Source organism: Vulpes vulpes, chromosome 10 (genome assembly GCF_048418805.1).
Source record: "Vulpes vulpes isolate BD-2025 chromosome 10, VulVul3, whole genome shotgun sequence".
In the NCBI taxonomy this organism is placed as follows: Eukaryota; Metazoa; Chordata; class Mammalia; order Carnivora; family Canidae; genus Vulpes; species Vulpes vulpes.
Window position 1 is genome coordinate 100,426,879 of NC_132789.1, and position 72,089 is coordinate 100,498,967.

Consider the following 72,089-nt stretch of genomic DNA (forward strand, 5'->3'; position numbering starts at 1 on the left):
TCTCCCTAAGGCCCTAGGGAGTGAGTCACACCCCTGGAGATCAAACTCTACAGACGTCGTGGATGGACTTACCAACACTGGTCATGAGATGCTGGGGAGGCCCACAGGCAGTGCAGCCGGAAGCTGTCCACTTCCAGCACACCCTGAAACCCAGGCCCTCTGAGATTGGCCTTCTTTGCAGGTGCCATCGCCTCGTTGGTCACAGGACTGGCGACTGCTAATTAATTATAGAAAACTGTCCCCACCAAGACACACGTGAAGGCTTGTGGAGTGTAGATTGTTCATAATCTGTGCGGCACGTTACCTATTTTAACTACTAGGAGCAGCTGCACTGCAACCACCCCAAAGCTCCCTAAGCCCCTTCCCCGCCTCACACGCTGGTGGATCTCTCATTATTCTCTCTTCGCAGCTGATACAAAACCAACACTGAGTTTTATCATATAATGAAGTTTTCCTGGAAGGAATCACAGCACAGAATAGAAAAAAAAATTCAAACTGTCAACCAGAAATCCCCTCCATCACCTTCTGGGTTTTTCCCCTCCTCTCCAGGCTATCGCCTCCAGGCCCATGACTCTGGAGTGAGTGGGCACAGAACTTCATTTCCTAATTGATCCGAATCTCCCCATCCTGTGAGTCACATTAACTGTGCATAGCCCGAGGACACTTTAAATGAAAAAACAGAAGAAAAGGATGATCCCAAAGATGCATTCACTTTATTCTTGACGGTAAGAGGTTTTTTGGGGTTGTTTTAGGGTTCTTATGAAGGACTGATAACTTAGGCCAAGGGGCCTCTGGTTTCCATCTTACCTAACGGCACAAATAAGCTACAACAGGGAAAAAAATCTGTGTGTTTTTCCCAATGAACCCCAAAGCCTAAGTTTCTATCATTCCTACTTTCCACTTGTTATCCTTCCCTCCCGTTGTAATCTCCTTCATGGCAATTGGACAACCTGGACCTGTGGGTTACTTTTTTGCTCGTTATGGTTCTCAGGAAAGAAGTTAATATGTCAATTTAACAACAACAAAAAAATGTTTGTCGTATAGGTTTTCTCCATTTTCTTCACCTTTATAATTGTATTTTTCAGTTATTCGTTTTCTAAAAAGATGAGTCTTCTATACTTTACTTGAAGGTGAATTATTTGTCTTGTGGGTCTCATCCTCTCACCTTCTGGATTATTTCCCCCCACTCATCAATTTTTAACCTCACCATCTACTTCTCTGCTGATGCCTTCCCCTCTCTATCAAATAATCAGAAATATTATTCATATTTGTCTCCAAAATCTGGTCATCTTCCTGTGTACAGGAAGTCGAAAAAAGGGGGAAAAAGGTACATTCAAGGAAATAAATAACAGTGATTCAAATTACAAAAAAACTGACATTTCCCTCAGCAAATAAAAACACTTTTGAAAAACTATTGAAGTATGATTAATGCCCAGACTTACATCAGCATCTGAAGCACAGCAGGATTCAACAACTCTCCCCATTACCCAGAGCACCCAGGGCACCGCAGGGTGACTGTCCCCTGGGGCCCCTTTCTCTTCCCCTCACCCTGCCCCCCTGCCCTTTGGTGCCCCCCGGCTCGTTCTCGGGATTTAAGAGTCTGTTTTCTGTTTGTCTCTTTCTTCTTTGTTCATTTGATTCTGAAATTTCACACATTAGTTAAACCAGAGGATCTCAGGCTGCTTCTGACGGCCCTTTCCCCTGCCTCCCACCCTCCGGGTCCCCCGGGTTGTTGCAGAGCCCAGATGTATCAGACGTACACTCACAACTGTCTTCTCCCGTTCTGTAGGTTGCTTTTGGTTTTGTTGATTGTTTCTTTTCCTGCACAGAAGCTTTTTATGTTTTTTCTTTTAATGTATTCCCTATAGTTTATTTTTCCTTATTTCCCTTGCCTCAGGTGACCTATCTAGAAAAATGTCTACAGCCAATGTCAAATAAAAATATAAATATATATATATATTGTCTATACTCTCCCTTCAGATTTTTATGGTTTCATGTCTCACATTTAGGTCTTTATCCATTTTGAGTTTATTTTTGTGTGTCGTGTGAGAAAATGGTCTGGTTTCATTCTCCTGCCTGTAGCTGTCCAGTTTCCCCAGCACCATTTATTGAAAGGATGGTCTTTACCCCATGAATATTCTTTCTTGCTTTGTCAAAGATCAAATGACCACATACTGTGGGTTTATTTCTGGGTTTTCTTTTCTGTCTTAATGACTATCACTTTGTTATATAACTTTAAGTCTAGAATTGTGATTATTCCAGCTTTGTTTTTGTTTTTAAAGATTGCTCTGGCTCTTTGAGGTCTTTTGTGTTTCCATACAAGTTTCAGGATTGCTTGTTCTAGTTCTGTAAAAAAATAAAAATAAAAATAAAAAAATTTAAAAAAAAATAAATAAATAAATAGTGATATTTCATAGAGATTGCACTAAATCTGCAGATGGAATAAAAATTTAACAATATAGACACTTTAACAATATTCTTCCTTCCATCTGTGAGCAAGAAATATCTTTCCATTTCTTTGTGTTTTCTTCAATTTCTTTCATCAGTGTTACATGGTTTTCAGAGTACAGGTATTTCATCCTTCAAATTTATTCCTAGGTATTTTATTATTTTGGTGCAATTATAAATAGTATTCTTTGTTTCTCTTTATGTCACTTCATTCTTAATATATAGAAATGCAACAAATGTCTGTCCATTGATTTTTGTATCTTGAGACTTTACTGAATTTATGTATTAGTTCTTTAATATTTTTGATGGACTCTTTTGGTTTTTCTGTATATAATAACATGTTATCTGCAAATAGTGAGAGTTTTACTTCTTCCTTAACAATTTAAATGCTTTTTGTTGTCTGAATGCTGTGTCTGGGACTTCTAGTACTATGTTGATAAAAGTGGTGAGAGTGAACATCCTTGTCTTGTTCCTGACATTATGGGGAAAAGCTCTTTGTTTTTTTCCCATTGAGTATGATGTTGGCTGTGGGTTTTATCATATTGGCCTTTATAAATGTGGTATTTCCCTCTAAATCTACTTGGTGGAGGGCTTTTATCATGAATTGATGTGGTACTTTTTCAAATACTTTTTCTGCATCTACTGAAAGATCCTATGGCTTTATCCTTATTGATGTCATATACCACAGTGATTTGCAAATATTGAACCGCTCTTGCAACCAGGAATAATCGCGTTAGATCATAGTGGATTTTTTTAAAGGCACTAATGGATTCAATTTGTTGGCATCTTATTGAGGATTTTTGCATCTATGTTCATAAGAGCTATTGGTGTGTAGTTTTCTTTGTTTGTTTGTTTGTTTTTGTTTGTTTTTAAAGTGAGGTCTTTATCTGGTTTTGTTATCAGGGTAATGTCAGCCTCATAGACTGAATTTAGGTTTTCCTTCCTTTTCTTATTTTTTTATAGTTTGAGAAAAATAAGTATTAACTTTTCTTTAAATATTTGGTGGAATTCCCCGATGAGGCTTTCTGGTCCTGGACTTTTGTTTATTGGGGGTATTTGGACTACTGATTCAGTTTTATTGTTGGTTATCGAGCAAGTTTTCTAGTTCTCCTTGCTCCAGTTTTGGCCGCTTATATTCCTCGGAATTTATCCATTTCCTTTAGGCTGTCCAATTTCTTGGTATATAGGCTTTCATAATATTCTGTACCAATTGTTTGTATTTCTGTGGAGTTGGTTGTTAATTCTCCTCTCACTTGAGTCTTTTCTCTTTTTCATTATCAAAATATAAATTTTGATGTCTTTTTTGATTTATTGGTTGACCCATTTATTGTTTAGTAGCATCTTATTTAACCTGCATCTATTTATACTCTTTCCACATTTTTCTGTGGTTGAGTTCTAGTTTCATGGTGTTGTGGTCAGAAAAGGTACGTGGTATGAATTTGAACTTTTTGAATTTGTTGAGATTTGTCTTGTGACCTACTATGTGCTCTGCTCTAGAGAATGTTCCGTGTGTGTGTGTTTAATAATGTGGACGTTCTACATAGACAATCACGCCACCTATAAACAGAGACTATTTGTATTTCTTCCTTCACAATCTGTATACATATTATTTTCTTTTCTTCTCTTATTGCATAAGCTAATACAATGTTAAAAAGGAATGCTGAGTGCACCTCTTTCCATCGTATCTGATCTTAGTAGGAAAGTTTCCCGTTTCATACCTTAAGTATCATGTTAGCTATGGGTTTTTTTTGTAGACGTTCTTTATCAAGCTGAGGATGTTCACCTCTATTTCAGTTCCCTATCTCTGCCCAGTGCTTCCTGTTTCGGAAAGTTAGTGATGATTGATTCAATTTCTTCAGATGTAGATACAGACCTATTCCTGTTGTACATTTCATCTTGTGTGAGTTTTAATGGCTTGTGTTTTTTCATGGAATTGGTTTGTTTTAGGTCGTTTATCAAGTCCGTGGTCATAGTTGTTCACAGTATTCTTTTATTGTCCTTCTAATGCCTGTGCCATATGCAGGGATGTCCTTTCTTTCACTTATGACGTTATTAATTTGCATTATTTATCTTCTTTTCTTAGTAACCCTGCTGGAGGCTCATCAATTTTATTGATCTTTTCAAGAAGCCAGTTTGTATATTTATTTTAGCAATATCCTGCTTTTAATTTCATTGTGTTTTTTTCTCTTATTTTTTCTGTTTATTTGGGATTTAATTTACTCTTTTTTTTTCAGTTTAGCAAGGTGAAAAATCTTTAAGTTTTTTACTTTGAGATAATTCACAGATTTACAGATTCACACACCATTTAAAAAATAATACTGAGGGATCCCATGTACTCGTCATTTCTTCAATGATAACTTTTAGAACTATAGTGTCGTATTGTAATCAGCGTCTTAACATTGACACAGTTAAGACACAGAATATTTACATTTCCACAGGAATCTTCAAGTTCCACGTTTTCCACCACATCCTCATCTGTCATGCTCCCATGCCTTTTTTTGAACCCTATAAACCACTAATCTGTTCATTTTTTTTAATTTCAAGAATATTATATAAACATAGTAATGTATTATATGACCTTTGTAAATACTTTTCTTCACGTAGCTTATGTTTTTGGATATTTCTTCAGATTATTGTATGTAACAGCTGCATGTTGCTTTGTTTTTGTTTTTGTTTTCTTTCTGGCTGAGTAGTTTTTTATGATAAGAATGTACCTTAGTTACCTCTTGGCAGACACCTGGTTTGTTAACACTTTTGGGTAAAACAACCAATGTGCAGATTTTTGCTTAGATTATAAGATCACAATTTTAGATTCTTTGTTAATGAATATGTCTTAATTTCTCTGTAAGAAATGCTCAGTTAAATTTATGAGTCATATGATAATTTAGTTTTTAAAGAAAATGCCAAATTATTTTCCAAAAGGGCTGTCTCATTTTATATTTTATATTATATCATTTTATATTTCCAGCGGGAACATATAGGCAATCTAGTATGTCTCCATCCTTGCTAGTATTTAGTTGTCATTGTCACCGACTAATGATGCTGAACATTTTTAATGTTCTTATCTGCTGTCTACATATTTTTTGAAAGAAATGTCTCTTTATGTCCTTTGGCTTTAGTTTTGGATTATTCCCCTCTTGTTTTGTTTGCTTTTTTACTGTTGAGTTTTGAGAGTTCCTTATATATTCTGAATATTAGTCCTTTATCACACAGATGGTTTGCAATATTTTTCCCCACCATATAGTTCATATTTTTACCATCTTAAGAAGGTCATGGCAGGGGCACGTGGGTGGCTTAGTCAGTTAAGCACTGGACTCTTGATTTTTGGCTCAGGTCATGGTCTCAAGGTCATGAGTTTGAGCCACCTGTGGGGCTCTTCACTCTGGGGAGTGTGCTTGAGATTCCCTTCCCCCCTCCCCCTCCCCCCTCTCTTTCCATCTAAAATAAATAAATAAATATTTTCTTAAAAAAGGTCACAGGGCAAATGGTTTCAATTTTTATGAAGTCAAATTTATTTCTTTTAGTGATTACATTTTTGGTATTGTCTAATTTATATAGCCCTAGAAACTCAAATTTTATCAATTTTTCCCTGAGAATTTTATATTTTAATATTTTATAATTAATTTCATGATCTATTTTTTTTATTTCCTTGTTTATAAAAGTAGTACATTGGGGTTGATATTCTTTAGCAGGCTATCTTTTCTCCATCAAAATAGCCTTGAAATGGTCAGAAATTACTTGAACACATTTATATAGATTTTTAAAATTCCCTTTTCTGTTTATTGATCTGTATACCATTCATTCAAACCACATAATCTTGATTATTATAAGTTCATAATAGTTACTGAAATCAAGAGGAATTCATAATGATTCCTTCTACTTTAGTCCTCTTTCTCAATATTTTTTAGTTCTTTTTTTCTTATGATATACAGTTCAGAATAATCTTGTCCATACAAAAGTATCACCAGGGTTTTGAAAGAAATTCATCAAACTTGTCATTTTACCTCAAATCTATATACATATTATCATGTTGAGCCATTCACTTCATGGACATGGTTCCTCTTTCCATTTGTTTAGATTTTTGGCTTGATTAGTGTTATATATAAAGAGATATACATAACACTGTTACACACACACACACACACACACACACACACACACACAGACCAGCCTTCCATCACTGGAATAAACTCAACTTATTCTGTTATACATATATTTTTTTTTCAAAATCTACTTGCTAATACTTAAGAATTTCTATATTCACATTAATAATGAATCGTGGCCTCTGGTGTGTGTGTGTGTGTGTGTGTGTTTACTAGCTGTGTCTAGTTTTAATATCAGAGTCCTACCATCTTCATGAAATAAATTGTGAAATGTTCCTTTCTTACATGTTTTCTCAAAGAGATTCTGCTGAATTACTGGTAGTAATTTAAATATTGGGAAGAATTCTCCAGTAAAGCCATCTGTGCCTAATGGTTCTTTCCTGGGAGTTTTTGCAAGAACTTGTCAAATTTATGTGTGTAGTATCATTCCAGTATTCCCTTGTTATCCTTTTGACATTTTCAGAGTTTTCCATAGTCTTTATTTAATTCCTAATGTTAAAAATTTGTCTTTCTCTGTTAATCATGATAGAGAATTAACAATTATATTGCTTTTTAAAAATAAAGAGCTCTTTGTTTCATTGATATGTCTATTTTTTTACTTCCATCATTGATTTCTGCTAATATCTTATCTCCTTTCTTTTATTTATTTTTGGTTATTTTCAGTTTTATTCTTGAGGTGAAAACATAAATTATTGATGTGAAGCTTCCTTTCTGATGTTTGTATATAATTTTATAAATTTTCTTCACAACATTGTTTTAACTGTTGACCACAAATTTGATATTTTCAATTTTTTTTTTTTTAATTTATGATAGTCACACAGAGAGAGAGAGAGAGACAGAGACACAGGCAGAGGGAGAAGCAGGCTCCATGCACCGGGAGCCCGACGTGGGATTCGATCCTGGGTCTCCAGGATCGCGCCCTGGGCCAAAGGCAGGCGCCAAACCGCTGCGCCACCCAGGGATCCCCAAATTTGATATTTTCATTTTCATTCAGTTCTTCTTTTTTTTTTTTCATTTCACTAGCAATTCCCTTTTTGACACAGGAATTATTTTTAGAAGTTTGTTTAGTTGCCAAACGTTTGGAGACTTTTCTATTACCTCTTATTTTGTTTTCCAGTTAGATTTCATTCTGTCCAAAGAACACACTCTCTGGTTTCAATTCCTGTAAATTTATTGAGCTTTGTTTTATAACCCAGCACTTGGTCTGTTTTCATATATGTGGGAACTTGAAGTGAATGTTTATTCTGCTTTTTTTTTGAGAATATTTTATGAGTGTCAATTATAATCTGTCAGTTGATGGTATTGAGTTGTATAACACTGTACAATTCTATTAATTGTTGAGAGAGGGGTGCTGAGATGTCCAACACTCCTGTTTTTTCTTTGGAGTTCTACAGATTTTTGCTTTACATATTTTTCAACTCTGATACATAGAAAATAAGGGTGGCTTTGTCTTTCTGGTAGATTGGTAGTTTTATATTTATGTAATGTCTCCCTTTGTCTCTGAAAATTACATTTGATAAAGGGTCAATTGAGAACACATAACAATACAAATGCATGTTCATATGCCATGAGGACTTCAAAATACAAACAAAAAATAGATCCAGAATTATAGCTGGAGTGTTTAATAAGCCTGTATCTAATCAATAAAAAGAGTAGATAGGAGAAAAAAGATTTATGGTATTAAGACCTAAGAAAGACTAACACTACCCTTGAACTTATTGATATTTTGAGAATGATACATACAGTATAATATGTATTTTATTCATGTAAAACTCGGCAAAAACTCCAAAAAACAGTCTTTTGGGTAGGCAACATACTCTCTAACCTATCTGATTCCTTTGACAAATACATAGAAAGTCAACTTTTGGCTTTCCTCGAAAGTACTAAATAGTATATAAGTATCTAAATAAATTTATAGGGATAACCTTCAAAATAGTTAAGAAAACAAGGGATGCAGAATACATAAGGAATAACCAGAGAAAGGGAAGAAGGGGTAGAGAAAAATTCAAGGAATTTTCCATGTCTCCTATCCACCTAAATAGCGTACTGATAGTTTTCTGAAAGTTAACCCTTGAACAACACAGGCTTGAACTGCACAGGTCTACTTAAACACTGATTTTTGTTTGATAAATACACTTTAGCACCGTAAACATATTTTCCCTATAATTCTATGACATTTTCTTTAGTTTTATATATGTTGTATTCCATATTCTTACAATACAAAATATGTGTTACTTGACAGTTTATGTTGCTAGTAAGGCTTTTGTCAACATTAGGCTATCAATGAAGTTCTTGGGTAGTCCAAAATTATAAGTGGACTTTGTAGGATAGCTGGCACCCCTAACCCCCTTGTTGTTTAAGAGGCAACTTTATTTCTATTTCCATTTACAATTTCATCTTATCTAAATCTAATATATTCAAGTTGTGGCTGAATTTTCTTTTGTGCAGAAGCTATCCTTTTCTGATGGCTGAGTAATATCCCGCTGTATATATAGACCACATCTTTACCTGTTCATCTGTTGAAGGACATCGTGGCTCCTTCCACAGTTTGAACTACTGTGGACATTGCTGCTGTGAATATTGGGGTGTGAGTGTCCTGGCATTTTATTGACTCCTAACTCTGAGAAACAAAGGGTTGCAGAAAGGGAGGTGGGAGGTGGGGTACCTGGGTGATGGGCACTAAGGAAGACACTTGATGGGATGAGCACTGGTGTTACACTACATGTTGGCAAATTGATTTTAAATTAAAAAAATAATAAAATAAAGTGAAGATACCTTGAACAAAAATTTAGAGAAATCCTCAATCTCTGAGATGTTGCAGTTTATCTTGCCAATATTATTTACTAAGTGCTTTTAGCTTACTAATCTCTCAGTTATGACTTCAATATCAATCAAAACTGAAAAGTGCAAACTTATGATAGAGAATGAGAATGAGCTTTGGGATTTTATATAGGAATTTAGAGAACTGTACTATCATTAGGGTTTTTGTTTTTATTTTTTATAATAGTTTGTATTTTAATTTATAAGTTTGTTCTCTAGTTCATACAGTAATTTTGCAAAATAGAGCAATGCCAAAAAGATTTGTAGAGAAAAAAATTATTAACAATGAATTTTAACATTGACAGTAGTCTGTCAAAACTACAGATAGGAAAAAGAATTTAGAAACTTTGCAAATACTGGCCATAATATTACTTCCTTTAAAAATTTGCATATGTTATGCATTATTATATATCTTTTTCATGCATTTAAACTTAATGAAACTTTTTTTTTAAGATTCTATTTATTCATGAGAGATACAGAGAGAGAGGCAGAGACACAGGCAGAAGGAGAAGCAGGCTCCCTGCAGGGAGTCCGATGCAGGACTCGATCCCAGGATCCTGGATCATGCCCTGAGCCAAAGGCAGATGTTCAATCATTGAGCCATCCAGGTGTCGCTTAATGAAACTGCTTTAATAAAGTAAGCTAAAATAGACTTTTTTTCTTCTTTTTCTAAACTACTATTTTCTTTATATCTTATGTTTAAGAAATACAATAAAAATAATCTCTCGTAAATCAAATTCCATGATTTGTGATTCGTGTTGTAATTTCTTGTCTAGTTATCTTCATTTCCAATTAAATATTATCAGTAAAGTGCATCCTAAGTAAATTAAACCTGGACAAAACTGAAAATAATTTAGTATAATAATTTTACCACATACTTGAGATAAGGGGTAAATATGAGATATCTAGTTAATGGAATTATTTGCAAGGTTTTATGCTCAGTTAAAAGTAAATAGAAGCTAAGAAATGTCAACAAGTCAATAGGAAAGTCAGAATTTTATGGTAAAGAGAACATGTATTTAAGTGGAAAGCTAATACAAGACGTTAAATACACATTTATCTTTTAAATTTAAATAGGAAGCTGTGCTTCTTTTGGGCTATACATTTTAAAAATTCTTACAAGAGAATGCAGACAAAATCTGCCTCAAACAAATGATAAACATAGTCATAAATATGAACAATAAAAGGATTCAAAGATAAAGTTTTCAAATCTAATCACAAAAATGCTGCTAAAATATCTAGTTATTAGAAAACATCATCATGAATGACAGGTAACAAAATATAGTAAACTGAGGGTGGAACATCAAAAATCCACAGGATTTATGAAAACAATTAGAAGCTTTTAAAATAAATAAAAGTTGTTTTCTGGACATTAAGGCATTTATAAGCATAGCTTGATATGAAGGATACTATTCTCGTAAATAAAGCTGATTTAAGACCCTAAATGGATGTGTATACAGGGGGTAGAGTATAAGATGGTTGGAGGGCTGAAGGAAACCATGATGTAAGGTAATTGTACAAAAGAAAAATTACAGTTGAGGGAGGAATGAATAGGCCGAGCCCAGGGGGTGTTCTGAGGAGTGGTCTCTGAGCGATGCCACAATGATGAGGAATGTTACTTTGCGTTTCTCCAAACCCTGAGAATGTGCAACACCGAGTAAACCATAATGTCAACTATGAACTGGATGATTAGGACTTGTCGACGGAGATGCGTCGATGGTAACAAATGAACTCTGGTGGGAGGTGCTGATAACGAGGGAAGAGGGCGTACTGGGCACCTCTGTGCCTTCCCCTCAATATTGTTGTGACCCTGAAACTATTCTAAAAAGTCTTTAAAAAATAAGGAAAGAAAATGTAGGGAGCTTAAATGAAGAATGAAGACTTGCACTTTCTCTTTCCACATTTGTTCTCTGTATCACTTTGGCTCTTCTAAATCTAATGTGCTATTTAAGAGGTTATAGGGGGACTTAAAAACACCAAAACATCACAATTTGGTGATTGTTCCTTTTGTTGTATAGAAGTTTTTATTCAATCCCATTTGGTGATATTTTTGTTGCCTTTGCTCTTGATATTCTATTAAAAAAAATTGGGATGCCAAGGAGTTTTCTCTTCTAGGAGCTTTATGGTATTAGGTCTTATGTTTAGTTTTAAATCCATTTTTAGTTGATTTATGCATATATTGTGAGCTAAGGGTCCAGATCACTCTTTTGATTGTGGATATCAATTTTCCCAGTACCATGTATCAAGGAGACCATCCTTTCCGTATTGTGTATTTCTGGTAATCTTGTCAAAGGATACTTAATCATATATGTGTGAATTTATTTCTCAGATATCTATTCTATTTTTTGGCTATATTTGTCTATTTTTTATGCTACTTCCATACTGTTTTAATTATTATAGCTAGCGAGATGATCATATGACTTTTTCCGTTGGTTCCAATGAGTAGTCTTTTATATTTATAGATTTTTCCATTGAATTACTCTGGCATCTCTGAGATAAATTTCACTTAATCATAGTCTATGAAACATTTCATGTACTGTTGAATTTGGTTGGCTAATATTTTGTTAAGAATTTTCACATCCCTGTTTATTTTTTTAAAGATTTTATTTATTTATTAATGACACACACACAGAGAGAGAGAGAGAGAGAGAGAGAGAGAGAGAGAGAGAGGCAGAGACACAGGCAGAGAGAGAAGCAGGCTCCATGCAGGGAGCCCAACGTGGGACTCGATCCCGGGTCTCCAGGGTCAGGCCCTGGGCCAAAGGCAGACGCCAAACCACTGAGCCACCCGGGGTTACCAACATCCCTGTCTATTAAGAAAATGAAAACTATGTATATTTAGGTTAATTATCCACAGGTAAGGATCTGCTGCTGCTGTCATAGATCTCTATCTTGATGGCGCTACTCACCGGAGCTTTGTAGTGTTAAGGTCTTGATTCTTCATGTTCCTTAAGGTCTACATTGCTCTCTTCACATTTCAAGAAGACGTCCCCAACTTGTCTTTCCTGACTAGCTTCAGGAATAAAAGACTTTTCCTAGTCAGTCCAGCTAGAGACTTTTAGAGTTACTCAGTCTTTTTCTATGGATGCTGAGACCCCCCCCCACCAGGTAGTGTCTTATAGTGATCAAGAAGATAAGTTGTGTACTTTCTCCTCATCCTGCAGCTTAGTAGCTGCTATCTGTAGGGTCTTGCACGAATCCTCTTAAAGGCTCACCCACACCATATGCAGAGGCCTGCGTGCACTCTTACAGCAGTATGCGATTGTCTGCAGTAGTTGGATGTTCCATCTCCTGGAGCCTTTTGCCAGCTTTGCAGGGCCTGCAAGTCAGGCATCTCATTGACATCATGGGCAGGGCCCTTAGTGGGATCTGTGGTTTCTATGGGGGATTTTTGAGTTTCATGCTTATTTGCCATGAAATTTTTTATTTTTTTTATTGCCAAAATTTTTTTAAATTAATTTTTATTGGTGTTCAATTTACCAACATACAGAAAAACACCCAGTGCTCATCCCGTCAAGTGTCCACCTCAGTGCCCGTCACCCATTCCCCTCCAACACCCGCCCTCCTCCCCTTCCACCACCCCTAGTTCATTTCCCCGAGTTAGGAGTCTTTATGTTCTGTCTCCCTTCCTGATATTTCCCAACATTTCTTTTCCCTTCCTTTATATTCCCTTTCACTATTATTTATATTCCCCAAATGAATGAGAACATACAATGTTTGTCCTTCTCCGATTGACTTACTTCACTCAGCACAATACCCTCCAGTTCCATCCACGTTGAAGCAAATGGTGGGTATTTGTCGTTTCTAATGGCTGAGTAATATCCCATTGTATACATAGACCACATCTTCTTTATCCATCATCTTTCGATGGACACCGAGGCTCCTTCCACAGTTTGGCTATTGTGGCCATTGCTAATAGAAACATCGGGGTGCAGGTGTCCTGACGTTTCATTGCATCTGAATCTTCATGCCAGTCTCAGTGATCTGGGTGACGCCAAGCAGAAGCGAGACCCATGGGCATCATTCCACAATGAGGCACGCATCCTTCCTTACTTTCCTCTGTGGGAGAACCATAGCCAGGGGGTCTCTCTTGGCTCCGAGCTGTGCTGCTGCAGGGGAGAATGCTGAAAAAAGAAGCCGTTCTTCTCATCCTCTTCATGGCATCTGTTCTTGATTTTTTTTTCTTCTTTTTGATCCAAGGGGATATAGGAATCTCTTTACTGGACTCTTCAGTTCCCACAGAGATATCCCTATCTCTGCATAGTTGTTAAAATGTATGTTCCTACGTGGACACAAGAGCCGGAAACCTGTATTCCCCATCTGACATCTGTAAGGAGGGAACTGTGATGTTGATGGGAAGCTGTGGGTTCCTGCTGAGCGTGTGTGCCTACCACGTCCTCCCAGCAGAGGCAAGCTATACTTCGGGTGATGGATGGGGGTTTGGCCGTTTGCCTCTTTAAAAACAAAACTCTTTCTGTTATTAAAAAATATCAATAAACTGATTTGTCATTATTAAATGACAAAGGTGATTATTGGGGGACATAATTATAATCTGTCAAAGAAAACTTACTATTCAAGAAGTGATCTGAGGGATAGAGATCAGTGAATAAGTAGACCTGGGGGTTTCCTTTTTCTCTCTTTTTTCTTTTTCCTTTTCTTTTCTTTTTTTGCTATGCTCACTCTCTCTAATAAATAAACACAAGCAGGGAAAGCTGCAGAGGGAGAGGGAGAAGCAAGCTCCCCATTGAGTAGGGAGCACAGTGGTGGGGCTCTATCCCAGGACCCTGGGATCATGACCCAAGGTGAAGGTAGATGCTTAATCAACTGAGCCACCCCGGTGCTCCAACCTGGGGTTTTCTTACAGATAAATCTGATAGAACTTTAACAAAAAGATGGTAATTCTTAATGATATGCATATAAAACATATATACCTAACACACACAACTGTGCGAACACTTTGATGATGAAAAGGATGAAAAAAAGTTGTTTTTAAAGGACACTATTTAAAAAAAAATAATAGATAAATGGAATGTGAGACTAATCATTGCTTATCTGAGTTTTTAATCACCAAAATCAAGTGATAATATTTCATAACTTGGAATAAACACAAAGAATAGCAAAAAGAAAAAAAATCTCTCCTTCTACCCCACCTTTCAAAAAAAGAAAAAAAAATGAAAAGTTATAAAGGAAAAGATGAGAGATTAGAAAAGGAGCCAGGAGACCTTAAAAAGGACCTCCTAGGATTTCTAGATAAGTTAAAAGCTGAAGGAGGAGAAGTAATTATTATGCATAATAAAGAAACTATCTAAACTTAGTAATATATTCAATCTACAGATTAAAGGAGATCAATGAGCCCAGGCTGTTTAACAAATGCCTCAAACACCCTAGACTAATCCTAATAAATTTACTAATTGCCAAGGATAATACAAAAAAAAATTACAGGTTTCCAGATAGAAAGCACAGGTTACCCATTCCAGACAAGTGTTGGACTTAACATCAACATTACACTAACAATTAAAGCGAAACAAATTATATACTACATAAAAAAAAAAAAATGCCAGAGAGCCATTTAATTAAATCTAGCAACCACTTAGGGTAAAATTGTCCAAAAATTGAATAAAACTAATTTAACAAAGAGTCCTCCTGCAAACTAATCACGAAATGTTGAAATCATTGCAAATAAATGGTCTATCATCATTTTGTAGGACGTATTGATCAAAGGGAAGGATATATTTAAGTTGAGGATGTCATCAGTGTTGGAGGAAAAGTCATTAGTACATTAGGTGGAAATCCTGAAGATGAGGCCTGGTTTTCCGGGTAGGAACTCAGATCACGTAGATTGCTGTTGCTTGAATTCATCCCTGAACACTTCTCACCTTGGAGGTACGAGTACAAAGCAGTACCGTGTGGGGGTGAGAAAGCAAAGAGACCTAGTCAAGATTACCACCATTGATCAGTGCTGTTGGAAATTCTAGTTAATCACCTGGAAGGATGCAGCTATTGATAAAATTTGAAAACCATCATCTAGGTCACTGCAAATGTTTTTACATACTTACAATTTATCATAATTTAGAATATTTATTTTAAAGCAATATGATAGGGATCCCTGGGTGGCGCAGCGGTTTGGCGCCTGCTTTTGGCCCAGGGCGCGATCCTGGAGACCCAGGATCGAATCCCACAATCGGGCTCCCAGTGCATGGAGCCTGCTTCTCCCTCTGCCTGTGTCTCTGCCTCTCTCTCTCTCTCTGTGACTATCATAAATAAATAAATAAAATTAAAAAAAAAATAAAGCAATATGATAAAATGGCTAGATAAGGAAATTCAAGATAATCAAAATATCTTTTCCTGTATACCAGCTATGGGAATGAAATGAAACATACCTTAAAAACAAAAAAAAAAAATCCTCCACAGAGATAAGAATCATTTTTGAGTAGTGAACTATAACATAAAGAGAAAATGATGTGTCAACATGATTTCTACTTCAATTTAGTCTTATTCCCATTCTGTATTATACTTGATCTCTACGGATGTGGTCTCTACTTCTCTCATTGCCAGACTCTTTTATTCTAATCAAAGAATCACTGAAAGGACCTTCCAGAACCTAGCACATACTTTTAGGGGTATTTCTATATCACTCTGAGATCTAAGAATATGTAACTTTCTCCTTCATCCCTATCTTGGCATAAACTTTGCATTTTGCAAGATACTCAGTCTTTCACAGTTTGGATTCGCTTCCAATTTTTAAGTGATTTTTTTTCTTTTCAAATATTTTCTGGTCATATCTTTGTCTGATTTTGGTACCAAGATAATTCTAGGCTTGGGATGCCCAGGTAGCTCAGCAGTTGAGCATCTCCCTTGGGCTCAGGCCATGACCCTGGGGTCCTGGGATCGAGTCCCACGTCGGGCTCCCGGCATGGAGCCTGCTTCTCCCTCTGCCTGTGTCTCTGCCTCTCTCTCTCTCTCTTCTCTCATGAATAAATAAATAAAATATTTAAATAAAAAGAAGATAATTCTAGGCTCATAGAATGAGTTAGAAAATATTTCTTTCTACTTTCTGAAAATGAATATAAAGAATTGAATATAAAACTTAAATGTTTGGTGGATCTCAATTCACCAATAAGTCCATTAGGGTCTGGTGGTTCTGTTTTAGATGATCAATTATCATTGCAATTTCATTGATATAGGCCTACTCAGGGGTGCCTGGCTGGCTCAGTTGGTTAAGCATCTGACTCTTGATTTCAGTTCAGGTCATGATCTTGGGGCTGGGAGACTGACCTCCCACTGGGTATGGAGCCAGCCTAAGATTCTCTCCCCCGCAACCCCTGCCCCCACCACTCATACGTGCACACACACACTCTCTCTCTAAAGGAAAAATACTTCTATTCAGATAATATATTTCTTCTTGTTTCAGTTTTGGCATTTGTGTCTTTCAAGGAATTGTGCATTTCTTCTAGGTATTCAAATATGTGAGCATGGAGTTGTTAACAGTATTTGTTATCCTTTTAATGTCCCTAGGATCTGTAGTGATACCCCTATTTAATTATTTAGTAATTTACGTCGTCTTTTTCTAATCCTGGCAAGAGTCATAAATTTTGTTGATCTCATCCAACAACCAGCTTTTGGTTTCATTGATTTTTCCTCTATTACTCTCCTGCTTTAAATTTCACTGGTTTGGGCCCTAATTCTTATTTCTTCTGCTTTCTTTGATTTAATAGGCTCCTCTTGTCCTAGTTCCCTAAAGTAGAAACTTAGATTACTGGTTTTAGATTTTTTCTTCTCAAATATATTAATTCGATGCTAGAAACTTGCCGCTACAAACTGCTTTTTTTTTTTTTTTCTGTTTCCCACACATTTTGGAAAGTTGTGTTCTCATTTTCATTTAGTTCAATATTTTTAAATTTCTCTTGAAATTTTTCTTTAACCCACAGATTATATAGAAATGCTGTTTAATCTCCATGTGTTGAGATTTATCAGTCATCTTTCTATTATTAATTTCTAGTTTAATTTTGCTGTGGTCTGAAAGTGGACATTGTATGATTTCTATTCTCTTAATCCTATTGCGGCACGCCATATGGCCCAGGATGCGGTCTATGTTGGTGAATGTTCTACGTGAGCTTGGGAGGAATGTGTGTTCTGCTATTGTCAGATGAAGTGGTCTGTACGTGTCGATTATATCCATTTCATTGATGATGATGTTGAGTTAAACTATGTTCTTCATGAAGTTTCCAGTGATAATAGTGTGAACTTCAGCTTCTTCCCTTTGCAATGCCAATACTTTTTGCTTCACATAGTTTGCTGGACTGTTGATAGTGTCAGATCCTCTTGGAGAAGTAACCCTTTATTATTATATGTTATATAATTCTATATTATAATATTATATGTTATGTAATGCTCTTTTTTATGCCTGGTAACTTTCCTTCCTTTGAAGTCTGCTTTGTCTGAAATTAATATAGCTACTGTGCTTTCTTCTGTTTAGTGTTCACTGGGTATATTTTCCCCCATCCATTTCCTTTTAAGCTATATGTATCTTGATTTTTTTTTATATTTTATAGAGTTATTTGAGAGACAGAGGGAGAGAGCATGAGCAGAGGAAAGGGGGAGAGGGAGACGGAGAAGGAGACTCCTCTCTGAGCAGGGAGACAAATGGAGGCTTGATCTCAGGCCTCTGGGATCATGACCTGAGTCAAAGGCAGACCCTTAACTGACTGAGCCACCCAGGCGCCCTGTATCTTAATATTTAAGGTGATTTTCTTGTAGACAACATATTGTTGGGTCTTGTTTTTTGATGCATTCTGACAATTTCTGTTTTATAATTGCTGCATTTAGACCATCTATGTTCAAAGTGATTACTGACAAAGCTGGATTTGTATCTATCATAAGTGTTATGTTTTTCTATTTGTTTCCCTGGTTCTTGGTTAATTTTGTCATCTACTCTTGTTCAGACTTGTGTGATTTAAACTTAGCACTTTATATGGTATAATTATTTTTTTTGGAATTATTTGTAATTCCAAAGGTTAAAGTAAGAAATAGTTTCTACAAAGATTATTACTATTTACTTATTCCTGGTACCTGATAAATCTCAGGCAATATTTAATCAATATTAAAGCTTGAATTTCCCTGGATGCCCAAAATTTTAAAATGTTTAACACCGGGGGGGGGGGGGGGCAGGGGGGAGTTTAATTCTGCATTAGAGGCAGTACATTTCTGTAATACTCACATGTTTCCAAATGGACCTTTTTGGGATTCAGCTTATTATGAGATGCACTCTTGTTAAATTTCCCACTTTTAAAAACTCCACACTTTGATTACTGTTTCTCTCACTTCACAATGTTAATAAAGAAAATATAAATTCTCCTAATCACCAAATTCAAGGAGAAAATGGATTTGTAGCCTTTTAATTAAGAGTTCCATATTTTCTTAAGTGTTGTAATTTACCACTGTTGTAACTATTAAAGAAAAATAAGGCATACAAAATTAAAAAGTGATCAAGATAATCAAGTCAGAATAAAAAAATAAAATATACAAATACACAGAATAATTAGATTAAAGGGGAATGGAAATATATACTGCTGAATATTTTTATAGTATATGTTAAATAACATAATGCAATTTAAAGGTAGAAATTAGTTAACCTTAAGCACTAGAAAACACATAAAAGGTAAAAGAGGTATAGCTAACAAGCCAATGGTGAATATAATATACTATACTTAAAAAACAACTGCATTCATTTTAACAAGGCAAAAAAGAAGAAGGAAACAAAAGATAGGACAAATAAAAATAAATATCAAGATGGATGATTAAATCCGGCTATATCAAAGAATTACATTAACTATTATTTTTTTGGCATTCTAATTAAAAGCAAGATTGTCATCTAATTAGAAGTTATGACATATCTATTTGTATGACATCTATAAAAATATACTTTATACATTATGACAATAAAGACAAAAAAAAAAAAAGACCAGAAAATGTCACTATGAGGCAAAGTAAAATTTGGCATAAGGAATGTCACAGTGATAAAGGAGGACATTTCATAATGATCAATATGTGAATTAGCTAAGACATAGCAACCCTAAAACAAAACAAAAAACAAAAATAAGGATCTGTAAGGTTTTGATTATTTCCTGTTAGTACAAATGCCTCAAACTTTTATTAGGATCTTATATACAACATTTTGCTATATTCCAAATTAGTATTCCAAATTAGTAGGCAGATTGTATTATCTCTTTCTATCTTGACCTCCTGTCCTGTATCATATACTTACATATCCTTCCATACTCTAGATGGTTAAAAAAAAACATAAACCAAAAAGCTAGCCAAACTGAAAAATAAACAACAAGTTCCAATTGTAGTCAGTCTTATAATTCTTCTATTTCAGAGACTAGTGTAACATGTGGACAGAAAATTATTAAGAAGACAAAAATGCCTATGAATATTGGCTGATTTGGTTTAACTGGTAACTTTGCATTTGGGAGATGCAGGAAGCATCTGTTTCAGGGTCCTGAGGTTTCCTGGGCTGTATTGAAATCGTTATCATATAACCTGCATTCAGCTTCTATTCTGTATCCCGTTCCTCAGAGTAAGAGTCCTCACGCCTCTGGACGATTCGAGTATGGGCTAACGCGTTATCATGTCTCAGTGGCTAGCTGAAAATGCTGAGAGAACCCAAATATATTTTATCAAATTCCTGACACCTTACACTTCTGGGCTTTCTGTTTCTATGACAGGAAGAAATATTTTCCCAACTATGTGGGGCTTCTGTATCTTGACTCATCAAGTGTTCTTTTACATATTCCACTCCTTACGTTTTGATTTCTTGCAATAGGGTTTCAAATGTAGTTCTAAGAAGTCTGAGGCATACAAACTGAGGCGGGAAATAGTCTCACCACTGCAGGTCTTTATTTGCTAGTACCGTATGGGATGTAAAGGGTCCTGTAACCCCTTTGCTACACTCACAGTCAGTACGCCTGAAAGCATTATTCTCTGTGTCTTGACCTACTGTTACAGCCCATGCTTCTGCTTCTCTCTAGATGACTATTTTTATTAAACTTGTTAAAATTCTACTCCTTTCTTGAAGTTGGCATTGGAAAATATCTTCCTCTGAGGGCATTTTCTGATTCCTTCCCCTGAACTTATTTCCCTCATGAACTATGATTGCATTTATGTACCTTAGCAGTGCTCATTATCAATACCAAGATCTATGTCATTATTGAATCTACCACTGTATTGCCCTCTCCTTGAACGCCGATGAATTGCATATTACATGCGTCATAATGTCTTGCACATAATAGGCCCCCAAAATATGTCAATTTGAATTTATTTGCACTTAAACTTATTCCCTCCTTCTATATAGGTTTGGGCCTGTGCAACCTCTATAAATGCAGCTATATATTCTTAAAATCAAGAATCACTTTATGACTATATGGGAAGACTATATTTACAACCACAAAACAAAACCTTCATGTATGGGATTTACAGGAAAAATAATATTTCCATTTATTGAATAACAGACAACTTATGTTTCCTAGAAAGAAATTATAATGACTGAAAATAATAAAATAGGATTACCACTTTATTTTTATCCATCATTTAAATTAAAAGCAATAGGGAGACAACATACTAAAATGATGTTAAGAGTCTAGTCTTGGAAACTTCACTACTTGGGCTCAAGCCCCACATTTATCATCCACTGTGAATTACCTTGGTTATGTTATTTAACCTGCCTGTGCTCAGGTTTAGTTTTCTTTTAAATTTATATACAATAGCATATGACTCTGACTTATGGAATTGTTGTGAGAATTAAATATGGTGATATTTGTAGTGTTGGCATTGTAAAAATGTTAAAATAAGTAAGTATATGCTATTTTTGTTTTCCACATATGTGTCCTAGTTCGTTTTCTATTGTCTGTCCAAAAGTTGGAGAAGTATAAAGGACATTTTGTTTATGCTGTTTTATATTCGCTATGATCACAGAGGGAAGTGATCCAATTGCATTTTGAAGTGCTTCCAAGGTAATTACCCAACCTAAGAATAAAAACACTCTAGTCAATTGAACATTAGTATTTTCCCTTTATTTTTATGACACTTCAGATCTTGAGACTCTTAGAAAATGTTTCCAAGCTTCTGTTACATTTTACTGTATTGTTGCCATAATTAACCTTTCTCCTTACCTTTAATTTATTGTCTATTCGATTGCTTCTGCTTATTAACATTAGTCTTCTTAAACTGAAGTTTTTATAATTTCATTCCTTTGGCCACCAATTGCTCTCAATAATGCCTGACGGAAGTTCAGCCATTATAGCCTTATCTTCCATTTATCTTTTGATTTCTTTTAGCTTCTTCCTCCCTAACTTACCATATGATCCAAAGTTTTTGGACAAATCCTGGATGCTTTAATCCTATTTCTCTCCTCTTTCCTCAGTTTTGCTATTCTTGGATGCTTGTCCCTAGATATATTTCCCAACACTGTACTAATGGAAAGCGTATGGACTTGAGGGTCGATATCTGGGACTAGATAAGGCCTCTGCAAATAGGTAGCTGTGTGAAGATGGCTGTTTACCCAAGTTGTCTGGGCCTCAGTTAACTGGCTTGTGGTAGGATTAAGTTCTCTAAAGTGTGTAGCTCTCAGGCACATGTACATGCCAGTCAGTGATGCTCTCTTCTTCCGCAGCCAATCCGAATCTCCAGATCCTAGCTTAAATTTCATTTCTGTCAAAGAAACTTCTTTGAGTCATGGAAACTGATTTTCTTTCTCTTTTAAACTTACTTATATCCTTTATTTTACACTTATAGCCTTTTACCTCCCCTAGCTTTGGGAGGTCTTTTTTTGTGTGTATATATTTTGTTTTACTGATACCATTAGTTTGAAAATTACTCAATGGCTCTTACTCATCTGAAAAAAAGACTTTAAGCTATATGTAATTTTTAATTTATTGAAGTTATTTTAGCATTACTTTATCCAACTTATTGTATATTTGAAAAAAAGTCATCTGAAAAAAAGACTTTAAGCTATATGTAATTTTTAATTTATTGAAGTTATTTTAGCATTACTTTATCCAACTTATTGTATATTTGAAAAAAAGTCATCTGAAAAAAAGACTTTAAGCTATATGTAATTTTTAATTTATTGAAGTTATTTTAGCATTACTTTATCCAACTTATTGTATATTTGTTGCCTTTAACTACAAGTTGTAAAAAATTGAAACATATTTTAGAAACACAATTTAATTTTTTCTATGTCGTTTTAAAGGTGAATTTAAAGAGCGAATTTAAAAATACACTAGTTCATTTTGTTTATATTATTATATATTATATAATTATATTTTGCAACAATACATAATTGTGTTAACTGGTACCATATATTTTATGAATAACAAAAAGTAGATCCAAACTTAGGACTAATATGCAGTGGGAGGAGGTCTGACAGACTCAGAAGAAAAAAAAAAAAGAGTATTATAATATTGTCATTATTCAACTTAAATTTTCCACTGAAAATAAAAGTAATTGAATTAGCCAATGCATGTCCAAATGTATTTCTGTGTGCATACTTATTTTAAATTATTTGCTTTCAAATACACGTACTACTCAGAAAGAGAAAAGCAGCACTGGCATTTAGGAAGTAGCCCCGTATGCTTAGCTAGGTCTTTTGTTCTAGTTTGGATATAAAAAAAAAAAAAATTCACAGGTTATCAATATTAAACAAGACTCTTCTGCAACAATGATGGCTCAAGACAAAAACAAGATCATTCTGTAATTATACATGAATGTAGGTAAAGCACGAGCGTTGTCCAATCACACAGATGGCCAAACATACTTCTATCCTGGCTAATATAAGTGACCATGGTTTCTTACCAAATAAAGCTTTGGCCTAGACCTAGTCTTTTTCTAGATAGATTTGTTTTTTTGTTTTGTTTTGTTTTGAGATAGATTTGTTAAAAACGAATCATATAAATACCTGACTTCCTCAGAACATTTAATTAAAGCAAGTCTCACTTTCTTAAATATTACAAAAAATGAAATGACTAAACACAAACCCAAATCCTATAATTCTTCTCTAACAACCCCTTACTTAAAATGCCCCCAATACCTCCTGGTGCCAGTTTGTCGAGACTCCAGTGAACTATTCACATTGGCTGTATATGGAAATGTCTCTTCAGCTATGTGACTCCAAGGCAGCTGCTGCCGATGCTTTTTCCTCTTCTGCCCCCTTCTCTCCTGCTCCCTCCCCTGCTGCCTCTCACTGGATAAGAGCCACGGTTTTCATTTGTTCATTTCTTGAACTTGAAGTATTTCTCAATGGTATCCTTGGCCTGCGACTCTTTGCCATGATCCTTGGTTATCACACAAACGCAACTAACCACTTGCAGTATTTTTCCCTCTATGTCAGTTTTATGGAACCCTGCCTATTCCTCTAGTTTCTTGTTATCAACCTTGATGGGTTTGTGCTGAACTGATGTTCAAGGGCCACACAAAGGGCCACCACCACTTTGGCATACATAGGCTCCTTACCGATGGATGCAAACACACAAAGATGGACTTGACGCTTGTCTAAAGCTGGGGCAGCTTTGTAAATTCCATGTCCTAGGCCATCATGGAAAAGAGCAATCTTTACCACCTCTTACAAAGTAGCATAAATGTCCATTATAGCCCCAACAACAATGTCTTCCTCAGCATTAGAGGATCTTTATTCTGTTGCCAGCTGTGACAGGCTTTCAATCCTTGTTAAAGTCCATGTGCTTAGAAAGTGATGCCATGTTGGTGAATTATTTCTCACCCAGTCTTGTATTCAGCTGTCTTGATCAACCAATCCCAGGGCTGTTTCTCTGCCAGCTTATTTTTGCAACCCCTTCAATATATGGTTTATTTTCTCCTTTTCTGAGACCAGCAAATGCCAATCTAAATTATGACAGTATTTAATCCTAATTATAATCCACAGTAGGAGAGGACAGACACCATCTTTTAATGGAGCATGCATTGCCTTGCAGAGCCAATGTCCTCACGTAGACCATTTCAGATGTCCTTTCCCCATATTTCAGTGTCCCAGGCACTAACATTAGCATGACAGATCTATTTTGGCTTCACATTCAAATGTCTGTAGCTCTGTGACGTTATTGCCTTTTCAAATTGTTGCCCCACTGTGACTACTCTTCTAATGAAGGAGAGTGTAGAGAAATGCAACTGATTTTTGTATAATTATATTTTATTTCTTTTTCATGTCTGATTGCTATGGTGAGGACTTCCAGTACTATATTGAAAAAAAGGTGGCAAGAGAGGATACTCTTGTCTTGTTCTTGATCTTAGAGGAAAAGCCTAGTTTTTTTCACCATTGACTATGATGTTGGCTGTAGGTTTTTCATATATGACCTTTATTACATTAAGGTGTGTGTCCACTAAGCCTACTTTGCTGAAAGTTTTTCTCATGAATGGATATGATATTTTGTCAAGTACCTTTTTTGCACCTATTGAAATGTTTATACATTTTTTTATTGTAGAGAGTTGATGTTATGTGTCATGTTGATTGATTTGTGAATATCAAACCGTCTTTGCATCACTGGATTAAATTCCATTTGATCATGGTAAATAATTTTTAAGGTATTGTTTGATTCAGTTTGTTAATATTTTGTTGAGATCTTATGCATCCATGCTTATCAGTAGTATTTATTTGTTTGCTTCTGCATTTTGTAGTATTCTCTTCTAGTTTTTGTATCAGGGTAGTGCTGGCCTCATGAAGTGAATTTGGATGGTTTCCTTTGCATTCTCTTTTTTGAAATACTTTGAGAAGACAGGGTATTAACTCTTCTTTAACTGTTTGGTACAATTAATCTTTAAAATTACCTGGTCCTGGACTTTTATTTGTTGGTAGTTTGCTTTTTACTAACTCAAGTTCATTGCTAATAATAGTCTGATAAAGTTTTCTATTTCTTTATAATTAAATCTTAAGATGTTTACATTCATGTATTTTTTATTTGAAATAAAGTAAGTTAATGTGTAGTGTAGCATTGGTTTCATGAGTAGAATTTAGTGGTTCCTCATTTAACATATAACACCTAGTGTTCTTCCCAACAAGTCTCCTCCTAATGCCCATCAACCATTTAGACCATCTTCCCACCCACCTCCTCTTCAGAAACCCTCAGTTTTTCTCCATAGTTAAGAGTCTCCTTTGGTTTGCCTCCTATTTTTCTTATTTTATCTCCATTCCCTTTCCTATGTTCTTCGGTTTTGTTTCTTAAATTCCGCGTGTAAGTAAAAAATGTATTTGTCTTTCTCTGGTTGACTTAGTTTGCTTAGCATTATAAACTCTATTTCCATCCACATTGTTGCAAATGGCAATACTTCATTCTTTTTGATTGCTGAGTAATATTCCATTGAATACATATATCACTTTTTTTTAATCCACTCATCAGTTGGTGACATTCAGGCTCTTTCCATAGACTGGAAATAATGCTACTATAAACATTGGGCTGCATGTGTCCCTCTGAATTAGCATTTTTATATCCTTTGGATAAATATATAGTAGTGAAAGTTCTGGGTTATAAAGTAGTTCTATTTTTAAATTTTGAGGAACCTCCATGGTGTTATCCAGAGTGGCTGCACCAGTTTGCAACCCACCAACAGTACAGAAGCAATCTCCCTTCTCCACATCTTGGCCAACACCTGTTGTTTCCTGCATTGTTAGTTTTAGTACTTATAGATTTTGCTATTAACAGTTTATCCTACACGTCATTGGCAAATATCTTCTCCTGTTCTGTTGCTTGCCTTTTACTTTTGTTCATTGTCATCTTTACCATGCAGAAGCTTTTTATATTGATGAGGTCATTCTTGCTTTTGATCCCCTTGCCTAAAGAGACATGTCTAGTAAGAAGTGGCTGCAGCTGAGGCCAAAGAAATTACTGTTGTACTCTCCTCTAGGATTTTGATAGTTTCCTTTCTGACATTTAGGTTTTCCATCTATTTTGAATATGTTTTTGTGTATTATGTAAGAGAGTGGTCCAAGTTCATTATTCTCTGTTGTTGTTCAGTTTTCGCTGTTGTTGTTGTTCAGTTTCCCAACTGAAGTTTTCTCTTCAGTTGTTGAAGAGATTATCTTTAATCCATTGGCTATTCCTCTCTGCTTTGTTGAAGATTAGTTGACCATAGAGTTGAGGATCTACTTCTGGATTCCCTATTCTGATCCATTTATCTATATGTCTGTTTTTGTACCAGTACCACACTGTCTTGATGATTACAGGTTTGTAATACAGCTTGAAGTCTCGGGTTGTAATATCTCCCACTTTAGTTTGCTTTTTCAACATTACGTTGGCTATTCAGAGTCTTCTCTGGTTTTAGAATGATTTGTTTTACTTCTGTGAAAAATGCTGGTGGTTTTTCGATAAGGATCACATTATATGCATAGATTTCTCTGGGTAGTATAGACATTTTAACAGTGTTTGTCCTTCCAATCCATAAGCATGGAATGTTTTCCCACTCTGTGTCTTCTTCAATTCATTTCATAAGTATTCTATAGTTTTCAGAGTATGGATCTTTTACCTCTTTATTGGGTTTATTCCTGGATGTCTTGAAGTTTTGAGTACAATTGTAAATGGGACTGAGTCTTTGATTTCTTCTTATGTTGTTTATTATTGGTGTAGAGAAATGCAACATATTTCTGTACATTGATTCTGTATCCCACAACTTTACTGAATTCATGTAGCAGTTGTAGCAATGTTTTTGGTGGAGTCTTTCAGATTTTTTGATAGTATCATGTTTTCCATGAAGAGTGAAAGTTTGACTTCTTCCTTACCAATTTAAATGCCTTCTATTTCTTTTAGTTTTCTGATTGCTAAAGCTAAGATTTCCAGTACTGTGTTGAACAAAAGTGGTGAGAGTGCACATCCCTGTTCTATTCCTGACCTTACGGGGAAAGGCTCTCAGGTTTTCTCTAATGATTATAATATTCTATGTGGGTCTTTCCTACACAGCCTTTAATGATGTTGAGATATGTTCTTTCTACCCCTACTTTCTTGAGTTTTTTTTTTTTTATCAAGAATGGATGCTGTATTTTGTAAAATGCTTTTTCTGCATCTATTGAGAGGTTTCTATTGTTTTTATCCTTTCTTTTATTAATGTGGTGTATCATGTTGATTGATGTGTGGAGAATGAACCATCCCTGAAACCCTGGAATAAATTTCACTTGGTCATGGTGAATAATCCTTTTAATGTACTGTTAGATTTGATTAGCTAGTATCCTGTTGAGAATTTTTTCATGTTTTCCATTTCCATAAGGGATAATAGTCTGTAATTCTACCCCTTTTTTTGGGGGGGGGTGGTCTTTGTCTAGGTTTGGCATCAAGATTATGCTGGCCTTATAGAATAAGTTTGGAAGTTTTCCTTCCAGGTCATTTTTGTGGAACAGCTTCAGAAGTATTAATTCTTTTTTTTTCCTTTTTTATTTTTGAAGATTTTATTTTTTTGAGAGAGAGAGAGAGACATATATAGAGAGACAGAGGACACACAAGTGGAGTGAGGGGTAATAAAGAAGCAGACGCCCCACTGATCAGGGAGGCCAAGTCAGGGCTCAATCTCAGGACCCTGAGGTCATGACCTGAGCTGAAGGCAGACCCCCTAACTGACTGAGTCACCCAGGCGCCCCTTCAATCTTCTTAAATGTTTGATAGAATTCCCCATGGAAGCCATCTGGCCCTGGACTCTTATTTGTTGGGAGATTTTTGATTACTGACTCAATTTCTTTGCTGGTTATGGATCTGTTAAAATTTTCTATTTCTTCCTATTTCAGTTTTGGTAGTTTATGTTTCTATGAATTTATCCATTTCTTCCTGATTGCCCTATTTACTGGCACACAATTGCTCATAATATTTTCTTATAATTGTTTGTATTTCTTCAGTGTTGGTTGTGATCTCTCCTCTTTTATTCATGATTTTATTTATTTGGATCCTTTCTCTTTTCTTTTTGATAAATCTGGCCAGAGGGTTATCAATTTCAATTCTTTCAAAAAATCAGCTTCTATTTTTTTTTTCTCAGCTTCTACTTTCATTGATATGTTCTAAAGATTTTTTTTTAATTTTCTATATCCTTTATTTCTGCTCTAATATTTATTATCTCCCTTCTCCTTCTGGATTTAGGATTTATTTGCTGTTCTTTTTCCAGCTCCTCTAGTTTGTATATTTGAGGCTTTTCTTGTTCCTTGAGAAATGCCTGTATTGCTATATACTTCCCTCTTAGGACTGCCTTTGCTGTATTTCATAGCTTTGGACTGTTGTGTTTTCACTTTCATTTGCTATCTTGCATTTAAAAAAAATGTCTTCTTTAATTTCCTGGTTAATGCATTTATTCTTTAGTAGGATGTTCTTTAACCTCCATATATTTCTGGTCCTTCCAAATTTTTTCTTATGGTTAATTTCAAGTTTCATAGCATTGTGGTCTGAGGCCTTATTTGTGACCCACTATGTGATCTATTCTGGAGAATGTTTTTTTGGGGGGGTTGTTTTGTTTTTGTTTTTGTTTTCTGGAGAATGTTTTATGTGCGCTTGAGAAGAATGTGTATTCTACTACTTTAGGATTAAATGCTCTGAATATATGTGAAGTCCATCTGGTAAGTGCGTCATTCAAAGCCCTCGTTTCTTTGTTGGTCTTCTGCTTAGATGATCTGTCTGTTGCCGTGAGTGGGGTGTTAAAGTCCCCTACTATTACTGTATTAGTATCAATGCATTTCTTTAATTTTGTTATTAATTGATTTATATACTTGGCTGCTCCCAAGTTGGGGGCATAAATATTTACAACCGTTGGATCTTTTTGGTGGATAGAAACCTTTAATATGATATAGTGCCTTTCTTCATCTCTTATTACAGCCTTTGATTTAAAATATAGTTTCTTCAGATATACGGATGGCTACTCCAGTTTTCTTTTGATGTCCATTAGCTTGAAAAATGGTTCTTCACTGCTTCACTCTCAATCTGGAGGTGTCTTTGGGTTAAAAATGTCTCTTGTAAGCAGTATATTGATGGGTCTTCTTTTAATCCATTCTGATACCCTGTATCTTTTGATTGGAGCATTTACATTCAGAGTAAGGGGATCCCTGGGTGGCGCAGCAGTTTAGTGCCTGCCTTTGGCCCAGGGCGCGATCCTGGAGACACGGGATCAAATCCCACGTCGGGCTCCCAGTGCATGGAGCCTGCTTCTCCCTCTGCCTATGTCTCTGCCTCTCTCTCTCTCTCTCTCTCTCAGTCTCACTCTCTGTGTGACTATCATAAATAAATAAAAATTAAAAAATTAAATAAAAAAATACATTCAGAGTAAGGTTTGGTAGATATGAATTTAGTGCCATTGTATTACCCGTAAGATCACTGTCTCTGTAGATTGTCTCTGTTCCTTTATGGTCTTTTTTTTTTTTTTTTTTTTTTGGTGTTTCTTTCCCACTCAAAGGTTCTTTTTAATATTTCTTGCAGAGCCTGTTTAGTGTTCACAAACTCCTTCAGTTTTTGCTTGTCCTAGAAACTATTTCTCATTCTATTCTGAATGACAGCCTTGCTGGACACAGTATCCTGGGCTGCAAAGTTTTCCCTTTTAGCACATTGAGCATCTCATGCCACTCCTTCCTGGCCTATTTTCTGTTTACAGGTCTGCTGCTAATCTTATGTGTCTGTTCTTTTAGGTTAAGGACATTTTGTCCCTACCTGCCTTTATATTTCTCTATCTTTGAATTTTGCAAGTTGTGATATATGTCTGGGTGTTGACCTGTTTTCTGTTGATTTGAGGGGAGTTCTCTGGTCCTCTTGGACTTGATTGCCTGTTTCCTTTCCAAGATAGGGGCGTTTTCAGCTATAATTTGTTCAAGTAAAACCTATTGTCCCCTTTTCCCCACTCATATTCTGGGACTTCTGTGATATGGATATTATTTTGCTTTGTGGAATCACTGAGTTCCCTAAGTCTCTATTTGTGACTAATAGTTTTCTTTCCCTCTTCTTTTCACCTTAATTATTTATTTTCTATATCCTATTTGTTCTTCTGCTTCTTTCATTCTCATTATGATTATATCCAGTCAGTTTTGTGCCTCAGAGCATTTTTTTGGCCTATTTTTTAGGTCTTTTATCTCCATAGTCAGGGTTTCTCTTGTATCTTATATGCTTCTTTCAAGCCCAGTTAGTATTCTTATGACTTGTTCTAAATTCTTGCTCAGATATATTCCTTATATGTCTTTTGAGCAAATCCCTGGCTGTGATTTCTTCTTGATCTTTTTATGGACAATCCCTCCATCTTGTCATTATGTCTAGGTTTCTGTCTTTTGTATTTTATGAAAACTTGTTATGTTTCCTGCTCTTGAGAGTAATACTGTGTTAAGAAGTGGTCCTACATTATCCAGGTCCTGGACTTCAGGAAGTATTTTTGATGCTCTCTGCTATGTTGCTTTGTCTGCTCTTTCCCACAGGTCAGTTCTTTGCAGAGTTCCTGCTTGCTTGCAGTGGGGAATGTTTAGAAATTTTAAATTGATTGCTTTGATTTGTTTGTTAGGAGAAGTCTGATTTAAATAATAATAATAATAATAATAATAATAATAATAATAATGCCAATCCAAGAAAAAGAAAAGGGACAAAAGAGGAAACAAACAGACCCACCACAAACTATAAGCCTGATTCCAGAGGAAGAAAAATTAAAAATAAATAAATAAAATAATTCAAAAAATGCAAAATAAAGAAAGGAAAGAAAATAAAACCTGGTCCTATTCCACCAATCACATTTCTGAAGCTGAGGCTTTGAAGCACTCTCTGATCAGTAGACTTGGTACATGTGGGGGACCTGTTTTGGTCTTCTGAGAGAGAAGCCAGCTGCACGGGCTCACAGGCAGCCCTGCCCTAGAAAAGATGGTCTTGCAGGGTGCAGGGGGCTAGGGTTTGGCATAAGTGACTCCAGCCTCCACTGAAGGCACTGACCCTGCAGTGGGCAGTGAAAGGAGGGATGAGGAAGATGGCATCACCCCACCCTGTCGTCTCCAGAGAGTGGAACTAGGAGCTGCTGCTCTTTAGGCGGCCCTAGAAGGAAAGTAAACCATCCTCCCTCCTTTGTGTCCTGGCTTTTATCAGCTGCCTGCCCTCAAGGTATCTGTGTCTGGGCTGTTGGCCCACCCAGAGCCATAGTTCTATGTTTTATCTCTGCCTGATGGCTGGGATTCAAAACTCCAGAATCTTAAAGGACCCACAAGATGTGGACCCACTCCCCTCCTCAAGAGGAGAGTTTCACAGTGCTGTGCCAGGCCCCACTATGTCCCCAAAAAGCAGCCCCACAGTTGCCCAGGTGCCTGGAGTCCTGGTGCAGCACAGCAAAAAGCTTTTGCCAGTTATCTGCCCTCAGCATACTCCTCTGTCTTCTGCTGTTGAACGGCCACTCAGGGACGCCCGGTGCACCTTTTGTTCTTGCAGAGGCAATAACCTCTCTCTAAATCTGCTCCAGGAAGGGAAATATTCTCTCCCAGTGTGACCCAGGGCGCCCCACACCATAGCGTCTTGCACAAACGCTATAGGTTGTTCTCTCTCCCCTTCTCCCCCTCTCTCCCGGACCTCTCCCTGTGAAAAGGTCTTTCCCTCTGCAGCTCCATGGCTTTTCTCTCCCCCAATCACATTTCTGAACCTTGCATCTGCCTCAATCTCTCCTCTCAAATTGTGCAGATTGCTTTCTTAATCCTCAGATTGATTTTTGTTAAAAGCGATTTGATGTTGATCTAGCTGCGTTTGTGGGACAAGGCGAGCTCAGGGTCCCCCCCACTATTTTGTCATCTTAATTCCTCCCTGCCTTGAGTAGTTTCTAAGAATTTATCATTTCTTCTAAGTAGTCCAAATTTGTTGACCTATAATTCTTCATAAAATTCTCATATAATCCTTTGTATTTCTGTGGTGGTTGTTATTTCTCTTTCTGATTTTGAGTTCTCTCTCTCTCTCTCTCTCTCTCTCTCTTTTGGAGGAGTCTAATGGTTTATCATATATTTTAAAATTTATTTGTGAGAGAGAGAATGAGTAGGAAGGGACAGGGAAAAACAGACTCCCCACTGAGTAGGGAGCCTGATGTGGGGCTTGATCCCAGGAGCTGGGATCATGACCTGAGCCAAAGACAGCTGTTTAATGGACTGAGACACCCAAATGCCCCAGTGGTTTGCCATTTTTGTTGACCTTTTCAAAGAATAAGTTCCTGGTTTCACTGATCTGTTCTATTGGGTTTTTTAGTCTTGATTTCATGTGTTTTTTTTTTTTTTTTTTCTGATTTAATCCTTACTATTTCCTTTCTTCTGCTGGTTTTAGGTTTTGTACTTTTTCTAGCTCCTTTAAGTGTAAGGTCAGGTTGCTTTATTGGAGGTTTTATTTGCTTCTTGACACAAGCCTGTATTGCTATAATCTTTCCTCTTAAGTACAGCTTTTGCTACATGCCAAAGATTTTGGGTCCTTGGGATTTTATTTATTTATTTATTTATTTATTTATTTATTTATTTATGTCTCCATTTATTTTTTTATTTCCTTTTTGATTTTTTATTTGACCCATTTATTGTTTAGTAGTGTGTTATTTAACCTCTGCATATTAATGTTCTTTCCAGATTTTTTTTTCTTAGGGTTGATTTCTTGTTTTGTAGCATTGTGGTTTGAATAGATGCATGGTGTAAATTCAGTCTTTTGAATTTGTTGAGACTAGTTTTGTGACCTAACATGTTGTCTGTTCTGGAGAATGTTTCATGTGCGCTTAAAAAGAATGTGTATTTTGCATTTTTGTGATGAGATGGTCTGAATATATCTGTTAAGTTGATACATTGTTTCCTTGTTGATTTTTCTCTCTGGATGATCTATCCCTTGATGTAAGTGGGATGTTCAACTCCCCTGTGATTATTGTACTACTACTTATTACTCCCTTTATGTTTGTTAATAGCTACTTTATGTATTGGGTGCTCCCATGTTGCGTGCACAAATATTTTGTTTTTTGTTCTTGTTGGATTGTTCCCTTTCTGACTATATAGTGTGTCCTCCTTTGTGTTGTTACAGTCATTGTTTTAACACTTTTTTTTCAACATAATATTGCTGCCTCAGCTTTCTTTTCATTTTCATGTACGTGATAAATGTTTTTCATGTAAACATCTCTTCACTTTAAATCTCAATGTGTCTTTAAGTATGAAAGTGACTTCTTAGCAGCACAAAAATGGGTTTTTCTTTTTTACCCATTCAGTCCCCCTATGTCTTTTGATTGGAGAATTTAGTCCATTTACTTTCAAAATAATTATTGATAGTTTTGTACTTATTGCCATTTTATTACTCATTTATGGTTATTTTTGTAGTTCTTCCCTCTTACTTTCTTTTCTTAATTTCTTGCTGTGTGAGTTGATGGCCCTCTTTAGTGAAGGGTTTAAATTCCTTTCTTTTTATTTTTTCATATCTCTGACAGGCTTTTGATTTGTGGCTATCACTAGGCTTGTATATAATATCCTATGCATATAGTAGTCTATACTAGATTGATGGTTAAGTTTGAACCCATCCTAAAAGCACTAAAATTTTACTCCACCCTCCCCTCATGTTTCATATATATGGTGTCATACTTTACATCCTAGTTTTAAAATTGAAAATACAGGTCTTTATAGACTCTGAATATACAGATTTTGTACCACCTTGGTTAAATTTATTTATGATATTATATATTTTTTTGAGATTTTATTTATTTATTCATGAGAGAGAGGCAGAGACACAGACAGAGGGAGAAGCAGACTCCATGCAGGGACCCCGACATGGGACTCAGTCCCGGGTCTCCAGGATGATACCCTGGGTGAAAGGGGGAGCTAAACCACTGAGCCACCGGGGCTGCCCTATTTTATTGTTTTTGATGCTACTGTAATTAGAATGGCTTTTTAAATTTCTATTTTAGATCATTGTTAGTATATAGATATGCAAATGATTTTTATATATTGATTTTGCGTTTTGCAACTTTACCGAATCACTTATTCTTAAAGTTTTTGGTAATATCTTAATGGTTTTATATATTTTCTATGTATAGATCATGTCCTCTACAAATAGATGTAATTCTACTACTTCCCTCTTTATTAGATACCTTTTATTTCTTTTTGGTGACTAATTGCTTTGGCTAGGACTTCCAATACTACGTTAAATAAAAATGACAAGAGTGGGCCTCCTTGCCTTACTACTGATCTTAGAAAAAAGGCTTTAACTTTACGGTTGAGTATGATGTTATATGTTGATTTGTCATAGACAGTATTGAGTTGAAATTTTTTTTTCTACACTAATTTGTTGAAAGTTTTTCATCAGAATGGATGTTGAGTTTTATTAAATGCTTTTCTACATGTATCCAGATGATCAAAGTATCATATTTATTGATTTGCATATTGTTGAATCATCTTTGCATCCTGAGGAGTTCTACTTTATCATGGTGGATGACCTTTGAATGTGCCCTTGAACATGGTTTGCTAGTTGTTGCTGCTGTTGTTTTCCTCTATTGAGATTTTTTCCATCAGTTTTCATTAGGAATATTGGACTGTAATTTTCTTTTCCTGTAATGTCCTTATCTGGCTTGATATTAGGCTAGCGTTGGCCTGGTTAAATGAATTTGGAAGTGTTTCTTTGGTGGGTCATGCTTCCTTGCTTTTGTGTGTGTCAGTGATGCTTTTGAGTTGATGTCGATATATTTGAGAAATCATTCATATCTCCCAGTCTTTCAGATAGGCTTTGTTGGGGAAATGCTTTCCCTTGAAGGTGTCTGTGCAGGCAGTAGCTGGCTGAGTATACCATCTCTAATTTCTGATTTGCCACAGCATCATATGTCCACATCCTGCAACTCCAACTAACTTCAATGTTGGCAGAGACTATAGTGGTCTTCTGTGAACAAGAATGCTGGGGTCCTGAGTGTGGCAATGCTGGCCAGGACTATGGAGTTCCTCAAAGGCCAAGAGTGCTGGGTTCTTTCATTCATATTTACACTTTGGAGGAAGTCCTAGGCAAGGCAAATCCCTCTTGATTTCAGGTCTAGTGCACTGACACTTAGGGTGGCAGTGGTGTCAGGGTCCTGGATCAGGCATATGTAAATCTAACAGTACCTCAGTCCTTCATCACAGATACACTTGCTGCAGCAGTGGTGCTTAGGTCAGGAGACTAAGCATGTGCAAATGTCCTATGGAACCAGAGCATGGTGTTCTTTGCAGGGACTCCATTGAAGGAGCAAGCTCTGGCATGATGGAACATGGTGGTGCTCGGTCCCAGTGGTCAAGTTGCAGTAACAGCATATCTAGGGGATGATGAGTCAATGACCCAACTCTGGCCCCAGGGGTAGTAGCAAAATTGCCACTAAATCTATATGTTAGGAACTAGGGGGTGGAGTGCAGAGATTTGATGCCATGGCCTCAATAATGATGGTCAAAACCCTGACCAGAAATCCAGGGAAAGGGTACGGGGCAGCAGTAATGTAGCTTTGGCAATATTGGATCCAAAGGTGAGACTTGGGACCCAGCAGTGGGGCTCAGAACAGTAATAGCTCTGCGCCTATAGGTAGTGAGGAACTATCGCTTCCTGATCCCCCAAACAGGGCACAGTAGTGATTGGGCCCCTGGGGGTAAGTCTCACTGCAGTGATAGCTCCATCTCTGGGGAGAAGAGGCAGTGGCAGTGACCCTTGGCAGCTCGGTGCCCCTGTGATTAGCATCAGTGGAGACTGTGGGAGTCCTCCGGAACAAAGGCTGCACATACCCAGGGAGCCTTGCCGAGGTCCTTTGGTTCTCCTTCTCCCTATGGGGTAAAATCCCTCCGAGGGAGCCCTACTGAGGCTCAGCTGCCTAGGTTGGGGGGACAAGGTGAGACATATAAAATGCTTCCTATACTTTTCTATGTTGCCATCCTAGTCTTCGAGCTTCAGCCTTACTCCTTCCCAGTGCTCCAGAGCTCTTTCCATCAGTTGGTAGGTTTTCAGGGGAGGATGAGTATTTGGGAGCCCCTAGTTCTCCATCTTACTGGCCAATCAAGTCTCAGCCTTTTATTATAATTTCTTGCATTGTTTTCTATTGTTAATGTCCTCCTTGACATTTTGTGTATATTTTGGCTTTATTATTTTTTTTCTTTCAGCAAGTCTGGCTCAGATGATATGCATTGTGCAGCGTGTTGTTTCTATTTTGAAAGATATAGTTATTTTGACCTGTGTGTTCCTGTTACCTTGAGGTCACCAGCTAGGCTGTCTGCTATTTTGTGTCAGAGAGGAGATAAAAAGCCAGGCTCAGCGACAATCCTATGGAATTAAGGAGAAAATAGGAAATAAATCCAGAGACATGAGCCCAAAACATTATAATACCACGACTGACCATTTTCATTGTTTGCTACTCTATCAGGAAACTCCTCCGGTAAGGATTTCACTTTAAAATACTTAGGTAGCATCAATTTTTAGAGGAGCTAAATCCCATTAGCTGACAAGATTTAAAAAGAAGAGATATTTGTATACATTATTGAGGCCAGTGGGTCAGTCCAAATCTGTTTCATCAACCCCCTACCTTGGTTGTCCCACGGATACACAACCCTGGCTATCTTTCATTATTTATCTACTTTACTCCTGATTACCCCCACCTCCAACCATATTCGCTGGGTTTTGTTCATTCAACACAACCCACTAATCCTCATATCAAGTTGTTTGTCCTTATTCTCTTTTCTGCCTAAAATCTATTTTCCCAAACCTATGCATGATTGTGTCTTTCTCAATTCAAATGGTATCTTCTCAAAAAGACCTTCAATATTACGCTGGCTAGAGGAATGCTTCAACTCCCATCCCACCACCCACTCCCCCCTATCAAAAGTCTATCACCTTCTCATATTATCTTTTCATTAGTACCAAAAAATGGTTTTATTTACTGCTTTGTGTGAATTTTTTTCCCAAGGCTTCTGAACAGAAAGAAAAAGGTCATTATTTGAAGTCAGAGACTCAGTGTGTCTTATACATTATTATATTCTTTGCGTCTACAATACATGGTTTGGCATATAGCACAATTCAATAAATATATTTTAACTGACTCACCACTTGAAAGATTGTGGCTTGGATCACCAAGAAATTTTGATGTCTCTTCCGTGCTATATTTTATAGGATAAGGTTGTGTCAAACAGAAAAGTAGATGTTTTTATGTAAACTCATAAAGCAGCACCGATTTAACATAGGGATGTAAACATTCATTATTTAAGAGAATACCTAAAAAACACAATTTCCATGTGGTTATGGTGACAATGGAGGTGATATGATGATTTAAATTAACAGCATGTGATGGTAGAAAGTTTGTACAATGACTAGAGTTCAGGTGAATTTGTTCTTGTTTCAAGTTCCAGAAGAGATGAACTAGCCTAAAGGTTTCATACCAAACTGTGATGCAGAACTGTTTTTGTGCAATCACAAACTATCTCCCTAGAGAGAGTCAAAGACCTTATGATTCCAGGTCTGAGGTGTGCTCCAGGGTTGATGTAAAAGAGGTCCCAAGGGAAATCAAAGAGCATTGAGAGTATAACTGAACACTTCTTGGGAAAAATAAAATGAAAACACCCTTCAACTATAGTTACAGAGATCATATTCACTGCTTTCAATTTTATAAGGCACTTATCACTAATCCATACAAGGAGCTTGTAATTTTCCCACTTGATATTTCATCTTGATTTAGTTTTTTGCTCACCATTTGTATTCATGATTTGCAGGTATCTTTTGTGATTAACAGAATCAACTTTGGATACCTTAACTTTCAAACTCTACAGGGCAAAGGCAATTTCTATGTAATGCTCTCCTACAGGTACACACACTCCCTCAAGCTATTAGGGATATAATTAGTATCCGTCAATAAAACTGCTTCCTGCTCCGGCAATTCTTATTGTTCTGACAGCCCAGTACCTGCAAACTATAGATTGAAAGCAAATATAATTTTCATCATTTCATAGACAGTCAAAAGCAAATCGGTAGGACAGAGATATCTTCTGGGTACACTTCGTGGATTTTGTTTCATCACATTCCTAAACCCCAGGAACCCTCAGAAACCATGCAATCACTTGGCTGACAATCAGAAACAATTCTATGGCCGTAGAAACGGACGAACTGCTGGAGAGCTATTTGTGAGAAATCCTGGATCTTCATTTTTGATGTTCAATTAGGCAAGGTATAAGAGCTGCTGACATGCTTTTTCTTCCGAGATTAAATGACTTTCTAAATAGAGGATATTTGAAGCCCAAATCACTTGACAAGTAGGGATACTAGACTTTTACAAGAACCGAATTGTTTTTCAATATCAAATACATTTAAAAATTCTATGATAACAAAATGGACCTTGCTTATTAAAATTGCTGTAAGATTATGAAACCCCTACAGATTATATTCTCTTCTTGAAAACTCTTAAATGTAATCCAAGTAATAATGATGCTTGAAGTCCTGATATTATTGCTGCATTATAAATGAGGGTTAAAAACCAAAAGTTAAAAATAATATCCATAATATGTATTATTATTTTTAGGTATTTAGCATTTATTTAGATGAGAATTGTTTAAGGTATTTCTACAGTAGAATATCTTCAATTATAAATTATCAGTAATAAAGAATAATAATAGATATAAAAACCATAATAGATATAAAGCTATAAATAGATATATACAAAGTGGTAACTGTTCCTGAAAATAATTTCCCTCTGTCTGAGTGAAATCAATTGCATCATTAGAAGTGACGTGATTTTTGCTAACTTGGGAACATGTTAAAATTGAGTCTCCCGAAATTAACAGATTACTATTACTCCTCCAAAGCAATATTTGAAAAAAAAAAACAGTAGCTCCGTACATACACTGTTGAGACCATTAACCTGTTGAACATTATTGCTAAGACCTAGATTAAGTATCTTCTGTTTAGGAATGGAATATAAACAAATCTCATCTTTTTTTAAAGTCCTAAACTAAGCTCTTTCATGACACATTAACTATGATAAGCAGAAGAGGCAGGGTGCTAATTACTATAGTGATGTGATCCACTTGCTAAATGATGAGAACATCAATAATTCATAAGAATTAGCTGCTAAAACATTTAACGTCAAACAACCCAGGCTTAGCAACCCAGATAGCAATCTTTTGTGTGTACTAGTTGACATTCAGACACTTCCTTTTCATTAAGAAATATAAATGCATTTTCCTTCTTGCAGCAGTTTAGATTATAAAGAATGGCAGGTGTAGAATATGTCTCCTCTGTGTGCAGTATCGACAGTCTCAGTGAGAGTCTGCAGATGTCTCACACTTAGTGCAAATCAGTCTTAAAATTTTTAAATGCAAATTAAGTGTCATCTTCTAATAACCAATGATATGGAAGAAATAACAATAGCACAAGTAACCAAATATGGAATGCTCGGTTTTACACATCGGAATAGAGGAAAATTCAATCTTTGTATTAAATCATGTTATGAGTCTAAATACAGTCTTAGATTACGGGTGTCTCAAAGCTTTATATGCCTCCAAACCATTAAGTCTACCATCGAAGTTTTATCTTGTTTAATTTATTTCCTTAATATCTAATATACATTTATGTCCTCATAAAATAATTTAAATCATTTCCTCTAAAAACCTCATTTTTCAAAATAGAATATTCAAGCTTTTAAAACCTAATCAAGAGCAAATAACAAAGTTGTGAAGTGTTTATCATTTTTTACATTATTAATGAGACTACAAATACATATCCATAACGTTATTAACGTAAATAACTGTCACAGGCAATGTACAAGTGAATTGATTGTTGGAGCCATGAAAAAATCACACTATGTCTTAAAAATAAAGGGAATCATTTCTTTAGTAGCTTTAATATTAGAAAAAAGTGATGTGAACTGAACACAAAATATTTTAAGTTATCTTAAAAGGAAGAAGAGACGTCTAATCTGTAAAATCAAAGGGAAAATCACTACATAGCTGGACAACACTAAAAAAATGTTATGGCAAATGATTCCTTAACAGTTGAGACAAAATTTAATAAAGGTCTTATAAAGTCATCTTAATACACCCCAAAAAGTGAATAGCTTAAATCCTAAAATCCTTAAATCATCAGTGTTCCAGTCTAAAATGGTTTTTCTTAGGCTAAATCCATATGGAATGCTTTATTACTATTTTTTTTTGTTAAGTCCCGATTGTAATCCTTCGTTACATTTTTTCAATAAGTCCTGAAGATATAAACCTCCTTATCACAAACCTTTCTATGGTCACTTTTTGCTTTGAGTACAATTAATTTCGATATCTTTTTGTACTTTGGCAGTATAACTAAAGGGAGCATCCTTAAATTGGTTTTAATATATAATTATGACATTTTTCCTGGCTATCTAATGAGGAGAATGTTATTAGTAATATCACCTTCCAGCATAATTTTGCCTTTCATCCCACTTAAAATTTTCTCCAATTAAATTTTCACGATATCAAGGAAAATTTTAGATTGCAACAATTTAATTTTTGTATCTATTGAGCACTGCTTCCACTAATGAAAAGTGTCATATATCAGTAAAATTCAGCTCCAAGAAATATAGACTAATTATATTATCTCTCAGTGAAGAAATTTTCCCTTTGCCCTATAGTAGCCTGATAAAGGAAAACTGAATTATGCAACCACATAAAGTAAGATGTAAGCATTAGGTTCAATTTATTCTATTGGAAGGCACTAGATGATTATTTAATCATACTAAAAAATATATCAAGAGAACTAATATAACTAGTTCTTACCGTTTCTAAACTTGGCCCTGAGTTAACGTGGGAAAAAAAATGCCTTAAATTGATGGTATAAGAGGCACAGGTTCCGTTCCTGTGGGACCCATAGCTGTGGGCAGTGTTACAAATACCACTTCTCCCCCCTTCTGTATAGTACCAGCCCTTAAAAACTTAACTGAAATTTCCTTTCAGAATCATAACTAGGCAGTTTTTACTATTTATTCTTGGGAAAAGTACCATCTTTCTCACTGCTTCCCATCAGGGTCTGCTAGAAATTGAACATTTGGTCATCTCTACCCGCCCCCCTCCTCCCCCACAGACATAAAATTCACAGGTTGAAATCCTGTCCCTCAGTGAACCAAACTCTTAGCTTCTTGGTGAGTCCCGGGGCAGGGACTACACCCCGTGGAGGTGTTGCACAAAGTCAGCTTCCTGTAAGGCAGGTAAGGAGCTCCGGGCAATAACTTCCAAGGCTGCGACTCCCTGAGCGAAGGTGAGTGGGCTCCTTCGACTGCGGGTTAGAATGAACTTTTCCCGAGGAGCCTCCCCATCCTGTGCAGAGGCGGGCACAGGGCTGCAGGTGCCCCTGAGGAAGCCTGTACGTGCATTGTGTGTTGTGTCCACAAGGCTTGTTGTCTTCCGTGGGTGGAGATTTTCACATAATAATGAGATAAAGGTGACTCTCCGTCACCCCATGGGTCACCCCGTGCCCATCAGCACAGGCATGAGTCGAGGGTTGAATTCAAACTGGTGCGGGTGGTCTGGGCTGGCGAGAGCTCTCTGCCCGGCCGGTGGTCACTGCTGGAGGGGTCGTTTCAGCTTTCCTCACGGGGTACCTGTCCGGTCTCTGGCTTGAGTTCAGCTTTACTTTCCACCTTATTCTTAAGGGAAAGGATGGGATGGCATTAGGTGACTACAAGCAGTAGGTGGTAAAGGTCAGGTCTTGGAGTCTAGCTGGTGATAGAATTTGGAGTTAAGGCGATTGGGAAGTAAAGCTGCCATAAATGTGACTAGGCCCTTACAAAAGAGACCCCCGAGGATGCCCCCCCCTTCCTACCATATGAAAACTGGGGGAGGAGATGGCCAATCTTTAAAGCAAGAACTCGGGCTCTAGTCAGACACTGGATCTGTCAGCACCTTGACTTGGACTTCGTAGCTTCCAGAATGATGAGAAATGCATTTCTGTTGTTTATAAGGCACCGACTCTGGCACTTTTGTTATAGCAGCAGAAAAGACAGAGCTAGAAGTTGGCAGCAGACGTGGGATGCTGCAGCACCAAATGCCCACAACACACACAAGCGGCTGCGGAACTGGGTGGTCCTGTAAGGACTGGGGGAATTTGGAGGTGGAAGCTCAACGAAGCCTATGTTGGTTGTGAACGGACCGTAAAGGGTGACCCTGGTGAGAGTTCAGGAGAAAGGGGGAGAGCTGGGGCGAAGGCCTCTATCCGGTTAGAGAGCGAGTGATCTGGGATGGGCCGCTGGCAGATGCAGGGATGCAGAGGCTCCTGCGGCGAGCTCTTCTACAGAAATGAGGACTGTCACTGGGAGCCGGAGGAAGGGGGCCCTTGGTGTAAAGTGGAAACGCACTTGCCCGAGTGATGTTCACGTCCGGGTGTCCTGTGGGAGGGAGAACTTGCAGACTGTGCCCTTGAGGATCGGGCTCGGGCAATGCCTGGGCAGGGGCAGCCGGGCCTCCTTCCTCCTGACCGCTTACGGCTAATGGGCAAATGCCGGAGAGAGGAATGGCTTAGAGATGGAGCAGCTGGCCGGGGAGGAAGCCCAGCTTAAAGACACGGAGAGTTCCCAGGCCAGACGCACAGGAGACAATGATGAAGCGTGTTCAGGAGGAGCCTTGGCAGATCCGTGTGAACCCCCATCCCGACAGGTGGGAGCTATTCTCCAGACAGCAGAGGCATGACCCTGGGGCCCTTCAGAGACCCAGCGGGGGCTCCGGCCCCATCACAGGCCACACAGTGCGTGTGGGACGGGCCCTGGGCAGAGGGAAGCCCTGGGGGCAGGGGCAAGGTAGTTCAGAGGAGGGGCTGCTGGCATCTGTGGGACCGGTTGTGCCCGGCGCCAGCTCCCATGTCAGGCTCCACTCCCCCCACATCGGTGCCATCCTCCTTGCTGCTCATGTCTGGGCTCCGGTGGGCCCAGTAGGGCCATGATGATCGCCCCTTTGGCCGGCACACACAGGAGTCTCTGGTGGCATCTTTACAATCCAGTGTCTCTAGTGCTCAGAGGTCACACCCATGGGGCCTGCTGCCAACACCCAGATTTCAAGGAACAGAGGTGCTGGACAGCTGGACACTGCTGTGGGATGGCCGAGAATCGGGCCTAAGGAGATCATACTTGGGCCTTACGGTTTCACGTTTGCACCATTCAGTTTTGGACTCACAGGGATCCGTCGCTGCTTTCTTCTTCCCTATTTCTTCCTTTTATAATGGGAATGTCCACCCTATGCCTTTCCTACCATTTTATTTTAGATGCACATAACTTGCTTGGTTTCACAGGGACAAAAAGGAATGCTGCTCCTCAGGGTGAAAAACACCTGGACTCTCACATGATTAGGATGATACTTATTGGGATCCCTGGGTGGCGCAGCGGTTTGGCGCCTGCCTTTGGCCTGGGACGCGATCCTGGAGACCCGGGATCGAATCCCACGTTGGGCTCCCGGTGCATGGAGCCTGCTTCTCCCTCTACCTATGTCTCTGCTTCTCTCTCTCTCACTGTGTGCCTATCATAAATAAATAAAATTAAAAAAAAAATTTAAAAAAAAAAAAAGGATGATACTTATTTATTTACTTGAGAGACAGAGAAAGAGAGAGAGTGGGGAGGGACAAGGAGGGGAGGGCCAGAGGGAGAGAGAGAGAATCTCAAGCAGACTCTGTGCTGAGCACAGACCCGCGAATGGGGCTCAATCCCACAACCCTGAAACCAGAGTCGATGCTCACCTGACAGCCACCCAGGTGCCCCCGATTTAGGTGAGACTTCAGACTTTTGCATTTTGAGTTGATGCTGGAACAAGTCAGGATTGGGGGCTGCTGGAATGAGTGAGTACATTTTGCATGTGAGGAGGACGTCAATTTTAAGGATCCAGGGGGTAAACGCTGTAGCTTACGTGTCGGTTATCCTCTTCCTCCCCTAAATTCTTATGTTGAAATTCTAACCTCCGATGTGACGGTGTCTGGAGGTTTATCCTTTGGGAAGTGGATGAGATTAGTGCCCTAATGAAAGAGACACCAGAGAGCTCCTTCTCCCCTTCCGTCACGCGAGGCCACAGCAAGAAGATGGTCCTCTGTGAGCTAGAAAGCAGGCGCCCGTGAGACACTGAATGTTTCAGCAACTTTATCTTGGAATTTCCAGCTCTGGAACTGCAAGAAATACAATTGTGTTGCGTATGACCCATTCAGTCTACGCTACTTTCGATATAGGAGTCAGAACAATCTTGGGGGCACAGCCCTTTAGGGAACCCTGCCATTAAGACAGTGGGCCAGAGGGAAATTGGAAGTTAGGAAGAGGTAAGTTCCCTGGTTTCCATCAGCATCGGGACAGCTGCGGGAGGATCTGAAATTCTTTTTTTTTTTTTTTTTTTTTTTGGATCTGAAATTCTGCTGCCACTTTTGCACCAGCTGCCTAAAGCTTCCTCGGATATCTGATCAAGATCCCGGTAGCGCCCGTCCTGCGAGTCCCTAAATTCTTATGATACTTTTTCCTTTTGTTTCCTTGATGCTGGATATGGTAGCTTTTTTCCCTGTGCTTAAACTCTTGATTATTTCCATTTTTTTTTCCTCCTTTAAGGCTTTTAAACATAGCAATAACCAATTTCTTGAATTAAATCATCTCTGTTTGAAATACCTATTGCCTTTTCTGTTTCCCTGAATGAGGCCTAGTAGGAAGCCACTGAAGGGAGATCAGCAACGTGCTAACGTTATTAGCCTTGGGTTGAGACATCATGGTGTTAGTTGCCTTGTAGAGAAGATTGAAGGAAGGAGTAGTACAGACTTGGCTGCTAAAAGTTGGGAGACTATTGTGATAAAGCAGAAGAGGGACCGGCTAGGATTATTGTGATAGCAATGGGACCAAGTAAAAAGACTCACAAGATGTAGGATATAATATTGGCAATACTTGATGATGCATGAGATGTGGGGAATTAGAGGAAAGAAAGAATGATGAGTGACAGGATTGAGTGTGACACCATTTCGTAAGATGAGTATGGAAATTGATGAGACTCGAAAGTACGGTCATAAATTAATTTTTTGAAATAAAAAGAATTGGTTTTTGCCATTGAGAAGCTATACTATTAGTCTGGTCCTAGGAGAAAATTTCTGTGCTGGGGATTTACATTTATGTAAGGTAGATTCTGATGCCCTGAGTATTGAAAATGGTAAACAGAATGAAGTTCTAAGACCCAAACTTGAGGAATGTTGGCAATTAATGACCCAGTTAACAAAGGCAAGACTTCAAAAGAGGAAGAGGAGTACCTGCAGCTTTAATGATACTGTTAGAAAGGCTGGTGAAAGGAAGTGCTCAGGAAGGAGTAAGTAACCAACATTGTCAATGGCTGATAAACGAGTATTTAAAACAGGAAGCAGTAGGTTGAGTAATAAAGCAGGGGGGAGAAGGGAGTGGGAGGAAGAAGAGTTAATAATTGGTAAGGAAAACCCGTTTCTGCAGAGATCCTGAGAAACAGACTTATATTGAATCTATTCACTATTTCCATATATCTATTTACAAAGCAAGGAAAACAACTTAATTAGTTACGGGATCTCTCCAAGCATAGCTGCAGGGTCTTTCAATCTTTGGCTTACCTGTGCCTTTCTTCTAGAGATACTTCAATCTAGAAAATATACACACGTCCAGCGCCTGATAATATGTGCATATTATATAGTTTCCGATGATGGTATTGATAATTGCATTTCACGATTTTCACATTTCACAATAAGAATCAGAAATAAAATCTTCCTTACTCAAGTCGTGAGATGCCAAGCGGATTATCAATTTCTCTTGGCCGATGGGATTTTGAATAGAGGAAAAACACCTGTCCCTTAAATAGGAACAAAGCTGATTACTATCCTTGAATCTTAATTGATTAACTCCAATCCATAATCTCCTATTTCCCAGCCCTTCCTTATTAAACAAAAAAAAAGGGAGATTGTCGAATTCTCAGTAAGCACAGGTACAATGGAAATACTTCGCTGCTGAGTAAATTGCCATTGCAGTTTTGTCCACAATTAGAACCTTATTGAAAATCTATGATGTGGGTCTGTGCAGTCTGCAGCCTGACGGTTATGCAGGGGCAATAATCATTGATTTCTAAAGGCTTTCAATACTTGGAACACTGGTTATTAATAGCAAAAAATAACCATTCAGGCAAATGAACCTGTAATTTGGCAATGATCTTGCTAATTTCTGTCTAAAACACGTTACTTAGAGGATTTAAAGACCTTTCTTTAGCTCCCAGTTAGCTAATACGCATCACTCTTTGATCTGCCATTAAGGGGGTCAGGATTCCAAGTGCACTTTATCATAGTTTTGGGTTTGTACCTGAAATGGTGCCGTTGAGCCGTCATGGACGGATATGATCTTTGAATTGCTTTTCTAAGTGTAGGGTGGATCTGTGGCGTCGTTCATGTGTGTATCTCTTTATCTATGAAATAAAATTGGGCACAGAGTGTTATCCTGGCTCTCTAACTGAGCAAGTCATTTAACCTCTCTGAGGTTCATTTTCTTGTTGGCAAAATGTCAATCTAAATGCCGCCTGCTTCACCGAGGACACTGTAAAGAAAGGTAATATGTGTGCGGTTCATAACATGAAATTTGTCCCATATTTGATAGTAATGTGGGCAGTACGCAGTTGCAAATGCCCCTTTATGATGTAGGCCTTGGCCAGAGCTTTGCCTTGGGGCGAACTATTGCGTTTGACTAACATGGAACACAATTTAGAGTATGCTTCTTTCAAATAGTATCCGTTAATCCATTCACTCAAGAAACATTTATGCGGTGCCTACCCTGGGAAGGTGCTTCTCTATTTATTGGACATTGAACAGTAAAGGTATTGCTCAACAGAAAGACATTGAGCAATAAGAAAACAAACAAAAAAAAAAGTCAAAAAAAAAAAAAAAAGAAAGAAAACAGACACAGCTGCTAAGGTTCATGTATTTGTGGGACGAAATAAAGATGGAGAGAGAGAGAGAGAGAGAGAGAGAGAGAGAGAGAGAGAGCAAGCCAAGGTGGCCACAACTAATTGATTTCAAATGTCCAAGCAGTCATAATAAGAGAAAAGAAAAATAAAGCAAGATAAGGGGAAAGAAAATAGTAGCAGTAGATGGATTATCCGTGAAGACATGTTGGAGGTGATGCTTTAATAAGAGCATCTCTTATTAAAGAGACTTTAATAAAGGAAATACACCGTAGAAACATATAGCAGGACAGCTTCCCGGGCACAGTGAGTTAGCATGTATCAACGTTCCCTTTTTCCCATTCACAATAATTTTCCAAATACTATGCATTATTTTTGTTTGCACATTATCATGACTTCTGTGGTTCTTCTTACTCATCGGCAAAGAGTTGAAGCCCTCTACTCTTGCTGCGTGTTCCCAAAGATGTAGGCACAGGCCTTGAGCTCTGCTCTTGGTCTAGTCATGTGTAGGACAGAGATCCTCCAACCTATAGGTAGAAAGCAGAACAGATAGGAACAGGAAGTGTTCTTTTTTTTTTTTTTAAAGTTTTTATTTATTTGTTCCTGAGAGACACAGAGAGAGAGGCAGAGACACAGGCAGAGGGAGGAGCAGGCTCCATGCAGGGAGCCTGGGACCCGGGATCATGACTGGAGCCACCCAGGCATCACGGAACAGACGATCTTCTTACTCACTACTACTTGCCAGGCCCTAAGTTGGGCACTTTTACGTACTTTACCTCATTTGAGGCTTAATCATATGAAAGGGCGTTGAAAGTCATCCTTATTTTATAGCAGATGAAACAGAGGCATCAGCAATTAAGAAACTGGACAGTGGTCTCGCAGCTGTGGAGGCTGAATTTTAATTTAAGGAATCTGCAGGTATAATTTTAAATTCTCAAAAAAATACACACACACACACACACACTATATACATGTATTTCTTTCCAACATCATAGTAATTGTGGGGAGATTGTGAAAAAACAAAGCAATCCTAATTATTTTCCTGTAGTAAAATTTTCCATGAAGAATATAGATGTTTATTATTAGAAAATAGTCAACTCTTGGGACACCGGGTGGCTCAGTGGTGGAGCGCCTGCTTTCGGCCCAGGCTGTGACTCTGGTCCCGGGATCGAGTCCCGCATCGGGCTCCCTGCATGGGGCCTGCTTCTTCCTCTGCCTGTGTCTCTGCCTCTCTCCCTTTCTCTCTCTCTCTCTCTGTGCATGTCTCATGAATAAATAAAATCTTTTAAAAAAGTAAAGAGAATAGTCAATTCTTGATTGTCTGTATCAGAACATTTGAATGGATAAAGTAGCAGAAAATTTCAGTGACTTATATTGGTTTTATGTTTCATTTAACTATTTTCATGTGTTATAATTACTTGATTTCAGTAATAGAAAATTAGAGTTTTAAAGACTTTAGAATACATTTGTTGACTAAAGCTACAGTAATATAAAAAGGGTAGGAGTCATGGTCTCATATTTTGACATTTTATAATGCTGAGAAATTATAAATGTTACAATACTTATAATTGTGAAGTAGGAAATCTATGTTGATCAAAACAATATATGTGACCTTGTTCTGTATATTCCTGTGATACTTATATTTACAGAAGCTTCAGGACTTTTTCTGCCTTCCTATGAGTTTTAGATTGTATTTTTGATCTTTTCAATTGAGTCAATTATTTCTTCCATTTAAGAATAATAAATAACACTTATTAGACAGAAGTTATTTGAGCAATCAAAATGCCTTCCATATTTAATATAAGAAACTACTAATGGTAACTCATAATTAATCATAAATTAATCATATTGCTTTTCTTTTGAAAATAATACACTGATTCAGAAGGTGATTTCTGAGTAAAGTCTCAAATATACTATTTTTATTATGGTCTTGTAGTTTTCTTTCAGTCAGTATGCATTTGTGATTACTTTTCCCTTACAACATTGATATTTTGTAAGGAAGCAATGAATTCTACAGTTATAAATAAGTTGCCATATTATAGAAATTAATAAATAAAAATTAACTAATAAAGTTGCCATATTATAGAAATTCCCTTTGTATTGACAAACAATTCATTACTTTTAATGAACTAAAATCTTAGATTTTAATTTAATTTTAATTTTAATTATTGACTTAAACTTAAGTCTGTAAAATGCATTGATTGAGCAGTATGATTGTCACTGCAGCATTAGCTAATACTGTCGTGTCACATAGTTATCATTTCTTCTGGTACTGGGAACAGTTTAGATCTACTTAGCAGGTTTAATGCTTATAATCTCCTTTTATTGTCTATAATGACTGTGCTCTGTATTAGGTCTCCAGGACTTATTAATCTACTAGTTGCGAGTATGTAACCTTAAGGGACATTTTTCCCCTTCTAATCTCCAATCCCTGGAAACCACCGTTTCACTAGATATCACAAGAGAAATGATACAGTTTTTGTCTTTCTCTGTATAACTTTCTCCCTTAGCAATGTCAAGTTTCCTCCATGTCGTTGCAAATGGCAGGATTTTGGGTCTCCTGGCTGATTAGTATTGCATGTCTGTCTACCACAACTGCTTTATGCAATCGTCTGTTCACAGGCGCTTGAGAGACAACTTAGGTCTTCCATGGCTCAGCTGTTGTGAATGATGCTGCAATGAGCACGGGAATGCGCGTGTCTCTTTGGTAACGTGTTTTCATTTCCTTTGCACATGTACCCGAATGGTTGCTCTATTTTTAATTTTTTGGAGAACCATCCATATATTCTCCACAGTGGCTACACAAGTTTACATTCCCGCCAGCAGTGCTCACGGCTTCCCCCCCTCTATGTCCTCACCAACACTGGCTATCTCTCGTCCTCTCGATGATAACTACTCTTGTAGGAGTGAGGGGATAGCCCAGCATGGTTTTGATTCGCGTTTCCGTGATGATGAGTCACGTTGAACACTTTTTCATGTGCCTGTTGGCCATTGGGAGGTCTTCATTGGAAAAATGCTTTATAGTTCCTCTGCCCATTTTTAATTTGATTTCATTGGTGTTGAGCTGTATGAGTTCTTTATAGATTTTGGGTACTAACTTCTAATCATATGCATGGTTTTCAGGTATTCTCCCTACATTTTGCTGGGGATTTCCTTTGATGTGGAGAAGCTTTCATGTTTGGTGTAGTGCCACTTGTTGATTTTGTTGCTGTTTGTTCTTTGGTGTCCTATCCAAAAAAAAAAAAAAAAAAAAAAAACTCATTTCTAAGACCACTGTCAAAAAGTTTCTTCCCTATGTTTTCTTCTAGGAGTTTTATGTTTTCAGATTCTATGTTTAAGTCTTTAATCATTTTGAGTTAATTTTTGTGAGTGGTGTAAAGAAAATATCCAATTGTCTTTTTTTTTAAATGTGGTTATTCATTTTTCCCAGCAACATTTATTGAAGAGACTATCCTTTCTCACTAAATATTCCTGACTTCCTTATTAAATGTTAGTTGACTGCATATGAGGGAGTTTACATCTATAAAAATTATGTTCCTAATTGTTGCGATCATCATGCTCTATTTATACCATTGCACATTTACATCAGCAAACTTTTTTTTTTGATTTTTAGAAAATGTATTAAGTTTATAGACTTCCAAATGAACCAGTACAATTTTATTTTTTATTTTTCAATCTCTTATTTATGAGAACCTATTTTTATTTCCAGGTGGAACAAACCAACTCAAGTAATATTTGTCCTTCTGTTTTAAAGATGGCACCATGCTCGTCCTCAAGGAGTTGTGGAATAAAGCATGTTATACACAATTGAATAGTGAAGTTTTTTCCCCTCAGTAAAATTTTGGGGTTCCCATTTTTTTTGCTATGTTTCAAATTTCACCTGGCAAATTTCAATGATGTAATATATGCACCTTACCAATATTTTAAATGATTCCCTCTCTGGGATGTTATAAATATCTAGCTGTATAGTTCAGGGACAAGTTGTTTTCATTTGGTTGGTATTTTAGAATTGTTACTGGGTAAATCATGACCAGAATTTTGCATCTGTGGTTTAAAGATCTAGAAAATACAAATGGACAGATGTTATTATTAATTATTAATTAGGAAAAAAAAACTTTCAATTTCATTGTCTCACATATTTTCAGATGCCATATGTTTATGTTGTTTTCATATTTCCATACTTATTTTCACATGATAACAGTTTAACTTTGTAGATGATTATTAGCATTTAAGTTGTAATTAATACATGAGCTTAATCTGTCCTATTTGCTTAACTTTTAAAGTATTTGTTGAAGGTAGTTCAGAAAGATTGAAAAGCTTAAGATCTGTTATGTACAGCGTTAGTTATATTTTTGTTTCTAAATTCACATTATATTTTCTAACCCATAAAAACATATATGGAAAGCCAGACTCTTCCTCTATACTACTATTGCTGCTACTACTAATAATTATGAACAACAGGTTTATTAATTATAAAAACTTTAGAAAAATTATAAAACTGCTATTCTTTTAAAATCAATAACATTTTAAAACCTGTTAGTCTAAGTATGTAACTTCAAAAAAAATGTTTGCCCTACAACTACTACTTACTCCTAGGGTTGAGAGTGGGAAGGAATATGGGCAGGAAGGAGCGGTCATTTTCACTATCGTTGTCAGTCACTCTATTAAGTTGGTATTGGGAAATATCTTGATACCTGGAGCTTTCATGAATGGAACTCAGTCTCCTATTATCACTCCGCACTAGATATGGTAAAACAAAAACCAAACAAATAAAAAAATGAACCATTCTATTTATTAAACTGTATGGTGCATTTTGAATATTATAGGAAATTGTACCAAGAAAAAAAAATATCCAAAAAAAAAAAAAAAAGAAAAAGAAAAACAATATCCATGAAGCATAAGTTAAAAAAAAAAATCCATGGTATACAGCAAAGAAAATCTAAGAATGAGAGTGACAAATAATAAAGGAGATTTTTATAATTATAATTAAGAGTTTTGATAAGATTTTTATTTAATTTTTCCCACAAGATTGGGCCTTGCTTTGCTTATTGATGAAATATACTAGTTCACTCAATAAAATTAAAATAGCCATCTATATTAAAGGTACTCAGAGAAGTGAGAAATAAGGTGAAATAAGGTACTCAGGGAAGTGAGAAATAAAGTGAAACAAATTCAAACAAAAAAAAAGATTGATTCTGATATATTATTTGTCTTACCACAAATATGTCTAAGACTTGTTTCCAGTTCTTGAAACTGGATTTTAGAAATTTGGCTTGACATTTATGCATATTCTTTGTTTTTGTCTTAAAAAAAAAATGTCAGATGCCTCACTCAGCAGGGCCCTAATGGACGAGTTAGAGCTCTCAGAGCTAAGTAATAAGGGGACGTTTATTAACGATGTTTCATGCAGAAGCAGAGTGTAAGTTGTCATAATTGAGTAGCATCAAGACTCAATGTATTGACAGATGATGTAAGATGTTCAATTGCTCTCATTCAACAAAAAGAGCCAGTGCATTGATTTTTACTTCCATTTTCTTTTTACAGAATGAATTTCTGACCAAAAAAAAAAAAAAATGTTTGAATGAACATTGGGGAAATAAATTTGAATGTCAGATGGGTGAGGAGTTCATGAGGAAACCCCCTAGGCACTTTAAATCCGCTCATTTCTCCAGGATCAGACCAGGACTGATGGGAGCACTGAGACGTTTCACCGGAGAGATCACTGGCAGGGACTCTGCACGGGCTGTGGGCTGTGGCAAGCAGGAGAGGGCCTGGGAGTTGGCTGCTCCGAGCTTCTGGAAGGGAAAGCAGGTACATTATGTAAACTGCATGTCTATGACCTTGACATCAATTCCCCCAGAGGATTCTAAATCCAATTATTAAGTAGGTGATTTGTGAGCACCTAGGAGAGGGAGGCCTAATCATAAAGACCTCGCGTGAGCAACCTAAGGGCAATTCGTGTCAACTAACCTCATTGCTCTTTTCGGCAGGATTAGTAGAACAGCAGATCAGAAAAAACAGATAGAGCATAGCAACAGAATATAAGTACCTGAAGGCGAAGACTATGACAGATCTGATGGCCTGGGGGCTCACGGTTCCCCTGCTCTTTGGAGAGTTTGGCAGGGATCTGGCGCAGGAGCTTTGAGTTAACTCCTGATAGAATTGTCTGATGACAGCCCTGAGCTCCAGAGTCTCCTCTTTTTAATAAAGCCACCTCCCTGGGCAGCCAGAGTGCTGCCACTGTAGAGAGAGAGGCATAGGTGGTCTTCCAACTTCCCTATAAATATGGGAGCATTGGGGATTCGCTCCTGGCATGTTGACTACTGTGTAAACCCTCCGCACGTCTTAGTCTCATCCATAGGATAATGAGAGCTCTGGAATTTTGCACACACTGTGACTTGACTATTTGTTAATTTTCTTTCCAAAAAATCCTAATATATATTCACCCAAAGGACAGGGCCATGTGACCATAATCCTTTAGTAGAGACCAGCATTTCTGAGAGTTTAGATAAAATCCATTTGTTAAGAGTTTATTAAATGTGTAACCAGTCTTAGCTGCCTTATGGTTGTATTTCTTCTACTAACTCTTCCTTTCTCTCACCTACTGGACGCCTGGATCTTTAACAACACTTTTCTGTTCCTCTGGTTCTGTAATTATCTTGTCACTTTGGTTTATTAGAAGACTGTAATTTCAGGATTTAATTCTCAGACTTATTATTTCAAACATTGGCCTGTTAAAAATCAATCTTACCTCCTTCCAAGAGATGGTTACTGACGTGTCCACCACTCCTTGGAGTAGAGGAAAGTGAAAGTGGTCAGACTCCAAGGTCCTGGCTTCTCATCCATTTCTTAGACTTAAGTGCCTTTGAATTTGAGGGTAGAGATACCAGATGAGCGATGTTTCCTTTCTGCGGAGTTGAAAACCCATGGTAAGAAGGCATCCAGGGCCTTCCTCTGGTTCACGCAGTATCTGTGTAATATTGGTGGCACTGATTACACTGTAGTTTCTAAGTTGATGTGCTTATGTCCCTTGGATAAATGTTGAATTTTGCCTTTGCTCTTTCTATCCCAAGAACTCCTCTTCCCAGAGAGTTAGCTCGCGTGTCCCTTTCCCCTCGTCTGCCGTATGTACCGCACCTCTTCTCTAAGATAGGTATAATAATTTCAAGATGCCACTTTACCTCCCTAGAGGAAGGATTTTCTTGGAAAACCTCACTCAGTTGACTTGAAGGGGAAAGGAACTCTACGGCCTCCCCCTTGAAGAAGGGAGAGAACTCTTGCAATGTTGCTGACAACCGTCCCACTTCTCTATCCTCTTTACCGCCTGGAAAAGGGTGGAATATTGGCAGGTTGGTGAGTGTCAGACACTGTCCTAAGTGGTTATAGCGTCCACTCATTTAACTATCAGAACAGCCCTGTGAGGTCAGTGTTACTAATTTCACCTCCATTTCATAGACATGGTAGCTGAGGCATAGAATGTTTAGGTAAATTGTCCCAAATCACATGCTAGGAAGGCCAGGATTCAAACCAAGTGGCTCAACCACTTGTGTTGTTTAGGGTCATTTAGAAAGAAGCCATAATATAGAAACGTCTGTCCCCATTTTTTTCTCTCTGCCATCACTTGGTTGTGTTTTTCCTCAACTCTTACCGATACAAATAGCATATACATCTTCCCGAAAACAGCTAGAGGCACATTTGATTAACTTTTCCCGTTATTTGTTCCTCTGGCATCCAGTATTGCAGATTAAATTTACCAAGTTACTGAGAATTTGTGCTGTTCAGTAACATATCAATATTTTATAAAGGATTTGGAGAATACCAATTCTGTATTGAAAGTGAACCTACGGGCAGAAGAGACAGAGGGGGAAAGAAATGAATTTAACACTGGAAGAAAAGAATGGAAGTCCTTAGGGGTCAGAGCCATTCTAATTAGGATAACATAATAATAAATAACTATTTTATAAAATTCCATTTCCTTTCTGAAACACTGGGCTGGGGTGTTAACCTTAGGAATTCTTTAAAATTAATGTTTTCAAAAAATAATAATAATATTGTTATTTGAAGCCAGTTGCCAAACACTCTTTTTATTTTTGCTTCAAGCAGAGGTTGTCATTTTTGAAAATATCATATACCACTTATTAGTGTCAATACAGGCGTTCTGGACAGTCTGCGGATATTACTATGTAACTTCTCAGATGAATAATAGGCCATTGGAATCAGGAAAAGCAGGTCATGGTACAGGAAATAATTGTGATTGGCCTTATATTGAAAATCTTTTAATAAAGTTTATAAATAAATACATTTCCTCAAATGCCTTTACTAAGATAAATAATGTGATGACTCAAGTTAGCTTGGGTTTGTTTTCTTAGTTAGAGGTGGTTTCTGACTTGCATTTATAAAAACGGAAAGCTGACTGTCTGAAGAATCACCCTTAGTTGTATTTTATGAAGATTATCATTTATGGAAGATTCAAAACTAATTAAAACCCAGATAGAAAATTATGGTTCACACAGCAACAGCAAGTAGAGGATGCAGAGGTGCTTAAACTCTAGGCACCGACTTTGGGCACACTGGAAGTTGACAGATGCCATCTTGCGATTTGGACGAGACCTGAACCTTTTCTCCAACATCAGAGGTTGGCAGGCAAGATTGAAAATATTTGGTCAAATAATGTATGAAAAATAATACATTAAAAAATAATAAATAATAAAAAATTAAATAAAAATTTTAAAAAAGAAAAATAATACTTTATATAAATGTGGAGATTTTAGGCATCAGAGTTTAATATATGAAAGTATAGGTTATATGAAAGTCAAGTATTTGAAAGTCAGGTACAGTTCCCCTAAGGTATCAATTGTAATTTTAAATACAATGAGATGTTTTGCTTTCAAATGTATTTATTTTGGGTTTGATGTGTTAAAGTATCTCCTAGTCATATTTATTCCTAAATGGTACTCTTCAAACACTTTATTTAAATACATATTTCCACTTTTCCAATATTCCTTGAGTTGGCCATTTTAAGTCCTTTCCATTAGTCTTTGGTTCTTAATCATCCCTTGCTTTACATCTCCCATGGATGGATCATTCTCCAGACAGAACTGTGTGCAATACATAGATTTAAGACCATGTTAAAGAGATGGTTAAAGTAATCACTATTCTTAACTTTAGTAACCAGTCATGGTAACCCTGGACTTGCCCATTTTTTGCTACTTACATGAATAGGAGCACTTAGAATGTAAACGCTACCCTCTATTTCTCAGCATGTAGTTCAAGATGTGTTTTATAGACATTTTAAAGGTCATATTCTCCATAGTATTAAAGAAAAACATCTTTCACAGGTGTTTTGTTTCCACATCTGACTAAAGAGACCCTCCCCCATGTTACTATGTTTGCTGCTTTTGAGAACTTTTATTATTTAGTTGAAATCATTAAAAATTCAAAGCATTAGATCAGAGAAGCGGGTGTGGATGTTTTTTGTCCATTTATGACTGAAAAAGTGGGATTCTTTGCCCTTAGGAGTAATCAGTTTCTTCAATAGCTGTATATTTTGATCAAAGGCTTATTTGAGGTTTTTTTTTTTTCCTATAGCTTTTATTCAGGGAAATGAGGTTAGTAGGAAAAATAAAAGGAAGCAACTTTGCAAGACATTCGGAAGCACATAGAGAAACACAGAAACTAATGGATGAACTTTCAACTTTGATTAGTACCTCACTACAAATATATTGCAGGCATAAAATGAACAAAGCTGACCTCATATTGGCCTAATTTTCCTGTTAATTAATATACTTAGGGATTTTGATGAATTAAAAATTGCCCTATCTTTAGTGACAAAGTATTTCCATTATAGAAATCGTATAGGCTGGGTGTGATATGAGAGCTCAGATTGCTTCTAAGGGTCTTATACTAATATTGACCTGTGGACTCATGCCTCGTGACCTATGCAGTTGATCCTTGAACAACCTAGATATGAACTGCATGGATTCATTCACGTGTACATTTTTTTACAGTGGTATTAAGATATTTTCTCTCCTTTATGATTTTCTTAACACCTTCTTTTCTAGCTTATTATTGTAAGAATGCAATATGTAATATACAAAATATGTGTTAATCAGTAGTTTGTTATTGGTCAACAGAAGCTATTGGTAAAGTTTTTGGGGAGTCAAAAGTTATACATGGATTTTCAACTTTATCGGGCTTTGGAGCTCATAACCCTTGTATTGTTCAAGGGTCAACTATAATCAGTTCAGAAGGTTCAAAGTTTCAGAAAGAATAAGAAGAGATCAAAGACCAGATGCTAAATAATATTCTTCCACTAAAATTGATTACTAGCCCTCTGCCTTAACTTGTAAGAACTAGAACATGCATAGAAATTTTACATACATATGCAATTCGATAAAAATATGCACATTTACATATAATTCCCATTGCCTCCCAAGTTAAAAAAAAATGTCATGGATCATGGTTTCCTAAAAGCCTCAAATCTTGAATGAACAAGCAGACCTGCTTCAGTTTCTTATGAAAAATTAATCCGATTCTTGTATGACGGTTCTACAGGCACTAAATGGTAAATGTTTCATGAAAAAAAAACTTTGTCTTACTTATAACTGACACTTCAAGTCACAAGCTAAAAAAAGACCCAAAGAGTTTTCTCTAACTATGAGTAAAGAGATCAGCAATGACAGTATTTGTGGGGGGGGGGGGGACAACAAAAAAGCAGCTCAGAAAGTTATAGTCAATTCTTTACTGTTCAAATTGCTGTAGGAGACCCTTGACATAAAATATTATCAACGTGAGATAATTCATTCTGGATATCAAGCAATAGTTCACCGAATTCCATAACATTTCCATTTAATGGCTGGATAATGTAGAAATCGACCTGGGGATAAGGTACTGCAATCCTAAATACTGCGTAAAACACTGTAAACGCAGTATACACTCTAGCAGGTACCATGTCGTAACATAAAAAAACGGATAATCTGCACCAAGTTATCTAATTAAAAATGAAGTGTTATTTACAGAAGACAATATATATTTTCATATGAGGAAATATTTATCAATGTTCTTTACAAAGAATCTTAAAAAAGCTTCAGTTTTCACGTATTCTCTTTAAACTTTGAATATTCCGATATAAGTTCTTCCTACAAATGTCATTTGTGATTGGAAGCCTCCGACTGAACTTGGGGCAGGGACAATCGAAATACAATTGTGTTTACTTATGTTCATATTTGTCCAAAGAAATTGGTATCAACTGAAAAACTGTGGCTCCATTCAATCTTGATTTACTGGTGGCACGAAATGGAAATGAAAGGAGAGTTGGGAGAAAGTGAATTCAAAGTTACAAGACAAAGTGTTCATAGAAGTTGTGCCCCCGCAAACCCTTGCTGGCCCCACACTTATCATCCCTCCACGATTACCTTTGACTCCCTTGCCCGTTTCTCTTCCGTTCATCCCATCCTAGCAAAACTCTGACCTTATGTAGCGCCTTCCCTAAGTCCTCGTGCGAGCCCTGGTCTCACTTTCGCAATTTGATCCTCAATCTCAAGGCAACACTGAACACGGCCTCTTCATCTTATTACTGTCCACAGTGACACTGTTCTGCTGTCCTGGGTGACGGTTGTGTGAGTCTTCCTTCCCCCTTACCCTCTGGCCCGTTGTGGAAGGGAGGTGGAGGCTGCGAGGCCATCCCCTGTCCTCGCCTCCAGGCCTGAGGCCACCGTGGCCTCCACTGCTGGGACTGTCCATTGCCTGCTGATCACCCACAGCCGAGTCTCCCCGGGCATCTCCCTCAGTGGAGGAAACGCTTACCCAAGAAGGGTTATGTCCCTTCTTAGGGGCAGTCCGGGTCCAGTGGCTGTCAGCGTGGAGACCAAAAGATTCAGCCTTTAGCCTCCTTGTAGGACAGCTCTGAATGGTCATCTAGCTCCAGGGCTCCTCATAGAACCAGGAGTCCCTGCTGCAGCTGAACCGCAGTTGCCTCGCCTCTCCCTTCTGTAATCCGTCCTCCAGTCCCGCACAGGTGCTGCTCCGATGCACACTCCCCGAAGCACTTCTGGAAAATAGTTGTCTGCCTCAGACTCTACTGCCCTGGGGGAGCCACTCTGACAGGGTTGGCGCCCGCGAAGAACGGTCCATAGGAACCGACTCTAACAGAATTGTGGAATTGGTGACTGGAGCCATCTGGTCATGAGGCCCCATCCTTGGTGGTAGGCAGAGTCTGGGTAGCTCCTGCAATTGTTAAAATGGTCATTATTGGTAAAATAGGATGGAAATACGCTGTTACATGCCATATCTCAAGGACTTAGGAAGTTATCGAGAAGTCGGAATTGTAAAGACCTGCAATTGGATGGCTTTTGCTGAGAATGACTAGATGCAATTAGGGAATAAAATACAATGAAAGACCAGAGTTGATTAACCACTAACTTAAGGCAAATTTGAAAGAGAAGACCTTTTTGCTGGTATTTACAAAGACTTGTATCTTCTAAAGCTGAAGAGTAGAAAAGCTGAGAATGGGGTCCCAAGAATTCATTGTAAAAGTAGGAAAGCTCCAGAAATATTTTTAAATATTCAGTGTTTTGGATCAAGGAGGTAGTGGATCATAGGAGCAAGACATAAGTTGGATAAGGAAATTTTTTTCAGGTTTTAAAACTTTTCATTTGCATATTAAAAAGTTGTGCATTCCAATAATTAGAATCTTTTGAACCAAAAAAAAAAAAAAAAGGCCCTCTAATTTAAATGGCATTTTACAGCCTGCAAAGCACGTTGGGCCAGCTTGGTTTTTAGTCTAGATTTCACCCAGCTTCCTCCTTCACCAACATGCAAGTTATTTTTCCTTTCCCGCCAGCCAAGCAGGCAGGTGGGAGAGGCAGGTGTGGCCTTCGTTGCCAGCAGTTCTTGATTCTTTGATATGAAAAGGGACGGCGCAGTCATTTAAATTTGATCCAACAACCTCTTTGAATCTTGCAAAATTAAATAGCGAAAAGAAGTAAAATAAGAGGGATGCCTGTGGAATGGATAGTGCTTCTCGGTGGTGCACACAGCATTATGATTTCCCTGATTGCTTCTCCTCTTCAGTCATCTCTCTTGAAGGAGACGGATTTTTCTCTTGCACTTCGTTCTTCTTCAATTTCAACCCATCACATTTCTCCACCTTAGCCACATCGGGTTTAGACACGGTTGTGGAGAGAATAGAGCAAGGCACACACGCAGGAGAGGGAAGTCCGGTCTGTGCAGTGGCTGCTGTGGTGCAAATATATATATATATATATATATTTTTATTTATATATAATTTATATAAAATTATATAATTATATAATTATTATATAATTATAATTTATAATTATTAATATATATTAACATATAATTATATGTTATATAATTATATAATATATATTTGTATATATTATATATATATATTTTAATTTGAGCTATAATTGGCATAAGCACTGTGGAAGTTTATGGTATAAAATGTGATTTGATATATTTTGCAACAGGATTATCACCGTGGCATTAGCAAACACCTCTACACCTCCATGTTATCATTTCCTCTTTGTGATGAGCACTATTAAAGTCCAGTGTCCCAGCAACACTGAGGTTTCTAATATGGTACGTGGAGTGTAATTACTATCTGTGCTTTGGATCTTCAGTACTTATCTACCAGTTGCATGTTTGTGCCTTTAAAGATTTTATTTATTGATTCATGAGGGGCACAGAAAGAGAGGCAGAGACCCAGGCAGAGGGAGAAGCAGGCATGTGGGGAACCCGACGTGGGACTCAATCCTGGGACCCCGGGGTCACGCCCTGGGCCGAAGGCAGACGCTCAACCACTGAGCCCCCAGGCGCCCAGCATGTTTGTACCTTTAAAGATCATGTATCTTTCACTCCTCTATCCTCAGTCCCTAATCACCACCATTTTACTTCGTACAAGTTGGTTTTTTTGAGTCCAGGTATAAAGGAAAGCATATAGTATTGGTCTTTGACATATTTCACTTAGCCTACGCCTGTAACATCCATCCATGTTGTTGCAAATGGAAGGATTTCTTTCTTTCTCATGGCTGAATAATTTTTTTTTATTGTGCATATCTATCTTATTTTTTCATTCACCCATTAATGGGCATTTAAGTTGTTTCCATAGCTTGGCTATTTTACATAATGCTGCAGTGAACACAGAAATGCAGATATCTCTTTGATATCCCAAATTTGGGATTGCTGGATCATATGGTAGTTGTATTTTAATTTTTTAAATCTCTTTTAAAATATTCTATTTATTTATTCGTGAAAGACAGAGGAAGAGAGAGAGAGAGAGGCCGGCAGAAGGAGAAGCAAGCTCCATGCCAGGAGCCCAGTGTGGGACTCCATCTCGGGACACTCAGGTCATGACCTGAGCCGAAAGGCAGACACTCCACCACTGAGCCACCCAGACATCCCTGTATTTTTAGTTTTTTATTTTTTATTTTTATTTTTTTTTTTGAGTGCGCAGTGGGAAACCCACTACATTTCTTTTTTATTTATTTATTTATTTATTTTTTATTTATGATAGTCACACAGAGAGAGAGAGAGAGAGAGAGGCAGAGACATAGGCAGAGGGAAAAGCAGGCTCCATGCACCGGGGGCCCGATGTGGGATTCGATCCCGGGTCTCCAGGATTGCGCCCTGGGCCAAAGGCAGGCGCCAAACCTCTGCGCCACCCAGGGATCCCTATTTTTAGTTTTTTAAAGAACCTCCATACTGTATTCCATGGTGACTATACCTATTTATATCCCACCAATAGTGTATGAGGGTTCCCTTTTTTTCCCTCGTATCTTGCTAAGACTTATTTCTTATCTTCTTGATGATAAACATTCTAATGGATGTGAGATGTTATTTCTCACTGCAGTTTTGATTTGTTTTTCCTGATGATTACTGGTATTAAACATCTTTAATGTAACTATTGGCCATTTAGATATTTTCTTTGGAAAACTGTGTATTTAGTTTCTCTGACCATTTTTTTAGATTTATTTATTCATGAAAGACACAGAGAGAGAGAGGCAGAGACATAGACAGAGGGAGAAGCAGGCGCCATGCAGAAGCCTGATGTGGGACTCGATCCCAGGACCCGGGATCATGCCCTGGGCAGAAGGCAGATGCTCCACCGCTGAGCCATCCATTTTTTTTTTTTTTGACCATTTTCTAACCAGATTTTTGTTGTTGTTGAGTTGTATAAGTTCTTTATATATTTTGGATATTGACCCCTTAGTTGATAGGTGGTTTGCAAATATCTTCTCCCATTTCATTTTGTTGATTGATTGTTCCTTTGCTGTGCAGAAGCTTTTTAGTTTTATTTGGTCCTACCTTTTGATTTTTGCTTTGTTGCTTGTACTTTTGTTGTTCTATCCAAAAAATTATCAAGACCAATGTCAAGGAGTTTCTCCCTTAGGTTTCCTTTCAGGAGTTTTATGTTTTCAGGTCTTATGTTTATGTCTTTAATCTACTTTGAGTTAATGAATGGTGTATGATAGATGTCAAATTTATTTTTCTTGGTTACCAAGGATAGCCAACAGCATTTTTTCCTGATTGTGGGTTCTTGGCTCCCTTGTTAAATATTATTTGATATGCAGAGTTTTATATTTGACTCTGTGTTCTGTTTAATTGTTCTATATGTCTATTTTTATGCCAGTGCTGTATTGTTTTAATTACTATAGCTTTGGAATATAGTTTGAAATCAGGGAATGTGATGCCTCCGAGTTTGTTCTTTCTCAGTATTACTTTGGGTATGTGGGATCTTGACGGTCTTGCATGGTCTAATTTTAGTACTGTCATTTCTATTTCTATAAAAACAATATCGAGATTTTGACAGGAATGACATTGAGTCTATAGATGGTTTGGGGTAATATGGACTTTTTAATAATGTTAATCTTTCCAGTCCATGAACACAGACTATCTTTCCATTTGTCCTCTTTGATTCCCTTCATCAAAGTTGTGTAGTTTTCATTGTACAAATCTTACAGCCTCTTGATTAAATTCATTCCAAGTATTTTGTTTCTGTTGCTATTGTGAATGGGAAGTTTTCTTCTCTTTCAGATATTTTGTTGTTAGTATATAGAAATGCCACTAATTTCTGTATGCTGGTTTTGTGTCCTCCAACTTTACTGAATTAATGACAATTTTATTTCTTTCTTTCCAATGTGAATGATCTTTCTTTGCCTTACCTAATTGCTCTAGGTACCACGTCTAGGATTATGTTAACAAGACTAGTGAAAGTGGGTGCCCTTGCATTCTTCTGGTCTTAGAGGACAAGCTTGCAACCTTCCACTGATGAGAATGGTGTTAGCTGTGGGTTTTCATATACAACATTTAATATATTGGGATATATTTTTGTATATACAATTTTGAAGGTTTTTTTAACCAAAATATGTTGTATTTTGTCAAATGCTTTTTCTGCATTTATTATGGTGATCATATGGATAATGAATCCTTTTATTAAAACACTTTGCTATGACAAAGCGTTTAGCATCATGGTCCAGATTCTAAAAGATATTGTTTCTTAGAGATTTGGAGAATATGATCATCTTCACTAAATGAAGCAGACATATAACACTGCTATAGTAAGATAGTAGATTTGAGTCCAAATATATCACTAATAACATTAAATATTTTCAAATATACTAATTTGAAAAGACTATCAGGATATCAAAGCATGACCCACCTACATGCTCTATAGAAAAAACATATTTAAATATCAAGACACTTATAGATAGGCTGAAAGTAAAAGGACAGAAATGTCAAACCATATATACATTAATTCTAAGAAAGCTAGAAAGGTTATAGTAATATCAGTCAAAATACCCTTAAAATTATCAAATATTAACAAAAATAAAGTGGGGCATTTTCTAGTGATAAAGAAGTCTGCAAAAAAGTCATATCAATTAAAAATTAATACATGATAACAAGCTGCAAAACAAATGAAGCCAAAATTGATAGAACAAAAATAATAAATTGACGAATCCACAATTATTTTTGAAGTTTTTAACAATATCTTTAATTTATTGATTGAATCAATGGATAGAAAACCAGTAAAGGGACAAAGGACTTGAGCCTCTCTATGGAACAATTTGATATTCAGTTCTCTCTTTTATACATCAATTATAACAGAATACACATATTTTCAAAGTATACATAAACAACCATAAAATAATCTTTAAGAAGGCTTAATATTTAGGTGAATGTGATGATACATATCGTTGCTATGTCTACCTTCTTATTTTAATACAAGAAATTTTATTACCTGGCAGGCTCCCACTCTTGTTGAATAGAGCTGAAGACTTAACAGAAGTAGCAACCCAGCAAAAATATCTGGGCAAAAATAAATCACTGGGTGGTCCCTATTCACTGGTATTGAATTTAGTATAATCTAAAAAAAAAAAAAAAAAAAAGTATCATCCACAATAGCAATATATAGAAATAGGGAAAAATATGTGTAAGACTGGTACATCAAAAACTGTAAAACATTGTTGAGAGAACTGAAAGAAGCCGACATAATTGAGACTAATGTTGTGTTCATGGATTAGTGGACTCAATATTCTTAATATATCACATCTTACCTATTGCTTACATTGAATGTAATAAAAGAACAAGAAGTCTTTTTTTTCTTTGTAGAAATTGACAATCACCATCTGATTTGGGGATCTATTACGAAGCCTTAGTAATAGGTATAATGTGGTATTGATGTAAACATACACAAAAAGATCAATAGGACAGAATGGAGAGTTCAGAAACAGCCACACTTATGATTAATCAATTGATTTTTTGTTTCATTCAAAGACAATTATATAGAAAAGAATAACCATTTCAAAAGAGTTGCTAGAAAAGTTGGACACAAATTTTCCAAAGGGAAAAAAATACTTTTACCCATTCCTTACACTATATCCAAAAAAGTAACCCAAAATGTGTAGCAGGCCTGAATGTATAAAACATAAAATTACAAAACTTCTACGATAAAACATAGGAGATAATCTTTGTGACCTTGGGTTAGGCAAATAATTCTTAGATATAGTATCAAAGCACAATCCATAAAGGAAAGTTGATAAACTAGGATACATCAAAATTAAGAATTTTTACTCTTTAGGAATGTGAGACATAAACTGGAAAAAATCTTAAATCATTAAACTGATAAAGAACTTACATCCAGAATATATAAAGCACTCTTGATAACGATAATTCAACAACCCAGTTAAAAAGTGGGCCAAGATCTTGACATCAAAAAACAATACAAATAGCCAGAAATCACGTGAACACATGTTCACTATCACACTCCTCATTAGACAGATGTAAACTTAAGCTACAGTGAGATCTCACTATGCAGGTAGTAGAAAAACTATAACTAAAAATTCTGACCATACCATGTATCCGCAAGGATGTGGAGGAGCTGGAACTTTTATTCACCACTGATGAGAATATAAAATGGTATAGCCCTTTACAAAAGACACCCAGATGGCCAACAGGTGCATGAAAAGATGCTCAACATAATTAATCGTCAGGAAATCCAAGTCAAAACCAAATGAACTATCAGCCTCACACCAGTTAGGATGGTTATTTAAAAAACAGTGTTGGCAAAAAAAAAAACAAAACAAAAACAAAAACAAACAAACAAAAAAAAAAAACAAAAAAAACAAAAAAACAGTGTTGGCCAGCATGTAGAGAAATCCAAAATCCAAACACTGTGCACTGCTGATTGGAATGCAAAATGGTGTTGCTGCTGTGGAAAAAAGTATGGAGTTTATTCAAAAAAATTAAAACCTCGAACTACCATGTGATCCAACAATCCCATTTCCGGGCATATATCCAGAAGAATTGAAACCCACATCTTGAAGAGATAACTGCACTCTTGTGCTCATCGCAGCATTATTCACAACAGCCAACATGCGGAAACAACGCGAATGTCCACTGATGGGTGAATGGAAAAAGAAAATGTTTCGCCTACACCCAACGGAATATATTTCCGCCTTAAAAAAGAAGGAAACGCAACCATTTCCAACAGTGTTCTCCAGGATGGACGTAGAAGACATGTACTGAGTGAAATAAATCAATCCTGGCAAAACTGATTTGTCTGATTATTGTTATATGAAGCATCTACAGTGGTCCAGGGTATAGAAGTAGACAGTGAAATGGTGATTACCAGGGAGTAAAAGAAGGATTGGGAAGCTGTTTAATTAGCATGAAGTTATGTTCACAACATAGCGAACAACAGATCTCTGCCTGTAGTTGACAATAATACATTGTGTACTTAAATTTTTGTTAATAAGAGAGTAAAGCTCATGCTGTGCTCCTATCACAAATACCTCTCCCTCAAATGAAAGGGGCCAAGGAAACTTTGGGAGAGACATACGTGATTATTACCTGGGCTGTGGTAATAAACAGTGGTAATGTGTGTACACATACATCTAAACTCACCAACTTGTATTATGTTCAGTTTTTACACACCAATTACACCTGAATAAAGCTGGAAAAATACGACCAGGTATCACGGTCACTCTGAAGAGGAGTTTGGAAGTTTCTTAAAAAAAGAAAATTAGAACTTCCACTTACCGTATGAGCCAGCCAATCGACAAGGCACGCCCCAAAGAAATGAAAGCATATTTTTTCATATAAATATTCATAGAGGCTTTAATTATAATAGTCAAAAGTGGCAGCAACCTAGTCTGTCAACTAACATCCACCAAAGGATGCATCATAAACTTTGATATAATCGCATAATGGAATATTATTCAGCAACGAGGTGAAATGAACTGGTGATGCCTGTAACAAGATGGATCACTCTCACAATTATTGTGCTACGTGAAAGAAACTACACACACAAAAAAATGTGATTCCGTTCATATTAGAACCATGAAAAATCCATTTTTTATTTTATGTTAACGGTAAGTCAAGGAAGAGTTGAGGACGGTGTGGACGCGGAAAGCAGGGAGAGATCACAAAGGCTCAGGGCAGCTTTCGGTGTGATGCTCTGTGACTGTTTCCAGGTCGATGCCTGCGTCCGGCCCTCTACGAGGAGGTTCTTCGTGTTAGTTTTATTGGATCGCAGCTGCAGCTCTGTATTAGGCACTTCCCACCGCATGACACATCACCCCAAGCTTAACAGCTGAATATAACCCGCACTTATGATCTCAGGTTTTGTGGATCAGGATTTGGGGTAGATGCTGCAAAGAAGGTGTCAGCCAGCCTGTACCCTCGTCGTGAGGCTCGGCCGGGTCAGAATCAACTTCCAAGTTCATGTAGGTTGGTAGAGTTCAGGCCTGCATCTCACCGGGGCCCCTGCTTTGTGTGGGCTGCCGTCCTCGGGTCCCAGAGGATGATGCCTGCAGTTCCTAGAAGCTGCCTGCTTCATCCCACAGGCCAGGAGTGTGTCTAGCTCCCGCCCTCCGGCATGGAGCCCCACATAGCGTGGTTCAGTCACAGGAAGGACAGACATCCTGTCACTTTGGCAATAGTCTATTGGTCAGGAACACATGACAGGTCCTGCCCTCACTCAGGGGACCGCACGTGCAAAGGTGTGAACACCAGCAGGAAAGAGTTGCCGGTGGTCACCTTAGAGTTTGTCCACCACAACCTTAACATATGGCTGTTAAAAAAAAAAAAGCAAAAAAAAAAAAAAAAAAAGAAAAAGAAAAAGAAAAAGCCTACTGTGTCCTCCTTGAAACATGCAGAAGCTTTTGTTATGTCAGACGTTATTTTGACCTGCCAATTTTCCTTCATCAAAAAAGAAAACATTTAATATATACATTTTTTTGGCAAAAGATTAAAAATCAGACTTTGACTTGAGTTCTGAAAAATTAGCTACCCGAGGGAAGTGATGGGCTGCTCTCCTCTATGCTCATGCCACTCCATTTCACATTTTATAAGAGGCTCTTAGAGTCATGACATGCCCATACCCTCTGGTTCACCGATTTCCAGAGATGCTAATAATGTCACAAAGGCCATAGAATTTTTCATGTGACAGTTTCATGTGACTCAGGAATGTTAGTGGTTCAGAGCCTGAGCTGTTAGAGTTAAAAGTGACATGTGCCACGTCGAGGAAACAGTTGTACTTACAGCAATACAGTACTTCCTTGGGACTCTAATGTTCCAAAATAATCCAGAAACAAACATAAAAATGAGGAAATTTCAGGTAATTTAGCTAATGTGTCCATTATCTGGTTCTGCAGATTCTTTGGATTAGAGATAGTTTTATCTGTATTCTGAGTTTAATTTGGTCATTCTGAGCTCCCGATTTATAAATGGACTATAAACTCATAATTCTTATCCTCACAGTCTATTTTGTAGTATTTAAATATGTGATCTCCGCAGACTGAATGTCCTTATGCAGCTGCTAATCCCATCAAATGATCCAAAATTTGTCTTTAAACTAAGAGGATAAAAATAAGATCTGAACAGAGGTTGACTCCACTGACACCGATGACTTGATATGCGACATCATGGATAGTAGGATGGGGAATAGTAGAGAGAGAGGAAAAGGTCCCTAGTCCCTTCCACCATGTGAGGCCACAGTGAAAACATTCCGGGTATGAACCAGGAAGGGAGCTCTCATCTCCCCCTGAATTTGGGCATCTAACCTCCAGAATTGTGAAAAATGAATTCTCCATTATCTCACCTTTGAACAACTCTTCAGTTGGCTGAATCTAGCTAGAATCAGTTGGAATAAAGCCCTGAGAGCCAGGGTGGAAGGCGTCATGTCCCTGTGGTGTGGACTAGAGCTAAGGGAGGTCCATTAGATGAATTAGGGGGCCAGCTCCCTACTCTTGTTCTGTGTGCCTCCTCCAACCCCTAACTCCCTTCATCATCTGACTTACAATGCAAAAAAAACCTACACTCCTTTTGCTTTCAAATGGGAATATATTTGGTTAAATTAAGATGAGGTTTTGGGTTGTAGGGAGAAGGGAGGGAAATTTTACCTTAGCACGGAGGGCTTTAAAAGAGCACGAGCGGGTCTCGAGCATGCACTGGCTTTTAAAACTATTTGTGCTCATCCACCCGTCCCCCGGTTACTCCTATGAACTGAGCAACGTTAATCTTATAGGGCCCTTTCCACTTCGGGCCTGTGCTCCGGGGCTCACCTTCCAGCATCATGTTCTTTATTTTATTTATTTATTTATTTATTTATTTATTTATTTATTTATTTATTTTTTGCATCATGTTCTTTAGAGGAGAGGGAAGGAGAGTACACGTTTCCCTTTATGGACGTATTTTAAACCCACATGTAAGAGTAAGAAGAGACACAGTGGTGGGCAAGTCTCCCTGTGACTCTGGGTGAATACCCTCCAGCCTCCACAAGAAAGGGAGAAATGCCTTAGTATCTCCTCTTTCTCACTGAATATTCCAAGCTGTCAAAAGTGCCAGGCTGAGTAGAAGCAATCGGTGTTATTCTCGGACTTTCATCACCTGAGAAAGGGGCTGCCCAGTACTTCCCAGAGATGCACAGAAAGATCTAATACAACCTTGACTCAAGGGCATTTTGACACCACCTGCTTTTATGAGTTTGAGCCCCGAAGTCAAACTGTGAGACTGAGTTTATGTTCTAACACTTTTCTGCAAGTTACTTAAGATACTTATCTCTTTTTCCCCCATCTCTCTAGCTTTATTTCTATTTGAGAGATTTCAAAACGCCGTAAGAATGTGATCCTCGATAGCATTCTGCTCCAACAAGAAATCCTCTGAACACTGTCCTCCAACCAAACAGTACTCACGCACTGGAGTAGGATGACTCTTGGGGACAATGGCTGGTGAGAGGTGACTCGGCATTTAATCCCAAACACGAAAGAATGAAGAATGCAAGCAAAGTGCTGTGTTTGAGATCATCTCCACCGACTTGCTGCCTCCTCACCTCCAGCCCAGCAGTCTCCACCTTTGTCACGGTCATCACCGCCCTCATTTTCTTCTTACTGTAGTCTCCTCCCTGTGCAACTTGCAGCAGCACGAGCCCCTGGAGCCCTCGACTGCTGAGAACACCAGGCGCACCTGGCTGACTCAGTCGGTAGCACATGCCACTCTTGATCTCGGAGTCTTGCTTCAAGCTCCACCTCGGGCGTAGGGCTTATTGATCGATCACACTAGTTGATCCTAAAAGGATGTAACTCCGGAACAGCCAGGTGGAAGACTTACATGGGGCAAGGTACGGAGAAAGGCCACGCGCCTTCCCTGCCCTCTCTAGGCCACCACTCTTCCCACATTTCCACATGGCAGCTCTGGTTTCTTATCTTAAAATTGGAATAATGATAGGGAAGAGAGTGTAGGATTGATTACCAAATCAAATCCCAAATAAGATAATCCGCTTACCACATTCACCTGCTTTTACTATTATCACTATTCCTTTTATGCCAGCATATAAGAACGTGTGTGTTGACCAAGATGACCTTAACATTGTCCTTGACTAAACTTTATCTGGGCTTGTTCCTTACTTTAGGCCCTGATTCTCCTTTTTCTTACAGCATGTAACTTAGAAAACTTTTAAGTTCTTTCTCTGTCCCTTCGAGATGTAATTTTTTTTTTGAGATGTAAATTTTTTGAAGTCTAGACAGGTTCACAATCCAGGATTGTCTTTTTCAATGACCTTAGAGCCATCCCTTTGAAATGTAACCATCGAGGCAGATAGTGCTCCCAGATTTGTGGTTGGGTAAGAGCCTAACTTTTGTGGGCTCCTTGCTTTAGGTTGGAAAACTGCCTCTTGTCATGAAGATGAGAGTTAATTTTTCTTTGGATAAGGCCATTGAGAGAACACGGAGGACTTAAGATTCCCCTATTCCCTTTAAAAAAAAAAAAAAAAAAAAAAAAAACGCTCCTGCCCTTTGTTTTGGTGTAGTTAAGCTCAGAGTCTGGTTGCTTGTGCTTATTGCAATTCCCTTGACAGAAGTCTTCCTCGCCTGGTTAACTTTATCTGGTAACTGTTTGGTCTGACAGTGCTATGAGTTGAACAAGAATTTTTTTTTTTTTTTTTTTATGATAGTCACACAGAGAGAGAGAGAGAGGCAGAGACACAGGCAGAGGGAGAAGCAGGCTCCATGCACCGGGAGCCCGACGTGGGATTCGATCCCGGGTCTCCAGGATCGCGCCCTGGGCCAAAGGCAGGCGCTAAACCGCTGCGCCACCCAGGGATCCCGAACAAGAATTTTTATACACGTATTTTTCTAAATCTTATAGTCTATAGGGCTTAGCACCTCAGATAACGAAACTATTTGCATATAGACAATTTTGCAGTAATGGATAGCTACGGGTATTGATGAACAATGCAGTCGTCTTTTTCCCTATTTCACATCAGAACATAGTCTGAAACTTGCACCTTTGTGTGTTTTTTAAGCTCTAAATATTTTAATAATTTTTATCCAAGCAAATGAGCCAATTCATGAAATTCACTGATCTAAAAGTAAATGTTTCTCAAGTTTCTTTTTCCTAAATGAATCCATAGGCCCTTATCTCCATACTAAAATGTGTTCAGACTTCATCATTTATACTTTGCTAAGAAGATTTCATTATCATAGTAAGATTATGTACCAAGTTGAACTACACTGTTTAGCTTATGTATAGTTTCTGTGTTTTCAAAGGTAATTGTTTAGATTTAAAAGATTACCTACCAAACTGCTGAATACCTCTAATTTGCCATCTATGAGGAATAAGTATATATGAGTTAATTTTTAATAATCTCTATAGTTCTTAATCAGCTTAAATGTTATTAAAAGTTGAAATCAAACTTTCATCATATATCATAAATATAAGTAATTTCCTTAGAAAATACTATCTAATTAAATAATTATAATTTAATTTGGAAACTAAATTATGGAAGAATGTTTTAAGAAGCTGTATAGAAATTTTAGGTAGAAAAAGGACTGTTTTTCCTTTACTTTTATAGCTAGATGGAC

The 72,089-nt window shown here is 37.4% G+C and overlaps 1 pseudogene; it reads right to left on the reverse strand.

Moving 5' to 3' along the window:
* Positions 1 to 23,638: 23,638 nt before the first annotated feature.
* LOC112926910 (small ribosomal subunit protein eS12-like) lies at positions 23,639 to 59,124 on the reverse strand (annotated as a pseudogene).
* Between the last annotated feature and the right edge of the window lie 12,965 nt (positions 59,125 to 72,089).